Source organism: Cervus canadensis, chromosome 10 (assembly GCF_019320065.1).
Source record: "Cervus canadensis isolate Bull #8, Minnesota chromosome 10, ASM1932006v1, whole genome shotgun sequence".
Lineage (NCBI taxonomy): Eukaryota > Metazoa > Chordata > Mammalia > Artiodactyla > Cervidae > Cervus > Cervus canadensis.
The window spans coordinates 44,865,776-44,937,344 of NC_057395.1; the positions used below are offsets into that span (position 1 = coordinate 44,865,776).

Here is a 71,569-nt window from a genome sequence, read left to right on the forward strand (position 1 = left end):
CTCCAAACAGGTGGAGGGTACAGGTGAGTACACAATGAAATTCCCTGTCACACTCTGTTCTGGATTTTTCCTAATTGCCTGTTTACTTTGTTGCTGTAGTTCTTTGTTTGACTGTTTTCCAGAACTCCTATGAGGTTTTTCAGCTGCTTTCTCTCTCCTTTTTCATCTTTCCTTGAGAGAATTTCTTTATGGCAGAAAGTGAAGAGGAACTAAAAAGCTTCTTGATGAAAGTGAAAGAGAAGAGTGAAAAAGTTGGCTTAAAGCTTAACATTCTGAAAACTAAGATCATGGCATCTGGTCCCATCACTTCATGGGAAATAGATGGGGAGACAGTGGAAACAGTGTCAGACTTTTATTTTTTGGGGGCTCCACAATCACTGCAGATGGTGACTGCAGCCATGAAATTAAAAGGTGCTTACTCCTTGGAAGGAAGGTTATGACCAACCTAGATGGCATATTAAAAAGCAGAGACATTACTTTGCCAACAAAGGTCCGTCTGGTCAAGGATATGGTTTTTCCCGTGGTCATGTATGGATGTGAGAGTTGGACTATAAAGAAAACTGAGCACCGAAAAACTGATCCTTTTGAACTGTGGTGTTGGAGAAGACTCTTGAGAGTCCCTTGGACTGCAAGGAGATCCAATCAGTTCATCCTGAAGGAGATAAGTCCTGGGTGTACATTGGAAGGACTGATGCTGAAGCTGAAACTCCAATACTTTGGCCACCTCATGCAAAGAGTTGGAAAAGACCCTGATGCTGGGAGGGATTGGGGGCAGAAGGAGAAGGGGACGACAGAGGATGAGATGGCTGGATGGCATCACCGACTCGATGGGCATGAGTTTGAGTAAACTCCGGGAGTTTGTGATGGACAGGGAGGCCTGATGTGCTGTGATTCTTGGGGTCGCAAAGAGTCGGACACTACTGAGTGATTGAACTGAACTGAGCTCACCATTTTGCTGGCATCAAGTACATATTAAACTTTTAACTTCACAATATAACCATGTAACATTGCATGATAATTTCCCTTAATCTTCCTGAATTTGTTATAATTTAAGTTTATAGGTTATTCTTTTATGAGTAATGCTGAATAAGACAGTAAGTAAATATGTAAAATATGTATCAGTTACGTTATGAGAGTATTCTAATAGTTATATAACTACGGACAAGGTACAAGCACTCAAAGTCTGTTTGCAGATTGCGTATGGTGTCCTAAAGCTATTAATAGTTAACTTCCAATAAGGACTTTGCTAAATGTCTGGTTTTGGTATCCTGTTCAGGATTTCACCACTGTAAGATCTGTAAAGCAAAATAATTTTGCTGGTGGGAAATGTAGAAAAGGAAATTTATGTTCTTTTGAAGTTTTAATTCTTCATTAAGGGAAAATATTTTGAAAACTCCTTATTAAACACTTTTGTATGTGAGTGTGTTTGTACTGTAAGGTAGTTGTTTCAATTGATGTTTGACTGAGATTGGCTTCATAATAGAAAAATAAAAAAGATTACTGTGTAGAGTTTCTTGTGCAACTAACGGTTACAAATTGTTCAGCACATCTCGTCACTATTTGATACTTAAGGTTACATTGATTAAAAAAATCAAACAAGTTAACTGATTTCAATTCTCTTCTTACTCTATGGGCACTGGTTTAGTCATGCTCCTCCTACAACATGTCAGCTAACATTGGATCTTGCAGCTGGGTGTTACCTTCCTGTTATTTATAACTGTGAGTGAAGAAGAAAAAAATCAGTCTGCTTACTCAGAGGAGAAACAGGCAATGGATTCCAAAAGGCAAGTGAAGCTTAATGATGGCCACTTCATTCCTGTCCTGGGATTTGGAACCTATGCACCTCCAGAGGTAAGAGTAGTGGTTTAGGGTTGAGATATAAAAATAGCGGATATAACATGAGTGAAAGGGATGTGGGGTCTCAAGTTTTGAGTCCCCATGTGACACTAGGAGGGTCATTTGGTTCATTAACCAGGCTAGAACCATGGCCTATGACAGAGGAGAGAAAGAGAAGTTAAATATTACATTTTTTTCCTTTAGGAAATATCATTTGGGGCAATCATCAACCCTATTTTTTTTGTCCTTATTCCTATGGAAACTGTATATGTTTTTCTCTTGGATGCTCTTTATGACTTTTTAAAATATGTAGAAGTAATTTGGAAGTAAGTTTCTCAAATAAAGCAATAATTTCTTAAAAAAAAAAGGAACATTTATTCAGCATTATGAACAAAATAATCCTGCCATTTGTAACCACACAACTGGTTAACTGGGAGAACATTAAGCTAAGCGAAATTAGCCAGAAATAGAAAGACAAATATTACATGATATCTTTATAGGTGGATTCTCTAAAAGTGAACTTGTAGAAGCAGAGAATAGAGAAATGGTGACCAGAAGCTGGGTCAAGCCTGGGAAAAATGGAAAGATGTTGGTCAATGGTATAGACCTTCAGTTATGGGATGAATAAGCCTGAACAACTGATGTAGAGCACAGTGACTATAGTTAAAGATAATGTGCTATAACATGAGATTTTGTTAGATAAGGTTTTAAGTCTTCTTACAAACAACCTTAATAGTTAGCTATGGGAGGTGATGGATCTGTTACCTAGCTTGATTGTGGTGATTATTAACTGTGGACTCTTATGTGAGAACATCACTTTGTACACCTTGAATGGATACAGTTTTATTTGGTGTATTCTGTGTAGTTTCACTGGTAGACAGAGGTCTCAAATGCTTTCACTTGGTTTCTTGTTGCTTTTACCAGGCACCTTATATCTTTGTATGTAAGTATACATCTCACAGTATAAATGCTACCCATGACTACAACTTAAGCTGAGCCTTTTGGCTTCTAACAGCAAATCACCGAACCTGGAGGTGTTCTTGGGTCTTCTGAGGTCAGCAATCAACCACTGGTTGCCTGGGGTTGAAGGGTTCCTGGGTGTCCATGGAATAACTCACCAGGAATGTTCAGGGAAACTATCATGGGTTCATCGCCACACATATAGAACTAACCAAAGGCACAAAAAAAAGTTGACCCTTGGGAAGATCAAAGCTTGTACCTTAACAATCTCTTAATCATGTGGATATTCAACATTTCTGTTTATGTAGACTGCTAAGAGTGAAGCTCAGGAAGTCACCCAATTCGCTATAGAGGTCGGGTTCCGCCATATTGACTGTGCTCATGTGTACCAAAATGAAGAGCAAGTTGGCCAGGCCATTCGAAGCAAGATTGCAGATGGCACTGTGAAGAGAGAAGACATATTCTACACTTCAAAGGTGCTATGAATGTTATGTGTGAACATGTATGCAAGTGATTGTGCCAAGGTGACAATTATATAATAGGATCATTTGTTTGGTGATCTATGCTTATTGGTAAATTCCTAAAGTATTAGAATTCCATGGTGGTTCAGTGGTTAAGACTTGGTGCTTTAATGCCATGAGCCCAGATTTGATCCTTGGTCAGGGAAGTAATATCCCACAAGCCTCACAGTAAGGCAAAAAAAAAAAAAAAATTCCCTGAAGTATTATTGATAAAACTTCCTTTCTTTAATCTCTACAGCTTTGGTTAACTTCCCTTCGACAAGAGTTGGTCCGATCAGCCTTGGAAAAATCACTGAAAAATCTTCAACTGGACTATGTTGATCTCTATATTATTCATTTTCCACTGGCTGTGAAGGTTGGAAATATGTGTGATCACATCAATTTTATTTCTTGTGTTAGAATGTGCATCAGCTTGCATGGATGGTTGAATTAAGATTTGTCTTAGTAGGTTGAAGGGACGATTACACTAGAGTAGAATCTCCCAAACAATAATTTGTGATCATCTTTTTACTGAGGTTCTTTGACTCCCTTACATGACTCCCTTACATGCCTCTCAGAGAAAAGATTTAATAATCTGAGAGTCTCTGCCAGAAAAACTTGAGGAAGTAGAAGCAGGCCAGTTCTGCACACAGTCCTGAATATGATTCCTGGGTCTCTGGGAATTTCATGAACCAAGAGTTTTGTGCAGCCGTGGTGAGCATGACACTGCCTTATATTGAACATGATGAGTTTCTCTTGTCTTTCACCCTTTCAAGTTGAGCATGTTTGGTTGTGCTCCCTCTGGGTGCATCTAAATTTTGTTCCTTTGTAAGGACTTGGGAGAGATTGCTTCCTCTCTTGCCTGACTGCATGATGAGGTTTGTAGACTGCACTTAGCTGTTAAGAATGGTTTACTGAGAACTCTTGATTTCAAGTTACAAAAAGCAGCTCCAACCATCTGATGCACAATAGCTTAGTGGACTATGCAGATGACAAGTCATAGCCACAGACAGCTTGGGGATTCTCAGTACTCTTCAGAAATATCTCCTAATTTCTACTGATTTCTATTCCTTATCAGGATGTTGCTCATGGTTTGCTTATTTTTTACTGATAATTTTCCACTGGTGGCAAATATGACCTTGGGGCAGCTCAAGGTTCATGGCCATGACCATTTGAGGCCCTTGATCTTCCACAATGGCCTCAAAGATCATTGATCTTTGAGACCTTGATCTTCCACATTCTGTACCAACTAGAGGAGAGTGTTGCTGGTTCATGTGCCTGCCCTAGGGCATCTGATGCTCAGAGGTAAAAGGAAATCTGATTATCTAGCCCAGGTCAAGTTTGAAATTTTTATTCTGGAAATAAAGCCATGTAACTTACTGCCATTCTCAGATCAGAGATATTTCAAAAGAGGGAAGTACAGACAAAATTAACAGAAGTCACTTGAAGTCCTTTTTAGGACCTAGAAAAATTGTACTTATTACAACACGTATTGAGTGTAAAAAAGTAGAATAAGCCTCCCTCCTAAAGACCTTGCTTACGTCTCCATATGCAATCACTTTGCAAATGTTAGTATCTAGAAAGTTGTAAACCTACCTCATGTAGGTTTAATCCCAGGTGCCTGGAAGCCTTGCTAAATGTGGAGAAATTATTTTGTGACATGTTTAAAATGACTGCTTCTATTCTAGCCAGGGGAGGAATTATTTCCAAAAGATGAAAATGGAAAACTGATAGCTGACTCAGTGGATCTCTGTCACACCTGGGAGGTGAGTTCCAAGAGTAGAGAATTAAAGGAGGAGCCAGGAGAGTGGAAACCTCCATCAATTCTTCTGCCTGTGAGAATGGGCTGCGGGCCATCAGACTCAGCAGTTCATGACCTCTAAGGGATATGATGCTGGGGTTGTGGGGAGAAAACCATTGCTGAAATGTTCACAGAGAGGAACAGAGGAGGAGAATCTGGGACAGTGAGACAGATATTTATTTCCTTCCATGTGATATGTGTTCTCCAGGGTTTTCCAAGGAGGAGATGGCAATTCTTCTTTTTGTGTCATGCCATTCTTCCCATCTTTCATTCTTGATAATCAATGCTAATTCTTGCTGGATGACACTTTTTACAGATTTTTTTTCAGCTTTTATTCTTGTTCTATTGCCCATTCCGAGTGACTGCTCACCACCCCTCCCTCCTAGGCCCTTGAGAAGTGTAAGGACGCAGGGCTGACCAAATCCATCGGGGTGTCCAACTTCAACCACAAGCAGCTGGAGAAGATTCTGAACAAGCCAGGGCTCAAGTACAAGCCAGTCTGCAACCAGGTAAGCAGCTTAGCTCCTCTCCCTCCTGCTCTTCACAACCTCCTTCTGCCCTGGAGCCTGATGTCTGTCTGTCCTCTCCTCCTGTTCATCCGACCTTTGTGGGTCAAAGGATTCTAGAGAGCGGAGCCTCTCTCTGGACTTTGTGAATGAAATCCATAACGATATCTCTGATAAAGCCTGGGTGGATAGGTGTGGAGGTCTTCCTGGTAAATTGTGGGTAGAATCCAGAACTAGAGGAAGGAGGCATATCCCTGAGATGGAAGGATGACCAGATGGAGGGTGAAAGTGACTTGGAGCGAACTGCAAGCAGGAAGGAAGACAATGAAAACCTGGAATGGATTCATGTTGAGGTTTGACAGAAACCAGCAAAATTCTGTAAAGTAATCATCCTCCAGTAAAAAATCAATTAATTGAAAAAAAAAAAACTGGAATGGGAAGTAATAAAGAGACAAATCAGCTGAGATGGATGTTAAGCATTCGTGTGGGGTTCTGTTGGCTGAATCCAAAATCTTGGTGTCTCAGCATTTATGAGTCTCAACAGGCAGCAAAGAACAGAAAAATATGCTGGAGATGATGGAAATCATCCAGGTTAGAGGGTTAATTTAAAGGCTCATGGTGATGCTAACATTACATGAAATATTTACTCAGAAACATTTACTCAAATGTAGAGCCCACCTTTTGATTATTCAGTCTTAAACTGGTTTTCCCATACATGTCTATCATAAAATTAACTGTATAAACACACTTTTCTCTATTTCTCTCTTGGTGTTGATATTTGCAGCTTACATCTTTTCCTGTCACATTAATAATATCTTTCCATATAATCTGACACTCTTCTCTGTTGACATTCTTCAGGTGGAATGTCACCCTTATCTCAACCAGAGGAAACTGTTGGATTTCTGCAAGTCACATGATATTGTTCTTGTTGCCTATGCTGCTCTGGGATCCCAACGACTAAAAGAATGGTATTGAACCCTAATGTAGAGAACGAGGAATTTATTTAAAATTCAATTTTTGATAAAATAGTTTAAATCATATATTACTCAGATAACTCATAGGCACAGGGGATAAGCAGGGAGGGATGGAATGAATCCTTCCCTGTTATCTTCCCATCACCCAGCCAATTTTTCTACATTGTATTAGATTGTTGACCCATCAATAACAAATGTCTGCCTTAAAATCTATATATAATCCCCCAGTTGAGACCAGAGACACAAGTTTATATCATGATTTACTTATTTATTAAACAATGAACATGTTTCTAAAAATACATGTCTAAGCCTCACATATCTTTTATTTAAAATTGGGATAATAATATGTAACTTCCAGGTCTATCATGGTAACAAATTTCACTATGAATCATTTTTGTAAACATCTATAGAAAATTGAGTAATATAAAAAATGATGAAATGAATAGTTCTATATTTTGGACTATTCAACTTGTATCAATACCTGTGAAAAGTGACAATTAAAAAAAAATTTCCCAGTCTTTTCCCATCACTATTTCTTTTTGTGCCATTGTGCAAACTTTAGAGCTATGAATGGAGAAAAACAACAAATGAGAATTAAAAAAGGAAAAAAAAAAATCCAGGAGTTTGGCAGTTCTGGTCTCACTCAAACATGCATCCAAATGACTGTGAGAACTTTGTAAAATAGATTGGGAGGTGCCACAGTTGAGTTTCTGATTCAGTGTGTCTGCATTTAAGCTGGGAATTTGTATTTCTAACAAGATTCCCAGTAATGCTGATGCTCTTAGTACATGGGCCACACTTTGAGAAGCACTGGTATAGATTGGACATACTTGGTCTGTTTGGTAAAACTACTCACAAACTGAGTACTTAGTCTCAGCTCCTCAGCATTTCTGAATTTCCTTCCAGGGTGAACCTGGACCTGCCCGTTCTCTTGGAGGACCCAGTTCTTTGTGCCATTGCCAATAAGCACAAGCAGACCCCAGCTCTGGTTGCCCTTCGTTATCAGATACAACGTGGGGTTGTGGTTCTGGCCAAGAGTTACAACAAGAAACGGATCAAAGAGAACATACAGGTAATGAGGGGGCTGTGGGCAGAGGGCTCCTAAGGAATATCCTTCACGAGAGTCATTCTTTGTCTGTCTCTCAAGACTTTCCTTGCGTCAAGACAAGTTACCAGTTCTTCTCTGTGCATGAATGTGTTTTGTGTGTTCCCGGTGATTTTCTCCTCCTGATGTGGCAACAGGAGAGGCGGCATGGCTGGAGAGGGTTCAGGTTGGACAGAAAATAGATATTTTAGTTTCAGAGTTATGTCAGCCATTTATTCTGTCATCTCGTGCAAATGACATCTTATTTTCTTTGTTCTCAGTTGATGAAATTGCATTATGTGATTTTTTTAGACCATTTGAACTGCTCTAACAAAATATCACAGATTGAGTGCCTGAGAAAAATTGAAATTTATTTCTCACAATTTTGAAGCTGGAGATCTGAGTCAGGGTTCCTGTGTGGTCAGTTGAGGGCCCTCATCTAGGTCACAGGCTTCTCTTTGCATCTTAATGTCATGGAGGGGGCAACAAAGCTCTCCCAAGTCTCTTATGTGAATATGCTATTTTAAAATCTCATTCGTGAGAGCTCCACTATCATGACCTATCAAAGGCTCCATTTCTAACACCATCAACATGTAAAGTTCAGTTCAGTTCAGTTCATTTCAGTCACTTAGTTATGTTTAACTCTTTGTGACCCCATGAACCACAGCACACCATGCCTCCCTGTCCATCACCAACTCCCAGAGTTTACCCAAACTCATGTCCATTGAGTCGGTGATGCCATCCAACCATCTCATCCTCTGTTGTCCCCTTCTCCTCCTGCCCTCAATCTTTCCCAGCATCAGGGTCTTTTCAAATGAGTCAGCTCTTCGCTGACTTTGGGTGGCCAAAGTATTGGAGTTTCAGCTTCAACATCAGTCCTTCCAATGAACACCCAGAACTGATCTCCTTTAGGATGGACTGGTTTTATCTCCTTGCAGTCCAAGGGACTCTCAAGAGTCTTCTCCAACACCACAGTTCAAAAGGGTCAATTCTTTGGCACTCAGCTTTCTTTATAGTCTAACTCTCACATCCATACATGACTACTGAAAAAACCATAGCCTTGACTATACAGACTTCTGTTGACAAAGTAATGTCTCTGCTTTTTAATATGCTGTCTAGGTTGGTCACAACTCCTTCCAAGGAGTAAGCATCTTTTAATTTCATGGCTGCAGTCACCATCTGCAGTGATTTTGGAGCCCCCAAAATAAAGTCAGCCACTGTTTCCACTGTTTCCCCATCTATTTGCCATGAAGTGATGGGACCAGATGATATAATCTTAGTTTTCTGAATGTTGAGTTTTAAGTCAACTGTTTCACTCTCCTCTTTCACCAAGAGGCTCTTTAGTTCTTTTTCACTTTCTGCCACAAAAGTGATGTCATCTGCATATCTGAGGTTATTGAAATTTCTCCCGGCAATCTTGATTACAGCTTGTGCTTCCTCCAGCCCAGCATTTCTCATGATGTACTCTGTATGTAAGTTAAATATCAGGGTGACAATATACAGCCTTGACGTACTCCTTTTCCAGTTTGGAAGTTTGGGGGCACAAATACTATGGCAGCAATCTTTAACCCCCAAGCCATCATGGTTTTATTTTGTGTTTCCCTGAATATTATAGGGTTTCATCTATATACATTTAACCTTCTTGAGTTTCTCTTTGTGAAGCTCCTTTTCAAGACTTTGTATACTTTAGCTAGGTTGTTTCTCTTTTGATTTATTTGTGGGAGACCATTATTGTACCCTTAGTCACAGCTATACAAGAAACTCTCCCCACTTTCAGGATTTAATGCAGAGATCATTTCTGTGTCTCTTGATTCTGTGTTTTGACAATCAGCCTGAACTCAGCTCAGCTGCTGTCCTCTAAGCTGGTTTCGCTCATGCATTTGCAGCTCTGTGCAGAGCAGCTCAGCAGCTCTGCTTTAGCAGGTGGATATGACTCTTGTCAGAGGAACCTGCAAGCTTCTTCATGTAGTTTTACATATATATTTGGATAGACTGTGGTCAACTAACCTGGTTATCACCTCAGCACAGTACTATGATCCATAGTCAGTGAATGGAAAAAATAATACTCTTCATTTCTAGACTCAGAACTGACTCATCAATTCTGGCAACATTCACTGTCCAATGTTAAAGATCCATCTAAGTCAAGGTCAAGTGTATGGTCCCCGAAAAACTTGTTTCTGTGTTTCCATTCAAATTTGGCCTTGCAATACACCTAGAATTGGTTTTCCAGTATAATATGAAAATGGTTACATATATATTTATTTACTAAATGGAAATCTAAGACAGCAAGGATACCAAATCAATCTATCCTAAAGGAAATCAACCTTGAATATTCATTGGAAGGACTGATGTTGAAGCCGAAGCTGTAATACTTTGGCCACCTGATGTGAAGGGCTGACTCATTAGAAAAGACCCTGATGCTGAAAAAGACTGAGGGCAGGAGGAGAAGGGGACGACAGAGGATGAGATGGTTGGATGGCATCACTGACTCGACATGGATTTGGGTGGACTCCGGGAGTTGGTGATGGACAGGGAGGCCTGGCATGCTGTGCTTCATGGGGTTGCAAAGAGTCGGACACAACTGAGCTACTGAACTGAACTGAACTGAACTGAACTGAAGAATGTCTTGGCTAATTTTTATTGGTTCTTTTTTTTTTTTTCCATTTATTTTTATTGGTTGGAGGCTCTTCTTTTATTTAAAATTTGGTATCACTTTACTGACTTCTACAAGAGAATATGTATGTCAGTCTTTGATTAATGTTGCATTGAAACACTAGATCACTTCAGAGAAAACAAATTTCTTTATAAACTGAGCTATCCATTTCATGATTACGATGTGAATTTTTAATATATTAGGTGTTCTTTAATGTTTAAACTTTTCATAACTTTATCTACAAAGGCATTTACATAAAGTTTCTTTTAGATTTATTCATAGATAAAGAGTAAGTTTGATATCAGATTCTTGGATAGGCTTTTGCAAGGAAGACTCCTCCCCACATGGCTTCAGTGCAATGCTGTCACACTTAGGGTGTGTTGGGGAGCGTGAAGCAGTCTAATGTTTGTTCAGGTGCAAGTATTGGGGCAAGAAAGTCCAAAGACAAAAGAGTACATTTCTTTTCAGTCTGAAGTGATTCACTTAGAAAGATAAGGGACTGATGCACTGTAATGTTTGTGAGGCAGATAGAAAAGGAGGTGTGGGAAGGAGAGGTGAGAACTCAGCAGAGAGTCCCAGGCTTGTTCACCTGGAAGCAGAGGACAGACACGTCTTCCCTGTCCCCTCTTCTTGTCCCCATCCAGCTGGAAAGTCCTCCAGTCCCCAGGGGGAGGCTGTCTTCTTGGCAGAGAGGTGAATATGATTCTTCTTTCCTTCCAGGTGTTTGACTTTGAACTGACTCCAGAAGACATGAAAGCAATTGATGGCATCAATAGAAATATAAGATATTACGAATTTCTACTGTAAGTGATTTGCAGATGTTTCACACACATGGTTTTTTTTTTCCCTGTAGCAGGCAGATCAGTAGGGAAACTAAGCTTTTTAAAAGCTTGAGTCTAGGAAGACAGTCCTGATTCCAGCATAGGAGCCAACCAGAGTCTTCTGCAGACCTCAAACCAGAGGTTTTCTCCTGGTCTCTGTCTCTGACCAACAGAAATGATTGGGACCTCGGACAGCCCTTCAGTAAAATCCTCAGGGTTGACATCGTGGTGATTTCACTACTTTGTGCCCTAATCCCTGTGCCTGGTGCACCTCCTCTCAGGGCCGAGGGACCCAGTAAACACAGGGCACAGTGCCAGCAGCCCACTATTCTTACAGGGACCTGCAAACATGTTTAATTCTTCTTACATCAGGATAAAATGGTTATATTAATAAAAACTGTAAAATAATGAATCCTTTCTGGATTACATTCATGTTTTGTTGTTCTTGTTTAGTTGCTTAGTTGTGTCCAACTCTTGGGACCTACAGACTGTAGCCTGCTAGGCTCCAGGGTCCATGGGATTTCCCAGGCAGGAATACTGGAGTGAGTTGCCATTTTCTTCTCCAAGTTATCTTGCCAATCACTGAACCCATGTCTCCTACTTGGCAGGTGGATCCTTTACACAGACCACCTGGGAAGCCCCCATTCACGTTATTCCTAACACAATGATAAAACATCTTGTTGATACTTTTTTATGGAGGAAGGTCCCATGAAGGCCAACCTGCAACAGTTTTGAGAAATCACATGGGTCTGCTTCCACCCCGTCTCCTAAGGGTCTGGTGAATTTTCTCCCTTAGGGGCATTTCTTCTCCAAGACACAATCAATTTCTTTCCAATTAATCTCTTCATTGATCTTTTTTCCCTATTACAATTCCCATGTCCTCATCCTTGTTATCTCACAAAGCTGAATTACCAGTAGATCATGAGCTATACTGACCCTCCAGTGAGAGACTGCTGTGTCCTTAACAGGACACACTCAGGTAAGATCATTTGGGTCTCTCTCGTTTCTTGAGTCAAGACACTGCAGTTTAGCCTTTGTCCAGCAGAAGTCCATCCCCTGGGGAGCCCCCATCTGCTTGACTTTGACTTAGTCACTAACACAGAATTCCAGCTGCCTCATTACTGCAGGAGAATGTCAGGATTGAAGAGATAGAAGAGAAATTTGGAAGAGAGTTTAGAGAGGAGGGAATGCAAATTATTGGTACAGCGAAGATTTTGTTTGAAGGGAAAGATCTTAAAACTCTCCCTATTGTTTATAAATCTATATCACAATTCTGATAAAATACATTATAAATAAAAAAAAGGTGGAAACTTACTTTTCTGTCCTTAAAGACTTTCAAGTATAATTCTATCTTCTCCTTCATTAGGCTGTGAATGCCTAGACTTATTCTTCTTTGTGGGCTCAGGTCAACAGCACAGCTCCTGGCACATGGAATTGCTCAGAATGCACTCTTTAATGAATTGAATTGAAAAGGACAAGTTTAGAAAGAAAAGTAGAAACATGGAGAAAAAGAAAACCATAGTTATACCTATTACTGAGTAACCAATGTTTTAACACATCATAAATTAAGGACATATCAATGCCAATTTGTCTTGTAGGATTATTCAGGTGACTGTGGTATCTCTTCAATAGATTAGAATTTCCTTAATGGAGACAGTCTGTATTTTTGGGGGTACTCAGTATCTGCTTATCCATGGATGTGCAAAAAAAGAGCAGCTAATTTGTTCGCTAGCTATGATCCTTCTCATCATCTAGGGACAGAAGTTCCATGAAGGGGCTGAAATGATCTCCAGAGTTAGCCCCAGGTCTTGGGCACTCTTAAAACTGTAACCTGAGTCAAACTACCTGTCACCATGGAGTGACAATTACACGTGAATGTTGGGACTGGATGTGCAGGTGACATGTGCACATGGAGCAGACACTTGATGTGTGTTTGTTGGGGGAGAAGGAGGGATGTGTTTGTACATTTTGAATTTTAGCCCATCCTGACTGCACTCACAGAGTAATGCTGTCTATGACAACATGACAAAATTAATAAATGAATCCTCCTTCTCTTTCAGTGGTATCAGTCACCCTGAATATCCATTTCTTGAAGAATATTGACTCTCGGGTCTCACTGTGGTTCTTCAAGAATTTCTTGCTTCTGGGGCTGTGAAGAGGATTTTTGTAAGTGGTGAAGGTGCTTGAATGAAGTGTCTGAACTTTTGAAAATGCCTTTCCTTGTGAAAAAATAAAGTTTATGAAACAATTAAAACTTCAAAGTAAGAATGTTCTTTTTTTCTGATAATTAAAAAAAATACAGGAAATTTGGAAAGTAAGAGAGACATGATAGAAAATAAAGATAAGCTGTGATTCACCATTATATAATACTTTGGTACATTTTCCTTATAGAATCCTATACAAATTTGTGTGCATGATTATTTACAAAGACAAATAATCTTCAATCTACAGGTTGTATACTTTTCAACTTAGCATAATCATCTTGGTAAGCTAAAATATGATTTAAAAAATCCAGTATTATATTTTGCTCTCTGTAAAGCAGCACATCTGATTAATTTCTTTAATTTCTTAATTGTCTGGCCATGATTAACATTTTGATAAATACTTATATATTTTGCCATTCATTCACTGGTTGTCATTCACTCATTCATTCAGCAAAACTTTATTGAACATTCTTTAGTAAGACATTGTTTTATCAATAAATATTAACTAAATGAGAAATCCTTGAGTTTATAGTCTAGTGGAGGATGGTACAGTGAATGTCATCAGGAGATGTTAGAAATGGGTAAGTGCCTGTTGAGAAAATCCTGCACAATCTCTCACATTTCTGTCCATCTGTTAGGCAGAGACACCAACTACCCTTCATCCCACACAACTTTTCATTTGTACAAGAAACAGCCTTGAAACATAGAGACAGTGGCTCCTTGCATTTCTCTGGAACAGAAAACTTTAAGTCCAGGAAGGAAGAGTGTTCATGTAACATTTGAGGGCAAGGAATTGGCTGATGTGGGTGGAGTTTAGTAAGGGAAGAAGACAGGAGTTGACAACAAGCTGAAGAGCCAGTGGGGCAATGGGGTCTGTGTCATGTAGGTTTTTGAGAGGTCTTTACTCTGAGAGAAGTGGAGAATGATATTTTGGTTTTGGGCACAGTAGTTACATGAGCTGACTTGTTTTCAAAAAAATCACTCTGGTTGTTATGTTTAGAAGAAAAAGAGGAAAAAGAGCCCTTTATTAGGACTCTACAGGAATTTAGATGAGAGGTGATGTTGGCTGGAACCACAGAAGGATCAGTAAAGATGGCCAGAGGTATTGGAATAGGAGCTTATTTTAGGGGCAGCATTAATTAGACTGCTAAAATGTTGGACATATGGTGAAAGGTAAAGGGGAATCAAAGTTGACTCCAGGTGTTTGTGTTTAAGTGACAGGAAATGCAGATACCATTTTCTCAGATGGAGAAAATTCAGGGAATCTCATTTTGTGGGAAGATCATGAGTTCAGTTATAGATACATATCTTTCAAATGCCTTTACATATCCAAGTAAAGATGTGTGTATAGAGTTGGACATGCAAGTAAATTAGAGAAAAGGTTTAGACAAAATATTCATATCTGAAATTTGTCAAATATAGCCTCTTAAAGCCATGAAACTAACCAGTCAGAGATACTACATTATGCAGTGAGTGGTGTGGACAGGGAAGTCAAGCTTCATGAGAAATAAGCATTAAGAAAATGCTTAAAAACAACAACAACCACCACCAAAAAAAAAAAAAAAAACAAACCCAAAAACAAAAAAACAAAACAAAAAAAACCCCCCCAAAACTGAAGGAACCAGCAAAAGAGGCTGAAAAGGATCAGCGAGTGAGGTAGGAGGGACTGTTCTTAGAAGGCATGTGAAGTAAGTGTTTGCAGGAGAAAAGAGTCCAGTGCTTTCAATGGGTCAAGTAAGAGAAGATTGAAAATGGATCACTGGATTCGGCAGTTAACCTTGGCAGGATCAAGTGCAGCTTTGAAAGAGTAGTGAAGGCAAACCCTGAGTAAAGTTGGTTCAAGAAATGATGTGAAGAGACCAATGTAGAACAGAGTATACACAGTTTTCAAAGACTTTGCTGTAATGAGGACCACAGAATCGGTCAGCCACTAAGGAAGAAAGTGAAATCAAGGATGAAGTTCCCGTGTTTGGGGAGATGACCACCTGCCTCTGAGGTCAGAGGAACATTCCAGCAGAGAATAAAACTCATGATGCAGCAGATGGAGGTGGGGCTGACATGAACCATAAATGTCTTAGTTAATGCTGCTGCTATAACAAATGACCAAAAACTTTGTACTTTGAAGCAACACCAAGGTATTCATTTGCATATCTGGAGGTCAGAAATTCAAAACACAGTTCTGAGGTCTAAAATAAAAGTCCCAGCAGGCTTGTGGTCTTTTCTGGAGTTTGTAGGGGAACTCCATTTTGTTGCTTTATCCAACTCTTAGAGAACAGGTCTTGGGTTGTTGAAAGAGTGTGTTTGCTAAGACCAGAGTGTTCTCTTGGTAACACTCTGTTATCCTTTGCCCTGCTTCATTTGTATCCCAAGGCCAAACTTGCCTGTTACTCCAGGTATCTCTTGACTTCCTACTTGTGCATTCCGGTCCCCTATGATGAAAAGGATATCTTTTTTTGGTGTTAGATCTAGAAGGTCTTGGAGGTCCTCATAGAACATTCAAATTCAGCTTCTCCTGCATTTGTGCTTGGGGCATAGTCTTAGATTATTGTGATATTGAATGATTTACCTTGGAAATGGACCAAGTACCTTCTGTCACTTTGAGATTGCACCTAAGTACTGCATTTTGGTCTCTTTTGTTGACTATGAGGGTTACTTCATTTCTTCTATGGGATACTTCCCCACAGTAGTTGATATAATCGTCATCTGAATTAAATTCACCCATTCCCATCTATTTTAGTTCACTGATTCCTAAAAAATCCGCATTCACTCTTGCTATCTTCTGTTTGACCAAATCCAATTTACCTAGATTCATGGGCCTAATGTTCAGGTTCCTATGCAATACTGTTCTTTAAAGCATCAGATTTACTTTCACCACGACACATCCAGAACTAGGTGTCATTTCTGCTTTGGCTCAGCCTCATCATTCTTTCAGGTTGTATTTCTCCACTCTTCCCTAGTAGCATATTGGACACCTACTGTCCTGTTGGAGTCATCTCTTATGGTCGTATCTTTTTTGCTTTTTCATACTGTTCATGGGGTTCTCAAAGCAAGAATTCTAAGTGGTTTGCTATTCCCTTCTCTAGTGAGCCAATTGTTGTTGGAACTCTCCACCATGACTCATCCATCTTGGGGGCCATGTATGGCATGACTCATAGTTTCATGAGCTACACAAGGATGTGATCCATGTGATCATTTTGGTTACTTTTCTGTGATTGTGATTTTCATTTTGGAGGCCATTGGATTGAAATTCTTGCTCATTCTGTCTGCCTTGTGATGGATGAGGATAAGAGGCTTGTGCAAGTTACCTGATGGGAGGGACTGGCTGTGGGGGAAACTGAGTCTTGCTCTCGCGGGCAGGGCCATGTTCAGTAGATCTTTTATCCAATTTTCTGCTAATGAGTGGGACTGTGGTTCTTCCCTGTAGTAGGGAAAATTACTAGGCTATTCAGGCATGACCTAAATCAAATCCCTTATGATTATACAATGAAAGTGACAAATAGATTCAAGAGATTAGATCTGACTCAGTGCCTGAAGAACTGTGGATGGACGTTCATAATATTGTACAGTAGGCAGTGACTGAAACCATCCCCAAGAAAAAGAAAGGCAAGAAGACAAAATGGTTGTCTGAGGAGGCCTTACAAATATCTGAGAAAAGAAGAAGAGTGAAAGGCAAAAGAGAAAGGGAAATATATATGTAACTGAATGCAGAGTTCTGAAGAATAGCAAAGAGAGATAAGAACCCCTTCATAAGTGAACAATGGAAAGAGACAGATTAAAACTACAGAATGAGAAAGACTAGAGATCTCTTCAAGAAAATTAGAAATACCAAGGGGACATTTCATGTGAAGATGACCACAGAAAGGACAGAAACTGTAAGGACCTAACATAAGCAGAGGAGATTAAGAAAAAATGGCAAGAATACACAGAAGAACTATACAAAAAAGATGTTAATGACCTGGATAACCAGGTCAGTATGTTCACTCACCTAGAGCCAGACACCCTGGAGTGTGAAGTCAAGTGGGCCTTAGGAAGCATTACTATGATCAAAGCTATTGGAGGTGAAGGATTTCCAGCTAAGTTATTTCACATGCTAAAAGATGATGTTGTTATAGTGTTTCATTCAATATGGCAGCTAGTTTTGAAAACTCAGCAGCGGAAAAGGTCAGTTTTCTTTCCAATCCCAAAGAAGGGCAGTGTCAAATAATGTTCAAACTACCACATAATTGTGCTCGTCTCACATGCTAGCAAGGTAAAGCTCAAAATCCTTCGAGTTAAGCTTCAATAGCAGATATACAAGATGGGTTTGGAAAAGGCAGAGGAACCAGAGATCAAATTGCCAACATCCATTGGATTACAGAAAACACAAAAGAATTTCTGAAAAACATCTACTTCTGCTTTATTGACTAGGCTCACACCTTTGACATTTTGGATCACAAAAAATTGTGGATACATCTTAAAGAGTTGGCAATACCAGACCACCTTACCTCCCTCATGAGAAACCTGTATGCAGGCCAAGAAGCAACAGTTAGAATTGGATATGGAATGACAGAGTGGCTCAAAATTGGGAAAGAGACACATCAAGGCTGTATATTGTCACCATGCTTATGTATATTACATGCAGAGTATATCACACAAAATGCCAAGCTGGATGAATCACAAGCTGGAAACAAGATTCGGGGAGAAATATTAATAACCTCATGTATGCAGATGATGTCACCCTTATGGCAGAAAGGGAAGAGGAACTAAAGAGCCTTTTGATGAGGGTGAAAAAGGAGAGTGAAAAAGCCAACTTGAAGCTCAACATTCAAAAAACTAAGATCATGGCATTTGGTCCCATCACTTCATGGCAAATAGATGGGGAAACAATGGAAGCAGTGACAGATTTTATCTTCTTGGGCTCCAAAATCACTGTGGACGCTGACCTTAGCCATAAAATTAAAAGCCCCTTGGAAGAAAAATTATGACAAATCTAGGCAGCATATTAAAAAGGAGAGATATCATTTTTCTGACAAAGTTCTATATAGTCAAAGCTCTGGTTTTTCCAGTAGGCATGTACAGATGTGAGAGTTGAACCATAAAGAAGGCTGAGTGCTGAAGAATTGATGTTTTCAAACTGTGGTGCCAGAGAAGGCTCTTGAGAGTTCCTTGGACAACAAGGGAATCAAACTAGTCAATCCTAAAGGAAATAGACTCTGAATATTCATTGGAAGGACTAATGCTGAAGCTGAAGCTCCAATACTTTGGTCATCTGACCAGAAGAGGCAACTCATTGGAATAGACCCTGATGCTGGAAATGATTAAGAAAAGGAGGAGAAGACGGTGACAGAGGATGAGATGATTAGATGGCATCACCAACTTGATGGACATGAGGTTGAGCAAACTCTGGGAGACAGTGAAGGGTGAAGTGTCTGGCGTGCTGCAGTCCATGCTGTGGTAGAGTTGGACACCACTGAGGGACTGACAACAGAACACTCTGTTCTTGATCTTGTAGACTCTCCCAACATCTCAGAGACAGCACATAGTGTCTTCGAATCTCTTATCTAATGCTCCTATCTTCCCACCTCCTCTTTGACTACAACACTTCCAGGTCCCACGTATAAGGACTTTGTGATTACACCAGGATGACCCAGGTAATCCAGGAACACCCCCATCTCATGGTTTTAATCACCTTTGCTAAGTAGTTCCCTGACCAGTTTCAGAACTTGTGCCCCCTGCTATGGAAGCACAGAATCCTTACCACTGTACCACCACGGAAGTCCCGGGTTCAGAAAATTTTAGCCATATTTTCATCAGATACATTTTCTGCCCTTTTCCCTCTCTCTTCTCCTTCTGGAACACCCATCATGTGAATGTTAGTATGTTCTATTTCCTAGTTAGAATAACATTCTTATTACTGTTCTGAATTCTGGTAAATTATTAATCTTATTAGCAGATTTTTTTCAGGTTTTTTTTTTTTTTTTCATTGTTTCATTTGAAACAGATTTCTCTGTCCTCTCATTTTGCTTAACATCCTCTGTGTCTGTGAAATTAGGTGAAATAGTTACCCATCCTGGTTTGCAGGGCTGTCCTTGTGTGTACACGTCTCTGTGCAGTCTGTGTGCCCAGAGGCTTTGGAGCAGAACTGAAGTTGAGCTGGTCAGAGGTCAGCCTTTCCCAGGGCATGCTGGCAACTGTCACCTCGGTGGGAGGGGGAGGGGCAGACTAGAGCCAGAGCCCAGTGTGAGCAAAGGCTTCTCCTGTGTGCAGTGGCTGTCCCCACCCTACTGGGCCAGGCAGGTCCCAGGATGCTGATGGAGAACTCTGAGGGTTGGGTCCAAACTGGTTCCACCCCTTGTAAGTGTGCACTCCCCTCCCTCACTCTGGCACCTTTGCTCCAGAGGGTGGCAGAGCTGGAGGGAGGCGTGCTGGAGCAGCCCCTGGTGCTGGCAGGCGTGCATGTGGTGCAGCCCTGGCACACCGTCAGAGCACCAGACCCTGCTTCTCGGGGCCGTCTGGCCTCCCTGCTCCATCCTGATGTGTGTGTGTTCCTGTGTGTGTGTATATATGTGTGTGTTCATAATTGGCTACCTGAAACAGCAGGCAAATACTCACTCTTGGTAGATCTTGTTCCTTGTCCTGACTGGCTTTCACTAATTTGCCTGTCATTCTCTTTGTTCTTGTTTCACCCCAACAGGAAAGCTAAGGGTGACTCACTTCATTTCTGAGTCAGCATCTTGCCTGGCCCGTGGGTGGCATTCTGAGTCTGGTGAATTTATGATTGTTTTTGAATGCCCTATGGCTCCCAAATCCACACCCCAGTTCTACTCAGGGTTTTATCAATACATGGTCTAGTCTATGTCTCCACCCTTATTCCTTTGTCCTTGGCTCCATGTGATATATATATATATATATATCAATCCCCTGCAGCTGCAATAGCCATTCCAGCTGCCCTTCAGGTTAAGCTTAGAGTTAAGTAGAACAGACACCAGTCCCCAGGCAGCCCCCAAGCTGCTTGGAACATTGCACAATTGGTTTTCTTTGATCACTCTGGATTGAGGGAGACAACTGGGGACTGATCAAGACTGCACTGTCCCAGGCAGGCGGAGGGTATAGGTAAGTAATACACGATGAAATTTCCTACCATTCTGTTCTGGATTTTTCCTAATTGTGTGTTCACTTTGTTGGTGTAGATCTTTGACTGTTTTCCAGAGATCTTAGGAAGTTTTTCAGCTGCTTTCTCTTTCTTTTCTTGCCTTTCCATGGGAGAGTTCAGTCCTCCTAGTTCACCATTTTGCTGACATCACTGTATTTGTTAAATTTTATTTAACTTCACCACACCCCCATATATCAGTGCATCACGATTTCCCTTACTCTTTCCAAGTTTGTTATAATTTATGTAGTTTATGCAGGAGACTCAGGTTCAATGCCTGGGTCAGGAAGATCCTCTGGTGAAGGAAATGGCAAGCCACTCCAGAATTCTTACCTGGAAAATCCCATGGATGGAGGAGCCTGGTGGGCTACACACCCCATGGGGTCGCAAACAGTCAGGCATGACTGAGAGACTAACACACATGTAGTTTATAGGGTTTTCTTTTGTGAATAATGTTGAACAAGTTAGTAAATTATGTAAAGTATGTATCAGTTACATCATGAGAGTACTCTGGGTGTGTGCTAAGTTGTTTTAGTCCCATCTGACTCTTTGCAACCCCATGGACTGTAGCCCGCCAGGCTCCTCTGTTCATGGGATTCTCCAGGCAAGAATACTGGAGTGGGTTGCCATGCCCTCCTTCAGAGGATCTTCCCAACCCAGGGATCGAACCCAGTGATCAAAACTTTACATCTCCTGCATTGGCAGGCAGGTTCTTTATCACTAGGGCCACCCGGAAAGTAAGTGTACTCTAAAAGTTATATAACTAAGTACAACACAGAAACACTCAGAGTCTCTTTGCACACTGCACATGGTATCCTAAAGCTGTTAATAATTAACTTTCAATAAACGCTTTGCCAAAATGTCTGGTTTAGGTATCCTGTTCAAGATTTCACCACTGTCAGGTCTGTAAAGCAAAATAATTTTGCTGGTGGGAAATATAAAAAGGAAAATTTACTTTCATTTGAAGTTTTGATTCTTTATTAAGGGATAATATTTTCAAAAATGCTGTTATCACTTTTACATTTTGTGACTTGTGTATGTGTGCTGTTTGTACTGTAAGATAGTTGTTTCAGTTTATGTTTGATTGAGATTGGGCCTATAATAGAAAATAAAAAAGATTGGTGTGTGGAAATTTCTAGTTTAACTAATGGTCATTAATTGCTCAGTCAATCTCACTTTATATAATACTTTAGATTATATTGATAAAAAAAATCAAACAAGGTAACTCTCTGACTCCTTGGGCATTAGTTTAATTACACTTCTCCTACAATGCATCAGTAAACATTGGACAGTGCAGCTGGAGTGTTATCTTTTTGTTATTTATAACCTCTGAAGGCAGAAGAAAAAATCAATCTGCTTTCTCAGAGGAACAACAGACAATGGATCCCAAAAGCCAGAAGGTGAAGCTTAATGATGGCCACTTCATTCCTGTCCTTGGATTTGGAACCTATGCACCTCCAGAGGTAACAGTACTGGTTGTGGGCTGAGATATAAATAGTAGTGGATGTGACAGCAGAAGAGACTTGGGTTGTCAAGCACTGAGCTCCTGTGTGACTCTGGGAGGATCATGTGGTTCCACTAACCAGGCTAGAACCACACCCTGTGAAAGGGGAGAGAGCATCCAGTCTCCACTCTGCATCAGGGTCTGAGGCTTTGCTCACCTGCAGATTACTCTGGGTTCCCCTCCAGTTTCCGTCTCTTTTCCAGCTTGGCAGAAGAGGTGAGGCTCGGCTGGAGAACACTGTCAGCTGCTTTGCTTTAAGGGTGATTGCAATGGTGGGGTTTCTCTGTAGATTTTATTAGTTCAAGAACTCTTTCTTCCTTCCAAAAAGATATGACCCAGAGAAGTTTTTAGGTGGAAGGTCCTGAAGATGAGGTGTTTGAAAAATAATGGGAGAAAACTGTTTTTCTACTGTGGGGTACCTAATAGGTGCCAGGGCAGAAACACTCCATCTGTGTTTTGCCCTGTGCTTCTGTTTCTGCTTGGAAACTTCTTCTGATGGGAACTATAGTATCATTTGAGGTGATAAGATGCAATCTTACAGGCCAGGTTTTGTAATGTATCTTTGTGTTTCATAATGTGGTTTTATTTAAATATTGTTTCCAGCGCTGGGATATAAAAGAGGAGCTAGTGGACAAGTCTCTATGCTGTAACCAGAAAATTTGCTATCCATCTTGTGTTTATAGTATGTAGTTGTGACAATGGACTGGTCCTTAAACTTTGAGCCTCATAGTTTTCATCTATAAAACTGATGGAAATAATTAGACATATTTTGGAAACAGAAGCCAGTACTTTGTAGTACAAATTGGGGTGAGGGGAGGGAAGAGTCAAGACTGTTACTGAAGCTCATTGGGTTCATTCCTTGGTATACACACAAATACCCAAGCATTTAAGAAAATCCAGGACTAACCCTAACAGAGAGAAGCTACACCAACTATCTACCTCCTTGAAACAGGAACGAGTCTGAATCACATAAAAAGAAATGGAATATTATTCAATATTAAAAACAAAATTAATCCTGTCATTTCCAACCACACAGATGAACTGGGAGAACATTAAGCTAAGTGTAATAAGCCATAAACAGAAAGACAATGACTGTATGATCTCCTTATAGGTGGAATCTAAAAAAGTGGAACTCATAGAAGAAAGAGTAGGGTATGGTGACCAGAAACTGGGGACAAGTCTAGGAAAAATGAAAAGATGTTGGTCAAGGGTACAGACTATCAGTCCTAAGATGAATAAGTCTGAACACCTGATGTGTAGCACGGTGACTATAGTTAAAGACAATGGGCTATAACTTGAGATTTTATAGAGTCTAGACCTTAAATTTTCTTACAAACATACCTTAAATTTAAGTGTGTGAGGTGATGGATCTGTTGCCTAGGTTGATTGTGGTAATCATTAGCAATGTATACTTATATGAAAACATCACTTTATTCAACATATATGCTTTTTATTTGGTGTATTCTGTGTGGCTTCACTGGGAGACAAAAGTCTTGGAAGTTTTCACATGGTTCTTGATGCTTTTGCCAGGCATTTTACGCCTTCATTGATTTTGCTTCAAACAGCTCACAGTATAAATCTTATCCATGACTATAACTTTATGCGAGTCCTTTGGGTTTTCCAGCAGATCACTGAACCTGGAGGTTGTCTTGGGGTCCTCTGAGGCCTGTGATCAGCCACTGGCCATCTGGAATTGAAGGGTTCCTTGGTGCCCATTTAATCACTGGCCAGGAACATTCAGAGAAACTGCCATGAGTTCATCACAACACTTACAGAATGAACCAAAAGCACAAAGAAATGTTGATTCTTAGGAAGATAAATCTTGCTCCTTAGCAATCTCTTGGTCATGTAGATATTCAACTTTTACCTTGTTGCTTATGTAGGCTGCTAAGAGGGAAGCTCTGGAAATCACCAAATTCGCTGTAGAGATTGGGTTCCGCCATATCGACTGTGCTCATGTGTACCAAAATGAAGAGCAAGTTGGCCAGGCCATTCGAAGCAAGATTGCAGATGGCACTGTGAAGAGAGAAGACATATTCTACACCTCAAAGGTGCTGTGTGTTGAGTGTGTGCACATGTGTGCAAGTGATTTGCCCAGGTGACAGTTAATTAATAGGATCATTGTTTGGTGAAAGATTGTTTAGTGAACTATTCTTACATACATTCCTGAAGTATTAGAGTTCCCTGGTGGTTCAGTGGTTAAGACTTGGTGATTTAATGCCATGAGCCAAGATCTATCCTTGGTCAAGGAAGTAATATCCCACAAGCCAAGTGGTACAGAAAAAAAGTTACCTAAAGTGTTATTGATACAACTTCCATTCTTTAACCTCTTGCAGCTTTGGTTAACTTCCCTTCGACCAGAGTTGGTCCAACCAGCCTTGGAAAAATCACTGAAAACTCTTCAACTGGACTATGTTGATCTCTATATTATTCATATTCCAGTGGCTCTGAAGGTTAGAACTTTGTGTGATCACATAATTTTGTATCTTGTGTTAGAATGTGCATCAACTTGCTTGGATGGTTGAATGAAGATTTTTCTTAGTAGGTTGTAGGGATGGTTACACTAGAGTAGAATCTCCCAAATAATTATTTGTGATCATTTTTTTACTGAGTTTCTTTGAATCCCTTACAAGACTCCCAGGGAAAGGTGTTAAATAATCTGAGTTATTCTGCCTGAAAAGCTTGGGAAATAAGCCAGTTCTGCACACAGTCCTCGTTATGACTGTGAGTCTCTGGGTATTCATGAACCAAGAGTTTGGTGCAGCCATGGTGAGCATGACACTGCCTTACATTGAACATGATGAGTTTATCTTGTCTTTCATACTTTTAAGTTGAGCAGATTTGGTGGTGCTCCCTCTGGGTGCATCTAAACCTCATACCTTTATAGGGACTTAGAAGACCTTGCCTACACTCTTGCCTGTCTTCAGGATGATGTTTGTAGATTGCACTTAGCCAATAAGAACAGTTTACTTACAATTCTTGATTTCAAGTTATAGAAATCAACTCAAGTCATCTGATGCAAAATCGCTTAGTGGACTATGTAGATGGCAAGTCCCAGTCACAGATAGATTTTAGGAGTTTTAGAACTTTTTGGAAACGTCTCCGAATTTCTATCCCTTATCATGGCGTTACTCATGGTATGCTTTATGTTTACTGAACATTTTCCATTGGTGGCAAATATGGCTTCAGGGCAGTTCAAGGCTCATGGTCACGAATTTGAGAGCTTGTCTGGATTTTCCACATTCCATATCCAACTAACTTGAGCCTTGCTGGTTCATATGCCTGCCCTAGGGCATCTGATCCTCAGGGGGAAAAGAAAGTGATTGCAATATTTATGCTGGAAATGAAGCCCATGTAACTTACTACCAGTTCTAGCTCAAGAGAGACATTTCAAAATAGAGAAGTACAAGTAACAGACAAATATCACAGAAATCACTGTGAGTCACTTTTAGGACCTAGAAAAATTATATTTATTACAACATATATTAAGTATAAGAGATAAGAATAAGCCTCTCTCCTAAAGACACTGCTTACAACTCCATAGACAAATCACTTTGCAGATATTAGTATCTAGAAAGTTGTAAACCTAACTCATGGATGTTTAATTCCTGATGCCTGTCAGCCTGGATAAATATTGGGAAATTGTTTTGTGACATCTCTAAAATGTCTGCTTTTGTTCCAGCCAGGGGAGGAATTATTTCCAAAAGATGAAAATGGAAAACTGATATTTGACTCAGTGGATCTCTGTCTTACTTGGGAGGTGAGTCCAGGGAGGAGAGAACCAGGGAGGAGCCAGGAGAGGGGCAACCTCTTTCATTTCCTCCACCTGTAAGAATGGGCTGTGGACCATCAGACTCAGCAGTTCATGAATCTAAGGGTGGTGATGTTGAGGTTGTGGGGAGGAAACCATTGCCGAAATGTTCACAGAGAGGAACGAAGGAGTAGAATATGGGACAGTGCAGACAGGTATCTCTTTCCTTCCATGTGATATGTCTTCTCTAGGGTTTTTTCTAAGGAGACAGTAATTCTTCTTGTGTCATGACTTTTTCCACTGTTTTCTTCTTGATAATCAATGCTAATTCTTGATGGATGATGGTGATTACCGATGTTTTTCAGCATTTATTCTTGCTCTATCATTCCATGTAATTTTTCACCACCCCTCCCTCCCAGGCCCTGGAGAAATGCAAGGATGCAGGGCTGGCCAAATCCATCGGGGTGTCCAACTTCAACCACAAGCAGCTGGAGAAGATCCTGAACAAGCCGGGGCTCAAGTACAAGCCCGTCTGCAACCAGGTGAGCTGCTCGGCTCCTCTCCCTCCTGCTCTCAGAACCTCCTTCTTGCCCTGGAGCCTGATGTCTGTCTGTCCTCCCCTCCTGTTCATCCAACCTTTGTGGACAGAAGATTCTAGAGCACAGACCCTCTGTCTGGATGGTGTGACTAGAACCCAGAATGGTATCCCTTGTCTGATAAATTTGGGTGGAAAAGGTGGGGAAAGCTTCCAGGTAAATTATGGGTAGAACCCAGGGGCATTTTTTCTGAGATGAAAGCATGAACAGAAATTGGACTGGAAAGTGCCTTGTAGCAAAACATGTATAGGAAGGAAAACCATGAAAAGATGGAATGGGAAGTAAATAAAAAAGACAAATCATGTAAGACTGGCTTAAGAATTTGTGTGGAGTTTTGATCACAATAAACTGTGGAAAATTCTAAAAGAGAAGGGAAACCAGACCACCTGACCCACCTCTTGAGAAACCTGTATTCAGGTCAGGAAACAACAGTTAGAACTGGACATGGAACAACAGACTGGTTCCAAATAGGAAAAGGAGTACGACAAGGCTGTATATTATCACCCTGCTTATTTAACTTATATGCAGGGTACATCATGAGAAACACTGGGCTGGAAGAAGCACAAGTTGGTATCAAGATTGCCAGGAGAAATATCAATAACCTCAGATATGCAGATGACACCACCCTTATGGCAGAAAGTGAAGATCAACTAAAAAGCCTCTTGATGAAAGTGAAAGAGGAGAGTGAAAGTGTTGGCTTAAAGCTCAACATTCAGAAAACTAAGATCGTGGCATTTGGTCCCATCACTTCATGGGAAACAGATGGGGACACAGTGGAAACAGTATCAGACTTCACTTTTTTGGGCTCCAAAATCACTGCAGATGGTGATTGCAGCCATGAAATTACAAGACACTTACTCCTTGGAAGGAAAGTTATGACCAACCTAGATAGCATATTAAAAAGCAGAGACATTACTTTGCCAACAAAGGTCCGTCTAGTCAAGGGTATGGTTTTTTCAGTGGTCATGTATGGATGTGAGAGTTGGACTGTGAACAAAGCTGAGCACCGAAGAATTGGTGCTTTTGAACTGTGGTGTTGGAGAAGACTCTTGAGAGTCCCTTGGACTGCAAGGAGATCCAACCAGTCCATCCTAAAGGAGATCAGTCCTGGGTGTTCATTGGAAGGACTGATGCTGAAACTCCAATACTTTGGCCACCTCATGCAAAGAGTTGACTCATTGGAATGGACCCTGATGCTGGGAGGGATTGGGGGCAAGAGAAGGGGATGACAGAGGATGTGATGGCTGGATGGCATCACCGACTCAATGGACATGAGTTTGAGTAAACTCCAGAGTTGGTGATGGACAGGGAGGCCCGGCCTGCTGCAATTCATTGGGTCGCAAAGAGTCGGACACGACTGAGTGACTGAATTGAACTTGATGGCTAAATCCTTAGTCTTGGTGGTCTCATCCTTTATGGGCCTTCAACAGGGAGCACAGTAGAAAAGAATGTGCTGGGGATGATGAAAACTGTCTAGGTTAGAGGGCGAAGTTAAAGGTTCATGGTAATACTAACAGTAGATGAAATATTTACTCTGAAACTTTTACTCAGATGTAGAGCCCATATTTTGATTACTCAATCTTGGACTTGTTCTCCCATCCATTTCCATCATAAAATTAAGTATATAAACACACTTTTCTCTATTTCAGTCTTGCTGTTAATATTTCAAGTTTCCAGTTAATGTTATAGTTTTTCCCTCAGCATTTTTTAACCTTTTAATATTTCTCTGTCCTGTTAATATTACCTTTGCATATAATCTGACACTGTTCTCTTTGGGCCTTCTACAGGTGGAATGTCACCCTTATCTCAATCAGAGCAAACTGTTGGACTTCTGCAAGTCACATGATATCGTTCTTGTTGCCTTTGGTGCTCTGGGATCCCAACGAGTAAAAGAATGGTACTGAATCCTATTGAAGACAACTGGAATTTTCCCTGAAATTCAATTTTTGATGAAATAGTTTACATTTTATGGTACTCAGATAGCTCTCATAGGCAGCGGGGAGAGCGGGGAGGGATGGAATGAATTCTCCTCTTTTGTAATCCCATCACCCAACCTGTTTTTCCACATATATGAGCTTGTTGATTCATCAGTAATAAATGTCTGCATTAAAATCTACATATAGTCCCCCAGTTGAGACCAGAGACACATTATGTCATGATTTACTTATTTATTAACCAAGGAACACATTTCTAAAAATAGATGTTCCAAGCCTCTTATCTTATGTCTAAAATTAGGATAATAATATGTAACTCATAGATCAATCATGATAGAAAAAATTTTGATGAACCATTTTTGTAAACATCTATAGTAGAATAATGATGAAATAATGTGTCTTATTTTGAGATGTCTCAATTAGTACCTTAGAAAAGTGAAATTTAAAAAAGATCCCTGTTTTTTTTTTTTTTAAATTTTGTTTCTCTATTCATGCTGTTGATAATAGAAGAAAAACAACCTCTCAGATTTAAAGAATAATCCATGAGTTTGGCAGTCCTGGTCTCAACTCAATAATGCATCCGAATCACCTGCAGAGCCCTGTAAACACAGAATGGGAGGTTACACATTTGAGGTCCTGATTCAGTTTGCCTTCATCTAAGCCATGGAATTTGCCTTCATCTAAGCCATGGAATCTTACAAGATCCCAAGTGGTGCTGACGCTATTGGTCCATGGACCACACTTTGAGAAGCCCTGTCTACAGTTGATCTTTCTGGTCTGTTTGGGAAGCTGAGACAAATGAGTCTCAGCTCCTCAGAATTTCTGAATTTCCTTCCAGGGTGAACCTGAACCACCCCGTTCTCTTGGAGGACCCAGTTCTCTCTGCCATTGCCCAAAAGCACAAGCAAACCCCAGCTCTAGTTGCCCTTCGCTACCAAATACAACGTGGGGTTGTGGTTCTGACCAAGAGTTTCAACAAGAAGCGGGTCAAAGAGAACATGCAGGTGATGATGAGCAGGGCTGTGGGCAGAGGGCTCCTAGGGAATATCCTTCACGAGGGTCATTCTATGTCCATCTCTTAAGACTTTCCTTGAGTCAAGATGAGTTACTTGTTCTTCCCCATTCATGAAAGCCTTGTGTGTATTCCTGGTGGTTTTCTCCACCTGATGTGACAACAGGAGAGTTGGCATGGCTGGAGAGAGTTATGGCTGGACAGAAAACAGAGATTTTTAACTCCAGTGCTATGTCTCCAATTTATTCTGTCATGTTGTACAAGTGATATTTTATTGTCTTTGTTTTCAATTGATGAAATTGCATTAAGTGATTTTTTTTTAGACTGTTTTGTGTGTTTTACAGACTGAGTGACTGAGAAAAAAGTGAAATTTGTTCCTCACAGTTCTAAAGCTGGAGGTCTGAAGTCAGGTTGCCCGTGTGGTCAGGGGAGGGTCTTCTTCCAGGTCAGAGGCTTCTCCTTGTACCTGGTGGAAGGGCCACAGAGCTGTCCCAAGGCTCTTATATGATATTTTTAAAATATCATTCATGAGGGCTGCACAATCATGTCCCAATCACCTCTTAAAAACTCCTTTTCTAACACCATCAAGATGTGAATTTGGGGGCACACATTTATGGCAGTGATCTCTAACCTCCTTTTTTAAATTAAATTATTTATTTTAATTGGAGGTTAATTGCTTTATAATATTATAGTGGTTTTTGCCATACCTTGACATGAATCAGCCATGGGTGTACATGCGTTTCCCATCCTGAACTCCCCTCCCACCTCTCTCCCCATCCCATCCCTCAGGGTAACCCCAGTGCACCAGCCCTGAGCACCCTGTCTCATGCATTGAACCTGGACTGGCGATCTGTTTCACATATGACACTATACATGTTTCAATGCTATTCTCTCAAGTCATCCCACCCTCACATTCTCCCACAGAGCCCAAAAGACTGTTCTTTACATCTGTTTCTCTTTTGCTGTCTCACATATGGAGTCATTGTTACCATCTTTCTAAATTCCATATATATGCGTTAGTATACTGTATTGGTGTTTTTCTTTCTGACTTACTTCACTCTGTATAATAGGCTCCAGTTTCACCCACCTCATTAGAAATGATTCAAATGCATTCCTTTTAATAGCCGAGTAATATTCCATTGTGTATATGTACCACAACTTTCTTGTCCATTCTTCCGCCGATGGACATCTAGGTTGCCTCCGTGTTCTGCCTCTTGTAAACAGTGCTGCAATGAACACTGGGGAAAACATGTCTCTCAATTCTGATTTCCTCAGTGTGTATGCCCAGCAGTGGGATTGCTGGGTCATATGGCAGTTGTATTTCTGTTATTCTAAGGAATCTCCACTCTGTTCTCCATAGTGGCTATACTAGTTTGCATTCCCACCAACAGTGTGAGAGGGTTCCCTTTTCTCCACACCCTCTCCAGCTGTTTTGTTGTTTGTAGACATTTTGATAGCAGCCATTCTGACCAGCGTAAGATGGTACGTCATGGTGGTTTTGATTTGCATTTCTCTGATAATGAGTGATGTTGAGCATCTTACCATGTGCTTGGGGGTAATGAGTGATGTTGAGCATCTTTCCATGTGTTTGGTAGCCATCTGTATGCCTTTGGAGAAATGTCTGTTTAGTTCTTTGGCCCCATTTTTTTTTAGTTGGTTGTTTATTTTTTGGGAATTGAGCTGCATGAGCTGCTTATATCTTTGAGATTAATTATTTGTCAGTTGCTTCATTTGCTATGATCTTTTCCCATTCTGAAGGGTGTCTTTTCACCTTGCTTAGAGTTTCCTTCATTGTTCAAAAACTTTTATGTTTAATTAGGTCCATTTGTTTATTTTTGCTTTTATTTCCATTACTCTGGGAGGTGGGTCATAGAGGATCCTGCTGTGATTTATGTCAGAGAGTGTTTTGCCTATGTTTTCCTCTAGGATTTTTATGGTTTCTGGCCTTACATTTAGATCTTTAATCCACTTTGAGTTTACTTTTCTGTATGGTGTTAGAAAGTGTTCTAGTTTGATTCTTTTACAAGTGGTTGACGAGTTTCTCCAGCACCACTTGTTAAAGAGATTGTCTTTTCTCCATTGTATATTCTTGCCTCCTTTGTCAAAGATAAGGTGTCCATAGGTGCATGGATTTATCTCTGGGCTTTCTATTTTGTCCCATTGATCTAGATTTCTGTCTTTGTGCCAGTACCATACTGTCTTAATGACTGTAGCTTTGTAGTATAGCCTGAAGTCAGGCAGGTTGATTCCTCCAGTTCCATTATTCTTTCTCAAGATTGTTTGGCTATTTGAGGTTTTTTGTGTTTCCATACAAATTGTGAAATTATTTGTTCTAGTTCTCTGAAAAATACCATTGGTAGCTTGATAGGGATTGCACTGAATCTATAGATTGCTTTGGGTAGTATACTCATTTTCACTACATTGATTCTTCCAGTACACGAACTTGGTGTATTTCTCCATCTATTTGTGTCATCTTTGATTTCTTTCATCAGTGTTTTATAGTTTTCTATATATAGGGTTTTGCTTCTATAGGTAGATTTATTTCTAAGTATTTGATTCTTTTCTTTGCAATGGTGAATGGAATTGTTTCCTTAATTTCTCTTTCTGTTTTCTCATTGTTAGTGTATAGTAATGCAAGGGATTTCTGTGTGTTAATTTTATGTCCTGCAACTTTATGATATTCACTGATTAGCTCTAGTAATATTGGATTTATTTTGTATTTCCATGAATCCTGTAAGGTTTCACTTCACACACTTAATCTCCTTGAGTTTCTGCTGTTGCAGAGTTCCTGTTCTAGACTGTGCCTATTATTGCTAAGCTGTCTGTGTTTTGATTTCTGTATAGGAGACCATTATTGTACCCTTAGCATAGCTGTACAGGAAGCTGTTCCCAGTTTTAGGATTTAATGCAGAGATCATTTTTGCATCTCTTGATTCTGTGATTTGACAGTCCACAATGTTTGACAATCCACAGTGTTAGCCAGCACTCAGCTAAGCTGTTGTCCTGTAGGCTTGGCATTTTTGTTCATTTGCAGTTCAGTGCTTTACCAGGTGGAAGTGACTCTTGTCAGAGGAGCTTGCACGCTTCTCTGTGTATATATATTCATATATATTTGGCTACACTGTGACAACTATCTCAGGACAGCCCTATGATCCCAAGCAAGTCAGTCAGTTCAGTTACTCAGTCAGGTCTGACTCTTTGCACCCCCATGGATTGCAGGATGCCAGGCTTCCCTGTCCATCACCAACTCCCAGAGTTTACTCAAATTCATGTCCATCAAGTCGGTGATGCCATCCAACCATCTCATCCTCTGTCCTCCCCTCCTCCTGACTTCAATCTTTTCCAGCATCAGGGTCTTTTCTAATGAGTCAGCTCTTTGCATCAGGTGGCCAAAGTATTGGAGTTTAGCTTCAGCATTAGTCCTTCCAAAGAATGGAAGGATTCTTCCATTCCTTCCAGGAATGATTTCCTTTATGATTGACTGGTTTTACCTCCTTGCAGTCCAAGAGACTCTCAAGAGTCTTCTCCAACACCACAGTTCAAAAACATCAATTATTCAGCACTCTGCTTTCTTTAGAGTCCAACTCTCACATCCATACATGACTACTGGAAAAACCATAGCTTTGACTAGGTGGACCTTTGTCAGAAAACTGATGTCTCTGATTTTTAATATGCTGTCTAGGTTTATCATAGCTTTTCTTCCAAGGAGCAAGTGTCTTTAATTTCCCAATTATGATCCCAAGCTAAGGAGTAGAAAAAAATCCTCTTCATGTCTAGGCTCAGAATTAACTCACCATTTCTTCTGGCAAATTTAACTGCCCAATGTAAGTTATGGGTCAGGCCAAGTGAAGGGTCAATTATATGGTCCCCTGAAAAATTGTTTTTGTGTTTGCTTTCAAATTCGGCTCTGAAATACACCTGGAACTGATTTTCTAATATGATATAAAATGATTACCTGTATATATATATTTATTTATTTAAATGGAAATCTAAGTGTTCACATTTTCCGCAGATTTTCACTGCCAACACTGTCATATATCAAATGTTCATAAATACATTTCTGGCCTATTTAACTATACAGTTTTCTGTACTCTGTTACAAAAGTATAAAATAAGTGCTGCTTCTCAGCATGGTATATTCTTCTTCTTAAAGGCTATCTTGAATGCTTTTGACTACGTATTTCTTATTTCAAACTTAGTATCACTTTACTGAATTCCACAAAATAATATGTGTTTAAGTCTTTGGTTCATGTTGCACTGAAACACTACATCACTTTGGAGAAAATGAATTTCTTGATAAAATTGAGCTTTCTGTTTCAAAATTATGATATGAATTTTTAATTATTTAGGTGTTCTCTAATGTCTTAAACACTTTTCATAATTTTCTCCACAAATGCATTTACATAAAGTTTTTTTTGATTCAATTATAGGTAATGAGTAAGTTTGATATCAGATTCTTGAATAGGCTTTCATGGAGGAGCCTTCTTCTGACACTGCTTCAGCTGAATGCTGTTACTCTTAGGGCATGTTGGGGAGAGTTAATCAGTCTAATGTTAGCTCAGGTTCAGTATTGAGTCAGGAGTGTCCAACAAACATGCTTGGTAAAAGAAGATTTTAATTTGTTTGTTTTTTCAAGTGATCCACCTAGAAGGATAAGGGACTGATGCACTGTAACATTTGTGAGATGGACAGAGAAGGAGAGGGTGTGGGAAGGAGAGGTGAGAACTCAGCAGAGGCTCCCAGGCTTGTTCACCTGGAAGCTGAGGACAGACAAGGCTTTCCTGTCCCCTCTTCTTGTCTCCATCCGGTAGGAAAGTCCTCCAGTTCCCAGGGGGATGCCAGTTCTTGGGGGAGTTAATGTGGTTCTTTCCTTTCTTCCAGGTGTTTGACTTTGAACTGAGTCCAGAAGATATGAAAGCAATTGATGGCCTCAACAGAAATAGACGATACTATGAATTTCTACCGTAAGTGACTTGCAGATGTTTCACACATATGTTACTTTCTGTAGCAGATGGTTCAGTAGGGGAACTAAACTTTTTAAAGCTAAATTCTTGGAAGACAGTCCTGATTTCCAGCATAGGAGTAGACCAGGGGCTTCCTGCAGACCTCACACCAGAGTTTTCCTCTAGGGGTTCATCTTTGACCAACAGAAATGTGATTGGAACCCAGAACAGCACATCAATAAAATCCCGAGTTCACATCATAGTGAATTCACTGCTTTATGCTCCTGATCCCTATGCCTGGTGTACATCCTCTCAGGGCCGAGAGAATCAGGAAACAGATGGCACAGTGTCTGCAGCCCAGTATTCTTTCAGGGACTTGTGAACTTATTTCATCTTTAATTCTTTTTACATCAGGGAAAAATAATTATATTTTTAATAAATATATAATAATGAATCCATCATGCATTACATTCATGTTTTGTTGTTTTTGTTTAATCTCTAAGTCCTGTATGACTCTCTACCCTCCCATGCTCTATAGCCCAACAGGCTCCTCTGTTCTTGGGATTTCCCAGGCAATAATACTGGAGTGGATTGCTGTTGCCTTCTCCAATGGATCTTGTGGCCCTAGGGATTGAACCCAGGTCTCCTGCTTGGCAGGTGGATCCTTAACCACTGAGCAACCTGGGAAGAAGACATTCATATTATGCCTAACAAAATTACAAAATGTATTGTTGATATTTTTTATGAAGAATGGTCCCATGAAATCCAATGTGCATCTGTGCTACGAAGTCACAGGGGGCCTGCTTCCACCGTGTCCCCTAAGTGTCTGGTGGATTTTGCATTTTTCTCCAAAACATCATCCATTTCTTTCAAATTGGTCTCTTAATTGGCCTTTTTCCCCTGTTGTAACTCCCACATCCTCATCCTTGTTATCTCACAAAGCTGAATTACCAGTAGATCATGAGCTTAACTGACCCTCCAGTGAGTGACTGCTGTGTCCTTAGCAGGACACACCCAGGTAAGATCATCTGGGTCTTCTGCTTTCTTGAGTAAAGACTCACACCTGTGTTGTATTTGTTCATCAGTGATCCATCCACTGCGGAGTCCCTACCTCCTGTACTTTGACTTAGTCACTAACATGGGATTCCAGCTGCCTAATTACTGCAGGAAGATGTCAATACTGAAGAGACAGATGATTGATCAAACAGGGAGAAGTTGGAAGGGAGTTTAGAGAGAAAGGAATATAAATTATTGGTAAAATGAAGATTTTGTTTCTAATAAAGGATCTCAAAACTCTCCCTATTGTTTGTAAAGCAGTATCATGCTTCTGAGAAAAGCCATGTTAAAAGAGAAAAGGTGGCAGGTTATTTTTCTGTACTTAGGGGTGCTTAAGTATAATTCTATGTTCTTCTTCATTAGGCTGTGAATGCCTAGACTTACTCATCTTTGTGGGCTCAGTTCAGCAGCACAGCTCCTGGCACTTGGAATAGCTCAGAATGCACTTTTTAATGAATTGAAAAGGACAAATTCAGAAAGAAAAATGAAAACATGGAAAAAAAGGAAAACAGCAGTAATACTAATTGCTGAGTAACAAGTGTTTTAATACATTATAAATTAAGAAAGCAATAATCCCACTTTGAGCTATATGATTATTCAGGAGCTTGTGGTAGCTCTCCAATAGATGACAAGTTCCAGGCACTCTGGATTTTTGGAGTGCTCATTTGCTTATCCATGGATGTATGAAAAAAGGCAGCTAATTTGTTCACTGTGCACCTTTTCATCATCTAGGGGCAGAAGTTTCACCTGTGTCTGAAATGATTGCTACAGTTACTGCCAGGTCTTGTGGTCTCATATAAATTGTAACCTGAGTCAAACTACCTGTCACTGTGAAGTGAATGTTACATGTGAATGTTGGGATTGGACGTGCAGGTGCAGTGTGCACATGGAGCAGACACCTGCGTGTGTGCTTGTCAGGGGAGAAGGAGGGATGTGTTTGTAGATTTAGAGTTTTAGCCCATCCTGACCACATCATAGAATAATGCTCTATGACAACATGACTGATTTAACAAGTGAATCTTCCTCCTTCTCTTTCAGTGGTGTTGGTCACCCTGAGTATCCATTCACTGAAGAATATTGACTCAAGTCTCACTGAGATTCTTTGAGAATTTCTTGCATCTAGGGTGGTGAAGACTTTTGTACTTGGTGGGGGTACTTAAATGAAGTGTCTGAACTTTTGAAAGCTTGCCTTTCTTTTTTAAAGAATAAAAAGTTCATGAAACAATAAAGACTTCAAATAAGAACTCTTGCTTCTGACCATTAAAATAATACCTCCAAATTATAGAAAATTTGGAAAATAGAAGGGACCAGATAAACATAAAGATCAGTTATGTTTACCCATTTAAAAAATACTTACTTTTGAAATATTTACCCTGTGATTTTCCTATACAAATATGCACATTTGTTTACTTACAAAGACAAATAAATTTCAATCAATAGGTTGTATACTTCTTTTGAAACTTAGCATAAGCATCTCGGTAAGCTAAAAGAGAGATTTTTAAAAAATGTTGGGCATCTAGGTTGCTTCCATGTCCTGGCTATTATAAACAGTGCTGCGATGAACATTGGGGTGCACGTGTCTCTTTCAGATCTGGTTTCCTCAGTGTGTATGCCCAGAAGTGGGATTGCTGGGTCATAACAGAAAAAGAGACACAGAAATACAAAACAGACTTTTGAACTCTGTGGGAGAATGTGAGGGTGGGATATTTCAAAAGAACAGCATGTATACTATCTATGGTGAAACAGATCACCAGCCCAGGTGGGATGCATGTGACAAGTGCTCGGGCCTGGTGCACTGGGAAGACCCAGAGGAATCGGGTGGAGAGGGAGGTGGGAGGGGGGGATGGGGATGGGGAATACGTGTAAATCTATGGCTGATTCATATCAATGTATGACAAAACCCACTGAAATGTTGTGAAGTAATTAGCCTCCAACTAATAAAAAAAAAATGTTGCTATATTTTGCTTCCTGTAAAGCAGTACATTTTACTCATTTATGTAATTTCTTAATCGTCTGCCCATGCTTAGCATTTTGATGAATCCTTACATATTTTGAGTTCGTTCATTGGTCATTCAGCAAAACTTTGTTGAACATTCTTTAGAAAGACATTGTTTCATCAAGAAATGTCAATAAGTGAAATAAATTCTTGAGTCATTAGTCTCGTGGAGAATGAGACTGTGAATGGTAGCAGGAGAATTTAGCTGTTAGAAATGAGTATGTGTCTGTTGAGATAGTTCTGCATAACGTCTTGCATTTCTGTACATCTATTAGGCAGAGACACCAACTACCCTTCATCCCACACAAATTTTCATTTCTGCAAAACAGCCTTGAAGATAGAGAGAGTGGTTCCTGGATTTCTCTGGAACAGAAAACGCTTTTGCCAGGAAGGAAGAGCGTTCTTGGAATATTTAAGGGCCAGCAAGTTGGCTGATGTGGGTGGAGTTTAGTGAGGTGGGGAGACAGGAGCTGAAGACAAGTCAGAGAACCGGTGGGGCAGGGGGTCCTTGTCACATAGGTTTTTAAAGGACTTTACTGTGAGGGAAATGGAGAAGGATATTTCCAGAACACTGCTCCTTGGGCCTCTCTCTGATAGTCGATGGCGACCCTGGCCTGTCCAGACGGCCTGCTGGTCTGAGCCGACTCTGTATCCCACACTGCCCACTCTGCCCAGCATGGGTGGCCCTCACCCTGGGGGGAGTAAACTGAATCCAGAGGCATTGAGGGGGCATCTGTGGGCCTGGGGGCACACGGGCTGCCCAGTAATCTGGCTGAGTCCTGGACAACGTCCAGCCGCCTCCCCAGCCTGTTCCAGGAGCAGGAGTGGGTGCATGTCTCAGGAGAGGAGTCAGGTTCCCAGGCCTCCTGTGGGTCCACCTGGGATCACAGTAGCTGCGGGGCTGTGACCTCCTGGGGTCGTCCCAGGGCTGCAGTGCCCAGTGTGTGGTGTGCACAGGCCTCTCCAGGGAGGACCTGTGAGCCCCTGTTCCTCCTCCTCGTCTGGGGCACTCCTGTGGGCTCAGTCCTGATCTGACGGCTTCTCTTCCCTTCCCACCCAGCTCCATGGGGATGGTTCTTTACAGCCTTGGTGTGGAGGAGCCTTCCTGCTTGTGTCGTGTGTTTTCAGGAGATGGGACCCCCTAAGGTGCATCTGTGGGAGCTGAGCTCAGTATACTCTTGCCCCCCTCGAGCTCCTCCCCAGGACAGTGTGTGACACTCACTGTGCACTAAGTGTGGTTCCTGTGATTGGTCAGGAAGAGGAGGTGCCAATTTCTTTTCTTCCTTTCATGGATCAGGCTTTTCAGGTAGGGCAGTGGTAAAGAATCTGCCTGACAGTGCAGGAGATACGGGTTGCATCCCTGATCTAGGAAGATCCACTGGAAAAGGAAATGGCAGTCCACTCTGGTATTCTTGCCTGGAGACTACCATGCACAGAGAAACCTGTGGGGTCCATTGGGTCACAGTAGAGGTATCTTGACTTAGCGACTAAACAGTAACAAAAACAGTTTCATGGCTCATGTTTTCTCTCTTTTTTCCTCTCTCTCTCTTTCTCTCTCTCTCTCTTTTTTAAGCTTTGTTGTTTCACCTTTCTTTATTGTATGCCTTTTCTCTCTCTTCTTCTGTGCGTTCATGACTGGGTACTTGGACAAGCACAGTACACCCACTGTTGGCAGATTTGAACCACATCCTGATTGTCCTTTACTAGCAGACATGGCATGTGCCTGGTCCTGGGGTCAGCCCAACAGAAAACTAAGGGAAACTCAGTTCATTTCGGAGTCAACAACTTACCTGGCCCATGAGTGGCTTTCTGATTCTAGGAAATATATGATTGTTTTTGAATGCTTTCAGTTCAGTTCAGGTCAGTTCAGTCGCTTAGTCTTGTCCGACTCTTTGCGACCCCATGAATTGCAGCACGCCAGGCCTCCCTGTCCATCACCAACTCCCAGAGTTTACTCACACTCATGCCCATCGAGTCGGTGATGCCATCCAGCCATCTCATCCTCTGTCGTCCCCTTCTCCTCCTGCTCCCAATCCCTCCCAGCATCGGGGTAATAGACCAATAATTCCAATGAGTCAGCTCTTCGCATCAGGTGGCCAAAGTATTGGAGTTTCAGCTTCAGCATCAGTCCTTCCAATGAACACCCAGGACTGATCTCCTTTAGGATGGACTGGTTGGATCAACTTGCAGTCCAAGGGACTCTCAAGAGTCTTCTCCAACAGCATAGTTCAAAAGCATCAATTTTTCAGCACTCAGCTTTCCTCACAGTCCAACTCTCACATCCATACATGACCACTGGAAAAACCATAGCCTTGACCAGACGGACCTTTGCTGCTTTCTAATACTCTGTCTAGGTTGGTCATAACTTTCCTTCGAAGGAGTAAGCGTCTTTTAATTTCATGGCTGCAATCACCATCTGCAGTGATTTTGGAGCTCCCCCAAATAAAGTCGGACACTGTTTCCCCACCTATTTGCCATGAAGTGATGGGGCCAGATGCCATGATTTTAGTTTTCTGAATGTTAAGCTTTAAGCCAACTTTTTCCACTCTTCTCTTTCACTTTCATCAAGAGGCTTTTTAGTTTCTCTTCACTCTCTGCCATAAGGGTGGTGTCATCTGCATAGCTGAGGTCATTGATATTTCTCCTGGCAATCTTAATTCCAGCTTGTGTTTATCCAGCCCAGCATTTCTCATGATGTAATCTGCATATAAGTTAAATAAGCAGGGTGACAATATACAGCCTTGACTGTATACTCCTTTTCCTATTTGGAACCAGTCTGTTGTTCCATGTCCAGTTCTAACTGTTACTTCCTGACATGCATACAGGTTTCTCAAGAGGCAGGTCAGGTGGTCTGGTATTCCCGTCTCTTTCAGAATTTTCCACAGTTTATTGTGATTCACACAGTTGAAGGCTTTCGCATAGTCAATAAAGCAGAAATAGATGTTTTTCTGGAACTCTCTTGCTTTTTCGATGATCCAGCTGATGTTGGCTATTTGATCTCTGCTTCCTCTGCCTTTTCTAAAACCAGCTTGAACATCTGGAAGTTCATGGTTCACGTTGCTGAAACCTGGCTTGGAGAATTTTGAGCATTACTTTACTAGCTTGTGAGAAAAGTGCAATTGTGTGGTAGTTTGAGCATTCTTTGGGATTGCCTTTCTTTGGGATTGGAATGAAAACTGACTTTTTCTAGTCCTGTGGCCACTGCTGAATTTTCCAAATTTGCTGGCATACTTCGTGCAGCACTTTCACAGCATCATCTTTCAGGATGTGAAATAGCTTAACTGGAATTCCATCACATCCACTAGCTTTGTTTGTAGTGATGCTTTCTAAAGCCCACTTGACTTCACATTCCAGGATGTCTGGCTCTAGGTGAGTGATCACACCATTGTGATTATCTAGGTCATGAAGATCTTTTTTGTAAAGTTCTTCTGTGTATTCTTGACACCTCTTCTTAATATCTTCTGCTTCTGTAGGTCCATAGTATTTCTGTCCTTTATCGAACCCATCTTTGCACAAAATGTTCCCTTGGTATTTCTAATTTTCTTGAAGAGTCTCTAGTCTTTCCCATTCTGTTGTTTTCCTCTATTTCTTTGCATTGATCACTGAGGAAGGCTTTCTTGTCTCTCCCGGATGTTCTTTGTTTGTTTGTTTTTTTCCATTTATTTTTATTGGTTGGAGGCTAATTACTTTACAATACTGTAGTGGTTTTTGCCATACATTGACATGAATCAGCCATGAACTTACATGTGTTCCCCATCCCGATCCCCCCTCCTGCCTCCCTCCCTACCCCATCCCTCTGGGGCTTCCCAGTGCACCAGCCCTGAGCACCCATCTCATGCATCCCACCTGGGCTGGTGGTCTGTTTCACCCTTGATGATATACATGTTTTGATGCTGTTCTCTCAGAACATCCCACCCTTGCCTTCTCCCACAAAGTCCAAAATCCATCTGTGTCTCTTTTTCTGTTTTGCATATAGGGTTATCATTGCCATCTTTCTAATTTCCATATATATGCGTTAGTATACTGTATTGGTCTTTATCTTTCTGGCTTACTTCCCTCTGTATAATGGGCTCCGGTTTCATCCATCTCATTAGAACTGATTCAAATGAATTCTTTTTAATGGCTGAGTAATATTCCATTGTGTATATGTACCACAGCTTCCTTATCCATTCATCTGCTGATGGGCATCTAGACTGCTTCCATGTCCTGGCTATTATAAACAGTGCTGTGATGAACATTGGGGTGTACGTGTCTCTTTCAGATCTGGTTTCCTCATTGTGTATGCCCAGAAGTGGGATTGCTGGGTCATATGGCAGTTCTATTTCCAGTTTTTTTAAGAAATCTCCACACTGTTCTCCATAGCGGCTGTACTAGTTTGCATTCCCACCAACAGTGTAAGAGGGTTCCCTTTTCTCCACACCCTCTCCAGCATTTATTGCTTGCAGACTTTTGGATAGCAGCCATCCTGACTGGCGTGTAATGGTACCTCATTGCGGTTTTGATTTGCATGTCTCTGATAATGAGTGATGTTGAGCATCTTTTCATGTGTTTGTTAGCCATCTGTATGTCTTCTTTGGAGAAATGTCTGTTTAGTTCTTTGGCCCATTTTTTGATTGGGTCATTTATTTTTCTGGAATTGAGCTGTAGGAGTTGAACTCTGCATTCAAATGGGAATATCTTTCCTTTTCTCCTTTGCTTTTTGCTTCTCTTCTTTTCACAGCTATTTGTAAGGCCTTCTCAGACAACCATTTTGCCTTTTTGCATTTCTTTTCCATGGGGATAGTCTTGATCCCTGTCTCCTGTACAATGTCATGAACCTCAATTCATAGTTCATCAGGCTCTCTGTCTATCAAATCAAGTCTCTTAAATTTATTTCTCACTTCCACTGTATAGTCATAAGGGATTTGATTGAATGCCTTACTATCCCCCAAATCCACACCCCTGTTCTATCAGGGTTTTACATGGTCTTGTGTGTGTTTCCACCCTTACTCCCTGGTCCTGGCCCCATATTTATCTAGTCCCCCCTGCAGGTGTAATGAGCCACTCCAGCTGCTCTTCAGTTCAAACTCAGAGTTAAGTGAAATGGACACCAGTTTCCAGGCAAGCTCCAAGTAGGGGAGAATATTGCACACAAGGATTTCTGTGATGAGTCTGCTTTGAGGGAGGCAGCAGGGTGCTGAGCCGCCACACTTTACAGATCAAGATGGCTCCACTCAAGTTAGGGGAGAGGTGAGTCTGAATAAAAACATACGGAAATGTCCTTCCAGTCTTTTGAATCTTCCCTCATTGTGTGTACACTTTGTTGCTATAGATTTTTTTTTTTTTTTTTTTTTTACTATTTCCCAGAACTCCTACAACATTTTTCAGTTGCTTTCTCTCCATATTTCCCTTTTCAAAGGAGACTTCATTCCTCCAAGCTCACTATTTTGCTGACATCACTCTATGTGTTAAATTGAATTTCCCTTCACAATATCTGCTTGTACCAGTGCATCATGATTTCCCTTACTCTTCCCAAATTTGTTGTAATTTCAGTTGTTTATAGGTTTTTCTTGTTAGCATGTTTAGCATGATAATAAAATATGTAAAATATGTAATGATTACATAATAAGAGTACTCTAAAACGTTATGCAACTCAGTACAAGGTATAAACACTCAAGAGTCTGTTTGAACCTGCACGTGATATCCAAAATTGTTAATGATTAATGCCAAGAAACATTTTGCCAACATGTCTGGTTTTGGTATCCTTTTCAGAATTTCACCCTAGTCAAGTCTGTAAGGGTTTCTCCAGTGGCCCAGTGGTAAGAATTCGCCTGCCAATGTAAGTGACACAAGAGACTTGAGTTGGATCCCTGGATCAGGAAGATACTGTGGCGTAGGAAATGGCAACCGACTCCAATATTCTAGCCCTGTAATGCCGTGAACTGTGGAGCCTGGCGGGGTATAGTCCATGGGGTTGTAAAAGAGTTGGACATGACTTACTGACTATACCTCTACCACCATAGGTGTTTAAAGCAAAATAATTTTGCTGCTGGAAAATTTAAAAAGGCAAATTTGGTTTGTTTCACGTTTTGATTCTCTATTAAGAGATTTTGGAAAATGCTTAATAATCAACACTTTTTAATTGTGTGATTAGTGTGCCGTTCTGTACTATGAAATAGTTGTTTCAATTGATGTTTGATCAAAAGTGGGCTTCACAATTAGAAAAGTAAAATGACTGGTATATGGAGGTTTCTGTGTAATATTTGGGCAATAATTGTTTGGCACATTTCACCATTACATAACTGAAGTTATTCTGATTAAAAAAAAAAAAAAAAACTACCAATGTAACTGGCTTCAATTCTCTTCCTACTCTATGGGCACTGGTTTAATCCTCTCCTCCTCCAATGTACCTGCTAACATTGGACAGTCAGGTGGGGCGTTAACTTCCTGTTATTTATAACCTTGGAGGCAGAAGAAAAGATCAGTCTGCTTATTCAGAGGTGAAACAGGCAATGGATCCCAAAGGCCAGAGAGTGAAGCTTAATGACGGCCACTTCATTCCTGTCCTGGGATTTGGCACCGCTGAAAGTAAAGAGGTAACAGAGGTGGTTTGGGGTTGAGATATAAATAGTAGTGGATGTAACATGAGTGGAAGGGACTTGGGTTGTCAAGCACAGGGCTCCTGGCTAGCTTCTCTAGCCACTAACCAGGCTAGAACCATGTCCTGTGAAAGGGGAGAGAGCATCCAGTTTTCACTCTGCATCAGGGTCTGAGGCTTCGCTCACCTGCAGATAACTCTGGTTCCCCCTGCCCCCTGCCCCAGTTTCTGTCTCTTTCCCAGCTTGGTAGAAGAGGTGAGATTCGGCTGTCAAGATCACTGACTGTCAACTGCTTTGCTTTGAGGGCGATTGCAATGGCCGGGGTTCTCTTTGTAATTCATTAGTTCCAGAACTCTTATCTCCTTCAAAAAAGATGTGACCCAGAGAAGTATTTGAGGTGGAAGGTCCTAAGGATGAGGTGCATAGGAAATAGTGGAGAGAACTGCTTTTCTACTGTGGGGTGCCTGGTAGGTGCCAGGCAAGACACTCCAGCTAAGTTTTGCCTTGTACTTTGGTTGCTCCTTGGAAACTTCTTCTAATGGAAAATATAGTGTCATTTGAGGGGATAAGCTACCATCTTACAGGCAAGGTTTTGTAATGTATCCTTGGGTGTTGTAATGTCTTTTTATTAAAGTGTAGTTTTCAGTGCTTGGACAGAAAAGGGACTAGTGGACAAGTACCTAGACCTGAAGCCAGAAAGTTTACTGTCCATCTTGTCTTTAGAGAATGTGGTTGTGACAAGGTCTGATCCTGAAACTTTGCATCTCACTTTTATCATTTGGAGAATAGAAGGAAATATTCAGAGGCATTTTGGAAAGAGAAGACAGGATTTTGTAGTGCAAAGTAGGGTGTGGGGAGTAAAGTGTCCAGGCTAGTACTGAAGCTCACTGGTCCTTTCCTCAGTACATCCCTGAATGCCCAAGTGTTTAAGAAAGATTGGACTGCACCCAACAGAGGGTGGTTACACCAATTATCTATCTCCTTGAAGTAGAAAAGATTCTGACACATGAAAAATTATGGAGTATTATTCAGCATTTTAAAAAAAGTTAATCCTGCCATTTGAAACCACACAGGTGAATCGGGAGAACTTTAACTAAGTGAAGTAAGCCAGAAATAAAAGGACAAATGCTACTTGATGTTTTTGTGAAAAGTGAAAGTGAAGTCGCTCAGTCGTGTCCGACTCTTTGCTACCCCATGGATTGTAGCCTACAAGACTCCTCTGTCCATGGGATTTTCCAGGCAAGAACACTGGAGTGGGTTGCCATTTCCTTCTCCAGGAGATCTTCTTGACCCAGGGATCAAACCCGGGTCTCCCTCACTGTAGGCAGACACTTTAACATCTGAGCTACCAAGGAAGTCTCTTTGTAGGTGGAATCTAAAATAGTGGAACATATAGAAACAGAGAGTAGAGAAATGGAGACCAGAAGCTGAAGACAAATCTGTGAAAAATGGAAAGATGTTTGTCAACAGTCTAGACTTTCAGTGATAAGATGAATAAGTTGGTGACCTGATGCACAGCACCGTGACTATAGTTATAAATAATGGTTGATACCCTGAGATTTTGTAGAGACTAGATCTTAAGTTTTCTTACAAACTCCATAAAGTAAGGTAAGTGAAATGAGGGATCTGCTAACTGGCTTGTTTTTGGTGATCATCAACAATGGATCCTTATATGAGAACTTCGCTTTGTATACCTTGAATAGATACAGTTTACATTTGGTGTATTCCACATAGCTTCACTGGTAGACAGTGGTCTTAGAAGCTTTCACCTTGCTTCTTAATGCTTTTTGTTATTGTTGTTGTTCAGTCACTAAGTCATGTCTGACTCTTTGTGATCCTATGGATTGCAACAGGCCAGGCTCCCTGTCTCACACTGTCTCCTGTAGTTTAATGTCTTTACCATATGCCGTATACCTTTGTTGATTTTACTGCAAGAATCTTATAGTACAAATAATATTCATGACTACAACTTTATGCTGAGTCCTTTGGGTCCACTGAAACTGGAGGTGGGCTTCAGGTCCTCTGATTCCTCTGATTGACCACAGATTATTAAGGATGTGAGGGTTACTGTGTGTATTTAAAATCTGACCAAGAATGTCCAGGGAAACTGTCCAGGGTTCAGCACCACACATACAGATCTAATCAAAGACATGAAGAAAAGTTGAATCTTTGGAAAATCGAAGCTTGTGCTAACAATCTCTTAATCATGTGGATGTTCAAATTCTGCCTTGTTGCTCATGTAGGTTCTTAAGAGTGAAGCTCTGGAAGTCACCAAATTCGCTATAGAGGTTGGGTTCCGCCATGTTGACAGTGCTCATTTGTATCAAAATGAGGAGCAGGTTGGCCAGGCCATTCGAAGCAAGATTGCAGATGGCACTGTGAAGAGAGAAGACATATTCTACACTTCAAAGGTATTGTGTGTTGTGTGTGTGAATATGTGGGCTAGTGAGTGTGCCCAGGTGACTAATACATAATAGTATCATTTGTTTGGTGAAGAGTTGATTGGTGAACTATGATTTTTGGTATATTCTTAAGGTATTAGAAATCCTTGGTGTTCAGTGGTTAAGAGTTGGCACATTACCATCATTGGTAAAGGAAGTAATATCCCACAAGCCACAAGGGAAGATCAAAAGAAAATTTCCTAAATTATTATTAATAAAATTTCTATTCTTTAATATTTTCAGCTTTGGTGCACCTTTCTTCGGCCAGAGCTGGTCAGACCAGCCTTGGAAAAGTCACTGAAAAATCTTCAACTGGACTATGTCGATCTCTATATTATTCATTTTCCACTGGCTATGAAGGTTGGAAATTTGTGTGATTACATCAATATTATATCTTGTGTTAGAATGTGTGTCAACTTGCATGGATGGTTGAATTAAGATTTTTCTTGGTAGATTGAAGGGATGATTATGCTAGAGTTCAGTTCAGTTCAGTCGCTCAGTCGTGTCCGACCCTTTGTGACTCCATGAATCGCAGCACGCCAGGCCTCCCTGTCCATCACCAACTCCTGGAGGCTACTCAAGCTCATGCCTATCGAGTTGGTGATGCCATCCAGCCATCTCATCCTCTGTGGTCCCCTTCTCCTCCTGCCCCCAACTCCCCCCCCCCCCCAGCATCAGGGTCTTTTCCATGAGTCAACTCTTCGCTAGAGTAGAATCCCCCAAATAATCATTTGTGGTCATCTATTTACCGAGTTTCTTTGAATCTGTTACATGCCTCCCAGACAAAGGAGTTAATAATCTGAGAGTCTCTGCCTGAAAAACTTGAGGAAGTAGAAATAGGTGAGTTCTGCACACAGTCCTGGTTATGACTCCTGAGTGTCTGGGGATTTCATGAACCAAGAGTTTGGTGCAGCTGTGGTGAGCATGACACTGCCTTACATTGAACATGATGAGTTTATCTTGTCTTTCATCCTTTTAAATTGAGCAGATTTGGTGGTGTTCCCTCTTGGGTGAGTCTAAACCTTGTACCTTTATAGGGAATTGGGAGACTTTGTCTACAGTCCTGCCTGACTTTACAAAGAGATTTGTAGACCGCACTTAGTCATTAAGAATGTTTACTTAGAACTCATATAGGGGCACTGTATCAACCTAGAGGGGTGGGATTTGGAGGGAGATGGGAAGGAGGTTGAAAAGGGAGGAGATATATGTTTACCTATGGCTGATTCATGTTGATGTTTGACAGAAAGCAACAAAATTCTGTAAAGCAATTATGCTTCAATTAAAAAAGAAATTAAAAAGAAAGAATGGTTTACTTAGAAATTTTGATCTCAAGTTACAGAACATCAACTCAAGCCATCTAATGCAAAATAGCTAAGTGGACCATGTAGGCTGCAAGTCTCAGACACAGAGAAATTTGAGGATTTGCAGGACTCTTCAGAAATGTCTTCTTTTTCTATCCCTTACCATGGCATTACTATATTTTTATTGAACATTTTCCATTGGTAGCAAATATAATTTTGGGGGCATTTCAAGGCTCTGGGTCTTGAATATTTGAGAGCATGTCTGGATCTTCCACATTCCATATAAACCTAACGAGAGCCTTGCTGGTTTACATGCCTGCTCTAGGGCATCTGATGCTCGAAGGGAAAAGGAAATCTGATATCTAGCCCAGATGTAGCTTGCAAATTTTATTCTGGAAATTATGGCATGGAACTTACTGCCATTCTCAGACCAGAGACATTTCAAGAGAGGCAAGTACAGGAAACAGACAAAATTCACAGAAGTCACTGGAAGTCCGTTTTAGGACATAGAAAAATTGTATTTTTTGTAACACATAATAAGTGTAAGACAATAAAATAAGCCTCCCTCCTATAGAAATTTCTTACAACTCCATACACAAATCACCTTACGAAGATTAGTATGTAGAAAGTTGTAAACCTACCTCGTGGAGATTTAATTCCTGGTGCCTTGCAGCCTGGCTAATTGTGGAGAAATTATTTGGTCACATCCCTAATATTCCTGCTTCTGTTCCAGCCAGGGGAGGAATTTTTTCCAAAAGATGAAAATGGAAAACTGATAGTTGACTCGGTGGATCTCTGTCACACATGGGAGGTGAGTCCAGGGAGGAGAGAACCAGTGGAGGAGCCAGGAGAGGGGGAACCTCCTTCATTTCTTCTACCTGTGAGAATGGGCTGTGGACCATCTGACTCAGCAGTTCATGAATCTAAGGGCTGGGATGCTGGGGTTGTGGGGAAGAAACCATTGCTGAAATGTTTACATAGAGGAATGAAATGGAGAATTTTGGACAATGAAGACAATGTGTTTTTCTTTCCATGTGATATGTCTTCTTCAGTTTTTTTTTATGGAGGAAATGGTAATTCTTCAATTTACATGTTGACTTTCTTCTGTTTTTTCCTCTTGATGCTCAATGTTAATTCTTGAACATGACCATGTTTATTGATTTTTTTCAGCATGTATTTTTGTTCTATTGCCCGTTCCAAGTGACTGCTCACCACCTCTTCTTCCCCAGGCCCTGGAGAAGTGTAAGGACGCAGGGTTGACCAAGTCTATCGGGGTGTCCAACTTCAACCACAAGCAGCTGGAGAAGATCCTGAACAAGCCAGGGCTCAAGTACAAGCCCGTCTGCAACCAGGTGAGCAACTCAGCTCCTGTCCCTCCTGCTCTTCAGGCCCTCCTTCTTGCACTGGAGCCAAACATCTGTCTATCCTCCCCTCCTGTTCATCCAACCTTTGTGGACAGAGGACTCTAGAGAACAGAATCTCTATCTGGATGGTGTGAATAGAACCCAAAATAGTATCTCTATGTAGTCTGGATGGAAAAGGTGGGGGAGGGCATCCTGATGAATTGTAGGTAAAACCTAGAACTAGAGGTAGGAGGTGTTTCCCTGAGATTAAAGGATGACAAGATTGGATGGGAAAGTGCCCTGAAATGAACTGTGTATAGGAAGGAAGCAATGAAAACATAGAATGAAAAGTAAATTAATAAATTAACAAATCAGCTGAGATGGGTGATGAGGGTTTGTGTGGGGTTCTGATGGCTGAATCCTTAGTCTTGTTGTCTCAGCATTTATGAGTCTCAACAGGGAGCACAGAACAGAAAAATGTGCTGGTGATGATGAAAGTCATCCAGGTTACAGGGTGAAGTTAAAGGCTCGTGAAGACGCTAACAGAAGATAAAACATTTACCTGGGAATATCTACTCAAATATAGAGTACACCTTTTGATTACTCAGTCTTGGACTGGTTCTCCCATCCATGGTCTGTCATAAAATTAACTGTATAAACACACTCTTCTCTATTTCTCTCTAGATGTTGATATTTCCAGTTTACATTTAATATTGCAATCTTTCCTTTCAGTTCAGTTCAGTCGCTCAGTCATGTTCAACTCTTTGTGACCCCATGAACAGCAGCACGCCAAGCCTCCCTGTCCATCACCAACTCCCGGAGTCCACCCAAACCCATGTCCGTTGAGTCAGTGATGCCATCCAATCATCTCATCCTCTGTCGTCCCTTTCTCCTCCTGCCCTCAATCTTTCCCAGCAACAGGGTCTTTTCAAATGAGCAGCTCTTCACTGACTTTGGGTGGCCAAAGTATTGGAGTTTCAGCTTCAAAATCAGTCCTTCCAATGAACACCCAGGACTGATCTCCTTTAGGATGGACTGGTTGGATCTCCTTGCAGTCCAAGGGACTCTCAAGAGTCTTCTCCAACACCACAGTTCAAAAGCATCAGTTCTTCGGTGCTCAATTTTCTTTATAGTCCAACTCTCACATCCATACATGACCACTGGAAAAACCATAGCCTTGACTAGACAACCTCTGTTGAAAAAGTAATGTCTCCGCTTTTTAATATGCTGTCTAGGTTGGTTATAACTTTCCTTCCAAGGAGTAAGCATCTTTTAATTTTATGGCTGCAATCACCATCTGCAGTTGTTTTGGAGTCCCCCAAGATAAAGTCAGCCACTGTTTCCACTGTTTCCCCATCTATTTGCCATGAAGTGATGGGACCAGATGCCATGACCTTAGTTTTCTGAATGTTGAGTTTTAAGCGAACTTTTTCACTCTCCTTCTTTCACTTTCATCAAGAGGCACTTAAGTTCTTCCTCACTTTCTGCCATAAGGGTGGTGTCATCTGCATAGCTGAGGTTATTGATATTTCTCCTGGCAAACTTTATTCCAGCTTGTGCTTCCTCCAGCCCAGCATTTCTCATGATGTACTCTGCATATAAGTTAAATAAGCAGGGTGACAATATACAGCCTTGACGTTCTCCTTTTCCTATATGGAACCAGTCTGTTGTTCCATGTCCAGTTCTAACTGTTGCTTCCTGACCTGCATACAGGTTTCTCAAGAGGCAGGTCTGGTGGTCTGGTATTCCCATCTCTTTCAAAATTTTCCACAGTTTATCTTTCCTGTAGGCACTTAAAACTTTTAATCTTTCTCTGTCATATTAATATTACCTTTTCAAATAATCTGACACTCTTCTCTGTTGACATTCTACAGGTGGAATGTCACCCTTATCTCAATCAGAGCAAACTGTTGGATTTCTGCAAGTCACATGATATTGTTCTTGTTGCCTACGGTGCTCTGGGATCCCAACGAATAAAAGGATGGTACTGAATCCTATTGAAGATAAGTGGGAGTTTCCCTAAAATTCAATTTTTGATGAGATATTTTAAAATACAGTACTCAGATAATTCTCATAAGCAGAGGGGAGAGAGGGGATGGATGGAATATTTTCTTCTCTTTTAACTTCCCATCACCCAGCCATTTTTCACGCATTGTATTAGCTTGTAGACTCATCATTAACAAATGTTTTCATTAAAATGTATATATAATCTCCTAGTTGGAACCAGAGACACAAGCTTATATCATGATTTATGTAGTTATTAACTAATAACATATTTCTAAAAATAGAAATTCCAAGTCTCATTTACCTTATGTCTAAAATTGGGATAATAATATACAACTCTCAGGTCTATTATGATAGAAAAAACTAAACTTTAACCATTTTTGTAAATATCTAAAGAAGAGTAATGAGGGAATAAATGTCTCTGATTTTGAGACTACTTACTTTTTATCAATACCTTAGGAAAGTGAAATTTAAAAAAATCCCTGGTCTTTCCCTTCTGTTTCTCTGTTCATGCCCTTGATTATAGAAGAAAAACAACCTCTAAGAATTAAAGAAAAACCCCACAACTTTAGCAATCCTGGTTTCAGGTCAATAATGCATCCGAATCACCTGCAGAGCTTTGTAAACACAGAATGGGAGGTGATCCAGTTGAGATGCTGATTCAGTTTCCCTTCAGCTAAGCCATGAAATTTGTATTTCTGACAAAATCCCAGGTGATGTTGATCATGCTGGTCCATGGACCACACTTTGAGAAACACTAGTGTAGAGCGTACCTACTTGATCTGTTTGGAAAAACTACTCACGAAGTGAGTACTTAGTCTCAGCATCTCAGCATTTCTGAATTTTCTTCCAGGGTGAATCTGAACCACCCCGTTCTCTTGGAGGACCCAGTTCTCTGTGCCATTGCCAAAAAGCACAAGCAAACTCCTGCGCTGGTTGTCCTTCGCTACCAGATACAACGTGGGGTTGTGGTTCTGGCCAAGAGTTACAACAAGAAGCGGATCAAAGAAAACATAAAGGTGATGAGTGGGGCTGTTGGCAGAGGGGTCCTAAGGAATATCCTTCATGAGGGTCATTCTTTGTCTGTCTCTCAAGACTTTCCTTGAGACAAGATGAATTACCTGTTCTTCTCTGTGCATGAATGCCTTATGTATATTCCTGATGGTTTTCTCCTTCTACTGAGGCAACAGGAGAGGTGGCTTGGCTGGAGAGGGTTCAGTTCTGTTCAGTCATTCAGTCTTGTCTGACTCTTTTCGACCCCATGGACTGCAGCACACCAGGCTTCCCTGTCCATCACCAACTCCTTGAGCTTGCTCAAAGTCATGTCCATCAAGCTGGTGATGCCATCCAATCATCTCATCCTCTATCTTACCCTATTCCTCCTGCCTTCTATCTTTTGCAGCATCAGGGTCTTTTCCAATGAGTCAGTTCTTTGCATCAGGTTGCCAAAGTATTGGAGCTTCACCTTCAGCATCAGTCCTTCCAATGAATATTCAGGACTGGTTTCCTTTAAAATTGACTGGTTTGATCCCGTTGCAGTCCAAGGGACTCTCAAGAGTCTTCTTCAACACCACAGTTCAAAAGCATCATTTCTTTGTTGCTCAGCTTTCTTTACGGTGTACCTCTCACATCCATACATGGCTACTGGGAAAAGCACAGCTTTGACTATGGACTTTTGTCGGTAAAGTAACGTCTCTGTTTTTTAATATGCTGTCTAGGTTTGTCATAGCTTTTCTTAGAAGGAGCAAGGGTCTTTTAATTTCATGGCTGCAGTCACAATCTATAGTGATTTTGGAGCCCAAGAAAATACATTTGGACAGAAAATGGAGATTTTAGTTCCAGTGCTAGGTCTGCAATTTATCCTATCACCTTGTACAAATGATGTCTTCTTACCTTTGTTCTCAATGGATGAAATTGCATTATGTGATTATTTTAAGCCTTTTGGACTTTTTTTTTTCTTTTTTAACAAAAAGCCACAGATTCGGTGTCTTAGAAACAATGAAAATTTGTTTCTCACATTTCTGAAACTGGAGGTCTGAGGTCAGGGTGCCTATATGGTCATGTAATGGCCCCTCCTCTAGGTCATAAGGTTCTCCTTGTATCTTAACATGGTTGAGGGGCAACAGAGTTCTCCCAAGTTTCTTAGATGACTGTGATATTGTTGAAATCTCATTCACTAAGGCTCCATCATCATGACCTAATCACCCATGAATGGCTCCATTTCTAACACCATCCATATGTGAATTTTGGGGCATGAAAATTATGGCAGCAATCTTTCATCTCCAAACCATCGTGGTTTTGTTTTGCATTTTCCTGAATACTAATAAGGTTTCATCTTCATATATTTAACCTTCTTGAGTTTCTGTCTTTGTGAAGTTCCTCTTCAAGACTTTGTCCAATTTTGCATGATGTCTCTCATTTGTTTTCTGTGTAAGAGACCATTACTCTACCCTTAGGCATAAGTGTATAGAAAACTCTCCCCAGTTTTAAGATTTAATGCAGAGATCAGTTATGCATCTCTTGATTCTGTGGTTTGAGTTTCCACCTGCACTCAGCTCAACTGTTGTCCTCTTGGCTGGGCTCCCTAATGCATTTGCAGTTCAGTGCAGAGCAGTTTGGCAGTTCTGCTGTAGCAGGGGGATATGACTCTTCTCAGAGGAGCCTGCACAGCTTTCCATGCAGTTTTTCATATATATTTGGCTAGACTGTGGTCAACTAACTTGATTTTCATCTCAGGATAGTGCTGTGATTTCAAGCCAGGGAGTGGGAAAAAATCCATGTCATTATCTCAGCTCAGAACTAAGTCACCACAGCTTGCAAATTTCAGTCTCACTGCAAGTTACAGGTCAGCCCATGTCAAGAGTCAGGTGCATGGGCCCTTGAAAAATTTGTTTTTCTGTTTCCATTCAAATTTGATTCAAAAATACACCTGAAACTGATTTTCTAATGTGATATAAAAATGATTGCCTATATGTTTGTTGAAATATATTTAATAGATTTTCATTATCAACTCTGTCATATAACAAGTGTCCATAAGTACATTTGTGGCCCTTCTCTTCTATTTAACTATTCAGTTTTCAGTTTTGTGTTTTTAAAATGGAAAATAAATGTTCTTTCTCAGAATGGTACATTTGTTTTTAAGGATGTCTTGACTGCTCTTGACTAGCTGTTCTTTTACTTAAAATTTAGTATCACTTTACTGATTTCCACAAAGGAATATGTGTTTAAGTCATGTTCATGTCACACTGAATCACTCTGGAAAATGTATTTCTTTAGAAAGTTGAGCTTTTTTTTTCTTGACTGTGATGTGAATTTTTAATAATTTGTTGTTCTTTAATGTTTTAAACACTTTTCATTCATAACTGTTTACACTAAAGCATTAGTTGCTTTAGTTGTGTCTGACTCTTTGCGACCCCATGGACTGTAGCCTGCCAGGCTCCTCTGTCCATGCGATTCTCCAGGCAAGTATGCTGGAGTGGGTTGTCATTTCCTTCTCCAGGACATTTTCCCAACACTGGAATCTCCTCCACTAAGGCACTGATGTATAGGTTTCCTTAGATTTACTCATAGATAATGAACAAGTTTCATAACATATTCCTGAACAGGATTGCAAGGGGGCATTTCCTTCCCACACTGCTTCAGCTGAATGCTGTCACCCTTAGGGCGTGTTGGGGAGAGGCAAACAGTCTAATGTTAGCTCAGGTTCAGTATCAAATCAGGAGTGTCTAAAGCAGTGTGTTTGGAAAAAGCAGTTTTAGTTTGTTTTCTGTCACAAGTGATTCACTCAGAAAGATAAGGGACTGATGCACTGTAATGTTTGTGAGGTGGACAGAGAAGGAGAGGGTGTAGGAAGGAGAGGTGAGAACTCAGCAGAGGGGCCCAGGTTGTTCTCCTGTAAGCTGAGGACACACATGGCTTTCCTGCCCCCTCTTCTTGTCTCCATCCAGCTGGAAAGTCCTCCAGTCCCCAGGGGGAGGTCAGCTCCTTCTGGGAGAGGTTAATGTGATTGTTCCTTCCTTCCAGGTGTTTGACTTTGAATTAAGTCTGGATGACATGAAAGCAATTGATGGCCTCAACAGAAATATAAGATACTATGAATTTCTAATGTAAGTGACTGTTTCACATACACAGTTTTTTGTTTTTTTGTTTTTGTTTTTGTCACAGGCAGGTGAGCAGGGAAACTAAGCTTTTTAAAAGCGTAATTCTTGGAAGACAGTCTTGATTTCTAGTGTAGGAGTCAGCCAGGTACTTCCTGCAGACCTCAAACCAGATTTCCTCCAGAGCTCCATCCTTGATCAACAGAAATGTGATTGGGGCCCAGGATAGCCCATCAGTAAAACTTCCACAGTTGACATTGAGGTGAATGAATTCACTAGTTTGTTCCCCTAAACCTTGTGCCTGGTGTACCTCCTCTCAGAGCCCAGGGAGCCAGGAAACACAAAGGGCACAATGCCTGCAGCCGATTATTCTTTCAGTGACCAGTGAACATGTTTAATTGTTAATTCTATTTATGTCAGGGGAATATATTAATTAAAACGGTGTTATAATGATGTCAGGTTTCATAAATGAATCCATCTCTTTGTCTTCCAGTGGTGTCAGTCACCCTGAGTATCCATTCTCTGAAGAATATTGACTCTCAGCTCTCACTGTGGTTCTTCCATAACTTGTTACTTCTAGAGTGGTGAAGAAAATTTTTGTGCCTGAAGGAGAAGTTTAAATCAAGTGTCCGAACTTGTGAAACCATGCCTTTCCTTTTAAAAATAAACAGTTTATGAAACAGCATAGACTTCAAAGTAAGAATACTCTTTCTTCCTGATGATTGAAATAATACATATGTATGACAGAATATTTAGATAGAGAAGGGACAGGATGGGCAATGATGATCAGCTGTGTTTACCCATTGGATAACAGTTACCTTTGATGCGTTTACCTTGTGATTTTCTTAGACAAATGTGTGCATTTGTTTACTTACAAAGATAAATAAACTTCAATCTACAGGTTGTATACTTCTCTTGAAACATAGCCTAAGTATCCTGGTGAGCTAAAAATATGAGTTAAAAAATCCAGTATTATATTTCTCTTCCTGTATAGTAAGCAGCACATCTTACCCATTTATGTAATTTCTTGTTTGTCTGCCCATGCTCAGCATATTGATGAATCCTTACATATTTTGAGTTTATTCATTGGTCATTCAGGAAAACTTTATTGACCATTCTTTAGTAAGAAATTGTTATATCAATAAATGTCAATAAGTGAAATGAGAAATGTCTTGAGTCTTGTGGAGAATGAGACTGTGAATGATATCAGGAGAATTTAGCTGTTAGAAATGGGTAAGTGTCTGTTGAGATAATTCTGCACAATATCTCCCATTTCCTCTGTACATCTTTTAGGCAGAGACACCAAATCCTCTTCACCTCACATACCTTTTCAAACAGGCTTGCTTTTACAAACAGCCTTGAAAATAAAGATAGTGGCTCCCTGCATTTCTCTGGAATAGTAAACACTTACTCCAGGAAGGGAGAATATTCATGGAACATTTAAAGGCCAGCAAGTTGGCTGATGTGGGTGGATTTAGTGAGTTGGGGAGACAGGAGCTGAAGACAAGTCAGAGAGCTGGTGGGGCGGGGGGTCCTTGTCACACAGGCTTTTAGAGAACTTTACTGTGAGGGAAATGGCGAAGGATATTTCCAGAACACTGCTCCTTGGGCTCCTCTCTGATAGCCAATGACCATCCTGGCCTGTCCAGACGTCCTGCTGGTCTGATACAACTCTGTATCCCCCACTACCCACTCTGCCCAGCACATATGGCCCTTGCCCCAGGGAGAGTGAACTGGATCCAGAGGCACTGAGGGGGGCATCTCTGGGCTGGGGGCATATGGGCTGCCCAGTAAATCGGCCAAGTCCTGGGCAGCGTCTGGTGACCCCTTCAATCTGTTCCAGGAGCAGAAGCGGGTGCATGTCTCAGGAGAGGAGTCAGGTTCCGGAGCCTCCTGTGGGCCCCTCTGGGTTCACAGCAGCTGCGGAGTTGTGACCTCCCGGGGTCGTCCCAGGGCTGCGGTGCCCAGTGCATGGTGTGCATGGGTCTCTGCAGTGAGGACCTCCAATTCCCTGTCCCCCCTCCTCATCTGGGGCCCTCCTGTGAACTCAGTCCTGATCTGATGGCTTCTCTTCCCTTCCCACCCAGCTCCATGGGGATGGTTCTTTACAGCCTTGGTGGAGGGGGCTTCCTGCTGGTGTCGTGTGTTTTCAGGAGATGTGACCCTGATATGCTCCTGGGGGGGGGGTGATCTCAGCGTCAGCTTGCCCACCTGAAGCTCCTCCCTAGGACAGTGTGTGACACTCACTATGCACTAATTGTGGCTCCTGTGACAGTTCTGGAAGAGTCGGTGCCAATTTCTTTTATTTCTTTCATGGATCAGACTTCTTAGGTAGGGCAGGGGTAAAGAATCTGCCTGCCAATGCAGTTGATGAGGGTTGGATCCCTGATCCAGGAAGATCCTCTGGCAAAGGAAATGGCAGCCCACTCCAGTATTCTTGCCTGCAGAATCCCATAGACAGAGAAACCTGTGGGGCTACCATCCATGGGGTCACAAAAGAAGGGTCTTGACTTAGCAACTAAGCAGTAACAAAAACAGTGTCTTGACTCATGGTTTTCTCTTTCTTTTTTCCTCTCTGTCTCTTTTTTAGCTTTCTTTTTTCACGTTTCTTTAGTGTATGTCTTTTCTCTCTCTTCCTCTGTGTGTTCATGACTGGGTACTTGAACAACCACAGCATACCCACTGTTTGCAGATTTGTACCACATCCTGATTGTCCTTCCCTAGCAGGTGTGACATGTGCCCGGTCCTGGGGTCAGCCCAACAGGAAACTAATGGCAACTCAGTTCATTTCTGAGTCACAACTTACCTGACCCCTGAGTGGTTCTGGTTCTGGGGAATTTATGACTATTTTTGAGTGCCCTGTGTGTGTGTGTGTTAGTCGTGCAGGCATGTCCAACTCTTTGCAACTCCATGGACTGTAACCAGCCAGGTTTCTCTGTCCATGGAATTCTCCAGGCAGAATACTGGAGTGGGTTGCTATTTCCTTCTCCAGAGGAACTTCCCAACCTGGGGATTGAACCCTGGTCTCCTGCATCACAGGCAGATTATTTACTGTTTGAACTAATATCACCTTGTCTAGGCAAACACAGTATGGCACCCATCACCCTCAGACACACTCCTGCAACCTGCTTCCTCATGAGCAGTCCCAGTATGACCTAGGAATGTGTTTACAAGGCTCAGAAAGTGCAGGGAGACACACTGCCCTATCTCTGGAAGCTAAGCCTTTTGGAAAACTTGGAGGTCTCACATCTTAGAAGCTGGACAGTTCCTGATACATAGAGGCCTGAAAACACACTCTCTGTTGATTCCTTTCCTTCCTTGAAGCCCTACTGCTGCTGCTACATCGTTTCAGTCGTGTCCGACTCTGTGCGACCCCATAGCCGGCAGCCCACCAGGTTCCCCCATCCCTGGGATTCTCCAGGCAGGAACACTGGAGTGGGTTGCCATTTCCTTCTCCAAAGCATGAAAGTGAAAAATGAAAGTGAAGTTGCTCAGTCGTGTCAGACTCTCCGTGACCCCATGGACTGCAGCCTACCAGGCTCCTCCGCCCATGGGATTTTCCAGGCAAGAGTACTGGAGTGGGGTGCCATTTCTTTCTCCTCAAAGCCCTACTACCCCCCAAATCCACACTCCAGTTCTATCAGTGTTTTACATGGTCTAGTGTGTGTCTCCACCCTTACTCCCTTGTCCTTGGCCCCATATATATATATATAGTTTGCTTGCAACTGTAAAGAACCACTCCAGCTGCTCTTCAGTTTAAGCTCAGTTAAGTGAAATGGATATCAGTCTCCAGGCAGCTCCCAAGTAGGGGAGAATATTGCACAAGAGGATTTCTGCAATGAATCTGCTTTGAGGGAGGCACCAGGGTGCTGAGCCACCACCCTTTACAGATCAAGATGGCTCTGTTCAAGTCAGGGGAGAGGTGAGTGTGAACAAAAACACACAGAAATGTTCTTCCAGTCTTCTGGATCTTCCCTAGTTGCGTGTTCACTTTGTTGCTGTAGATGTTTGTTTGACTGTTTCCCAGAACTCCTGTGATGTTTTTCAGCTGCTTTCTCTTTCCATGCTTCCCTTTCCAAGGGAGACTTCACTCCTCCTAGATCACTATTTTGCTGACATCACTCTATGTGTTAAATTGCATTTTCCTTCACAATATCTACTTGTACCAGTGCATCATGATTTCCCTTACTCTTCCCAAATTTGTTGCAATTTCAGTTGTTCATAGTTTTTCCTCTTATGAATAATGTTGAACAAGATAATAAAGTATGTATAATATGTTTCAGCTACATTATGAGAGTACTCTAAATGTTCTATAACTAAGTGCAAGGTATAAACAACAGAGTCTCTTTGCATCCTGCACATGGTATCCTAAAGCTATTAATAATTAGCTTTCAATATACATGTTGCCAAAATATCTGGTTTTGTAATCTTTGTAGGATTTCTCCCTTGTCACTTCTGCAAGGGCTTCCCAGGTGGCCCAGTGGTAAGAATTCACCCCCCAATGCAAGTGACACAAGAGACACGGTTCAATCCCTGGGCCAGGAAGTTCCCATGGTATAGTAAATGGCAACCAACTCCAGTATTCTAGCCTAGAAATCCATGAACTATGTAGCCTGGTGGCTATAGTCCATGGGGTTTTAAAAGAGTTGGACATGACTTATTGACTAAACCTTCACCACCACATGCAGGGGTTAGTAGTCAGCCGCCTGTTGCTCTGGTTAAGCCATGAGAAAAATCACCATGGGAAAAGAATAAAAGTAAAATAGAGCAATACAGCATAACCCAAATAAAAGTACATCGGGTTGATTAGTTGGAGTCATCATACCCTGCTAAGCTAAGGAAAAGCATAGTGTGGACCTTGAAATGCCAGGTGAGGGCAAGTTCAGAACATGGGTTGTGCACACACCAAGATGTTTTCCCAAGGCATATGTGGGTCTATGACCTCCAGCTAGGTGATAGCCCTTGTACAAGGAAATAACAAAGATAAGTTAAAGTAATCAATAAAATGGGAGACGTGCCTGGTGACACAGGAGGTGGACTTCATCGCAGCACAACAGATAGTTTCTGCTTGCCAAGACACTAAATAAAAATGATGGGTCTCCGAGGAACAGCACTCTTGATCCAAGAGGTCTTGAGTACTACAGTACCATCTTTAAAACTTTCATTCTGTCTCTAGATTCTTTTTCCCAAACTGTGCGTGTTGGTTGTTGACCACTTTGGATCCCTACCTGCTGCGCTCACTGCAGCAAATGGCGTCCAACTCGGGGCTGGGATGTGAAGGATCGGTGAGAGAGAAACTGAAGTTGAAATATGGGCGGCGCTTGGTCCTGCAGGAGAGTGGGGTGAGGCCTCTGAAAATCCTCCTTTGCGGTAAGTGATACTCTCTCAGGCATTGAAACCGGGCATGGGAATTCAGAAAGCTGGGAACAAAAGGCAGCTTTTGAAAGCAGGGGGAACAAAAACAAGTGAGGGCCGGCTATTGGAGCTGTCACAAACCATTGAGAAACACTGATTATAGTTCCCTTCTCTCGGTACTTTAGATTTACGAACGTGGGAGAAGGTAGATAGTGAATTAGAGAAACCTCTTTGCAAGGGAGTGCCCTCAACTTGGGCACTGATAAAATCCGTTTTGGAACCTCTTCAGATCCCGGAAAGCTCAGAAGGGAGTGAAGATGAAAGTGAAATCCCATCATGAGGGAGGACCTGAAAATGCAGAGCCCAAGGGGGTAGAACAAAAAACGCAGGAGGCTCTTAAAGCTGCAGTTCCTTCTGCGCCTTTGAGAAAGACCGGTTTCCTCTGCCCCCTCCTGCCTTAACCGCTGGAGCTGCTCAAGCTTTTCCTTCCTTACAACAGACAGCAGTTCTGTCACCCCTCCAGAAAGGTGTTTGTTGGACTCGACAGGAGGGTGACTTGGAGGCTATGATTATGGCATTCCTAGTGACAATACATGAATGGATAGCTACTGGGACAGATCCTAATAATCCTACTGGGGTGTGTGAGGCTGTACACAAATGGATTCTCTTCAAAATACTAAAGGAACTTAAGCAAGCTGTTCAGAATCATGGAGTAAATTCTCCTTTAACTTGGGGATAGTGCAGGGACTAGCTGAGGGTTCCCATTTGCTTATGGTGTCTCATGACCAAGCCAGGCAGAGCCCCATCTCTTTAGATCAACTGATAGGCAGTGGAAACTGGGGGAGAACCCAAGATCAAATTCTTATGGAAGACCAAGCTATAGAACAGGTGAGGTGATACTGCATAAGAGCCTGGGAGAAAATAAAGGCTAAAGGACAGGCTTTCTTTACTTTAAAAGAATACCTCACCTCCCCAGAGACACAATCCCTGCTGGTACAACATCTTATCAGTCAGGTTACCCCTGTCATCAAAGCCAATTTGAACATTCCCTGGTTTACTTTTTAGCTAGAACAGCATGCATATTATCTATGGTGAAACAGATCACCAGCCCAGGTGGGATGCATGAGACAAGTGCTCAGGCCTGGTGCACTGGGAAGACCCAGAGGAATAGGGTGGAGAGGGAGCTGGGAGGGGGGATCGGGATGGGGAATACATGTAACTCCATGGCTGATTCATATCAATGTATGACAAAACCCACTGAAATGTTGTGAAGTAATTAGCCTCCAACTAATAAAAAAAAAAAAAAAAAAGAGATGACGCTGGAAAACTGGTCAACCACTTGTAAAAGAATGAAACTAGAACACTTTCTAACACCATACACAAAAATAAACTCAAAATGGATTAAAGATCTAAATGTAAGACCAGAAACTATAAAACTCCTAGAGGAGAACATAGGCAAAACACTCTCCGACATAAATCACAGCAAGATCCTCTATGACCCACCTCCCAGAATATTGGAAATAAAAGCAAAACTAAACAAATGGGACCTAATGAAACTTAAAAGCTTTTGCACTACAAAGGAAACTATAAGTAAGGTGAAAAGACAGCCCTCAGATTGGGAGAAAATAATAGCAAATGAAGAAACAGACAAAGGATTAATCTCAAAAATATACAAGCAACTCCTGCAGCTCAATTCCAGAAAAATAAATGACCCAATCAAAAAATGGGCCAAAGAACTAAACAGACATTTCTCCAAAGAAGACATACAGATGGCTAACAAACACAAGAAAAGATGCTCAACATCACTCATTATTAGAGAAATGCAAATCAAAACCACAATGAGGTACCATTACACGCCAGTCAGGATGGCTGCTATCCAAAAGTCTACAAGCAATAAATGCTGGAGAGGGTGTGGAGAAAAGGGAACCCTCTTACACTGTTGGTGGGAATGCAAACTAGTACAGCCACTATGGAAAACAGTGTGGAGATTTCTTAAAAAACTGGAAATAGAACTGCCATATGACCCAGCAATCCCACTTCTTGGCATACACACTGAGGAAACCAGATCTGAAAGAGACACGTGCACCCCAATGTTCATCGCAGCACTGTTTATAATAGCCACGACATGGAAGCAACCTAGATGCCCATCAGCAGATGAATGGATAAGGAAGCTGTGGTACATATACACCATGGAATATTACTCAGCTGTTAAAAAGAATTCATTTGAATCAGCTCTAATGAGATGGATGAAACTGGAGCCCATTATACAGAGTGAAGCAAGCCAGAAAGATAAAGATCATTACAGCATACTAACACATATATATGGAATTTAGAAAGATGGTAATGATAACCTTATATGCAAAACAGAAAAAGAGACACAGAAATACAGAACAGACTTTTGGACTCTGTGGGAGAAGGTGAGGGTGGGATGTTCCGAGAGAACAGCATGTATATTATCTATAGTGAAACAGATCACCAGCCCAGGTGGGATGCATGAGACAAGTGCTCGGGCCTGGTGCACTGGGAAGACCCAGAGGAATCGGGTGGAAAGGGAGGTGGGAGGGGGGATTGGGATGGGGAATATATGTAACTCCATGGCTGATTCATGTCAATGTAAGACAAAACCCACTGCAATGTTGTGAAGTAATTAGCCTCCAACTAATAAAAATAAATGAAAAAAAAAAAAGAGAATATTGTAAAAATATATATTTATTCAAATATTAAAAAAAAGAGAGATGACATTTTTGACACTGAATGGCCATGATATTCTTTAGAAAACTGGCTAAAATAGAATCTTTTTTGAAGTTGCAAAACTGGTTCTTGCATGTACAATTAAGAAAAAGTTGGCTTGTTAAGATACTTTTTTGGAGCTCCAATTCTGCCTAAAAAACTAAAACAGGCCTGGGAAAAAACCCGAAGTTAACTCTTACCTTGTCCTTGGGATACAGAGCCCACTCTATCTGGGACTCCAGCCCTGGGCAAATTGGTAGAACTCAAGCCAAGGAAAAAAAAGAAAAAGGGGCAAAGAGACATTTTAAATTTAAGTGGAAAACTATGGGATCTCTGTCTGTCTGTCTAAATTTATCTGTGTCTCAGTGTGTGTCTTTGTTTTTGCATAACATGAGGGTAATTTATAAATGAGCTCTATTTAAATTCAGGTTCACGTGAACTGAAAAAATTCAATATTAAATATCTAACATTATTATTTGTTTGCTAATCTAATTAAGACATGTCTTAAGTCATCAAAATTGTGTAATATTTTTATTGTGCCTAGGTTTAAGGTAAACTAAACTTGTCAACAAAGAAAGCAACTCTTTATATATATAAATGAGATGAAAACTTTTAGATAAACTCTATTAAAAATAGCTATATTTTAGAATTGTCTATCTAAAATAATCTCTGAGAATTGGGGTATTTTAAATTTCTAGAGTTGTACTAAACTAAATGATGAAAGTTTATTAAATAGCTAGGTCATTTCCAAGTAAAATAAGATTTTGAAACATTAATTACTGAACACTAACTTCCTCTTACAGAGAAGCTAGAGATTTTGGACCGTTAATAAATATGTTTGGTGCTATCCTGAGATGTTCTCTGTTAAAAAAGAAAAAAAGCAAATTTAAAAAAAAATTAAAACTGGTATTTATGTTTACCAATCTATAAAGTGTTAATATACAAGATGGTTCATGGTTGCTTAAGGAAAATACGATTTATGTTTTTAATAATAATAAAAGATATGAAAAATAAAATTGCAGTCTATTAAGGAAAAAATAAAGTAAATCTAAACTCCCAAGTGGCTATTCTCTAAACAGGTAAATGAAGTGATGACTTCAGAAAATGTAAAAAAAGGTTTATGACAAGTGAAAAAAGAGTTTTGTGCATGGTACAATTTTCTTAAGACATTAAACTGCCTTTGAAGTCTTATTGTTACTTTGACTAAGAAAATAATTATTGGTTCACAATGAATATAAGGTGGTACCAATCTGGAATATGGTTTTCTCTTCCTATTAAAAAAACAAAGGTTTCTTGGAATATGGCTTTTGATAGCAGATTATGTAAATTTCTTTAAGTGATTCGTACTTGTTTTTAAACTCTGTTGTTACTTTGACAAAATAAATGAGTGTTATTTCACAATGATCTATGGAAACCATGGCACACATAGACAAAGCTCATTCTGCTTCTACAAAATTAACCCCCCATCAAGAAATTTAAAATGGATAAACAATGGCTATAAACCAAACAATCAGGGCTATGGGAAGTCCAAGACAGCAGCTTGGCTTTTCCCAGCTCCCTCTAAAACCTCACTTCTTTTTATAGGATAAAGCCTTTCCTGGCTGCGGGGTTAATATCTCACAATGGAAAAAATGGTTAAAATGCGTTTTCTGTGATCTCCAGTGATCAGGGCACCCACTTTGCTGGACAGGTTGTACAGACACTAGCAAAAACTTCATGAGCTTCTTAGAGACTACCACTTTCACTGACGTCCTTCGTCATCAGACAAGGACCACAAAACAAAGGGATTGGTTACATGAGATTAAACAGACTGCTAAATATGACTAAAATTTTCATGACTTTTTGTCTGACATATTACTGGCTTCTAATCTTTGTTTTCAGATATAAAAAAGCTCTTCTCCTAGAGTCACTGATGGTTTAAAACAATTTAGTGATTTACACCTGTGGGTAAAATTGAAACATTTTTCTTTTCTCTCTGCCTCATCCCTCCAAGAATTGGAGACAGTTTGAGTTCTAAACAGCCTCATCAAGGTAAAAAAAAAAAAAAAAAAAGACTGTCTCCAGACATATACAAAAATCTCAGAGTAATACTAGGGAGCTCTAAAAAAATATCCACCCAACTGATGTCAGGCCTATGACATCTAACATATTTCACTGCATATTAAGTTCTAGTTTTGTTAATTAAGGTCTGTCTTTAATAAGAATCACTTCTTAGATAGTTCCTTGTGGTTACGTTACATTGCTAAAAAGACATTCATTAAGTTAAATTAAAAGTGTCCTTCATTAAAAAGGACACTGTAAGTTTGTTTCTAAAGCTTATCTCAGTAACTAGTCTGTAAATAAAGATCAGATGCTCCAGGATCTACAACCAGAAAATTAACAACAAGTTATAGTCATTTAACAAACTAAGTCAGATGACTTAAAGATGTCACTAGGCTATACCTAATGAAAGTTCTTGACTTAAGTTCTTACTTGTGATTTTACTATTACTGCTAGCTATATTGTTTTCTACATCGCCTATTTCAAAAAGTGTTGTCAGAGGTGTTATCATAGGTGTGACTGAGCCACTGATATAATGATGGTATACAGTTCCATGTGAAATCCATAGTTGTAATGAATGTAACTCATATATCTTCCTTTGGTAAACTCTCTTATGCACATGTGACTATTGATACATTCTTTCAATTTATATAGACCACTACTCAATCCAGTGAGACTATGAAACAAGTACAAAGACATCTATGTGCTCGTTTTTTGCTTGTTATAAAACTACCAAAACTATAAAAACTGATAATGGCCCTGCTTATACCAGTAGAGTATTCCAACAATTTCTTAAAATTTTTTCTATAAAACATTCTGCTGGCTTTCCCTATAATCCACAAGGACAGGCCCTAGTGGAGGGTGCTAATCAATCACTTAAACGTATGATACAAAACAAAAAGGGGGAGATGCCATAGGACAGCAAACAACATTAATGAAGCTTTACTTACTCTCAACTTTTTAAATATTTTGTCACAAACTACGGAAACTGCAGCTGAGTGACATTTTCAGGGTACATCCACAAATACAACTAAGCCTGTGATTCGGTGGCAAGATCCACTAACATATGCTTGGTCACCGGGGAAGTTAATTACAAGGGGAAGAAGGTTTGCTTGTATCTCCCCAGAAGAAGGTCTAGAGTCTGTGTGGATTCCAGCTCATAGAGTAAAACCTAGCAGAGACAACCAGTGATTCCAGGCAATCTGATCATGGTTATGTTGATAACCATCACAGTGAGTATACACCTAGCTTTAGTAGAAGCAAAGAATTATACCTATTGGGCCTAGGTACCCTTGCTAAGGCCTGTTGATTAGGGTGAAGGATCTAGCCCTGTTTATGTTAATGACTCCTCCTGGATCCCTGGTCTAGAAGACAAGCATTTGCCCATTCATAAAAAGGAAGAGGGGACTCCCTTCATTAGTACTTTGGGTTTTGACACTTGTTCTGTTTTCCTGGGTGCTGATCAGGGCTGTCTTAATCTATCAATGCAGGCTTGGCTTTCTGTAAATTCTTTGAACAGAAATCACACTAAGACTCAACTGCATTTACTTTCTGGATTGAACTTTGAATATCAAGAGACTGATCAAAATAATCTAACCAAGCCAGATAGACCTTTGTGTGAGAGCAGACACATAAGGGCCAAATGACATGATCAAATACTCTGGAATAATTGTCATGGGATTGAAGGGGTGATCTTACTTAATGGTTCCTATGGAATTGTCTGGGACTGTCCCCTAAGGGGTATGCAGCCTCGAATTGCTCACACCATAACTCATCCTGCAATCCTTATGAGAAGTTGCATTGGCATGTGTCTGTATACAATCACACTAATATTACTACACACTCAGAATATCCTATTATCTGGCATGGCAGTGGAAGGTCCCCGCCACAGCCACGGCTCAAATTAGGTAGGGCTCAAACAGAAATACGGAAGCTGGCCAAAGCCTGAAGAAATATCAATTTTGGGACAGAAATTATTCTTATTCCATGAATTATACCTTATCATTAAATATATCAACAAATTGGACATTTTATACTCAAGTTTGTGTTACAGATCCCTACATGATTATAATTGGCACTATAACTATTAATCAGATAGAAAGGAACCTGACCTGCCAGAATTGCAAACTGTATACTTGAACAGTTCTTTATTTAACTCTAAACATTCCTATGTGATTTTGTGTAGATGTTTAAAAGTTTGGCTACCAGTAACTCAAAATAAGCCGTGGGCACTCTCCCCTGACATGCATACTTTGCTCACAGACCTAAATATTATTCTGAAAAGATCCAAACGTTTCATTGGGCTTATTGCTGCCATAATGGGCATTTTTGCCATATGGCCAACAACCTTACTCTACATATTAAAAAGCTACAAGCAAAAATCATTGGCACACAGCATGCTTCTCTTAGACTATTACCAGGTACAGATACACTTCTAAGAATAGCAGAGGGCCTTAACTCACTGAGTCCTCTTGAGTGGATCAAAGGTATCAGAGGTGGTCTCATTGGAACACTAGCAATGCTTTGCTGTTTCACTATAATCTCTTTAGTCCTTAGATGCATGCAAAAAGCCCTCTGAAAACTAATGAAGAAAGAAGTTGCGAGATCAGCATATTTTCTGCTACAAAAACAAAAAGGGAGATATGCAGGGTTTAATAGTCAGCCCCCTGTTGCTCTGGTTAAGCCATGAGAAAAATCACCATGGGAAAAGAAGAAAAGCAAAATACAGCAATACAGCATAACCCCAATAAAAGTATATTAGGTTGATTAGTTGGGGTCGTCATTCCCTGCTAAGTTAAGGGATAACATAGTGTGGACCTTGGGACGCCGGGTGAGTGCAAGTTCAGAACGTGGGTTGTGCACACACCAAGATGTTTTCCCAAGGCATATGCAGATCTATGACCTCCAGCTAGGTGACAGTCCTTGTACAAGGAAATAGCGAAGATGGTTTAAAGTAATCAATAAAATGGGAGACGTGACAGGGGACACAGGAGGCTGACTTCATTGTAGCACAACAGATACTTTCTGCTTGCCAATACACTAAATAAAAGTGATGTGGCTCTGAGGAACAGGGCTCTTGATCCAAGAGCTCTTGAGTCCCCCGGTCCCACCTTTAAAACTTTCATTCTGTCTAGTTTCTTTTTCCCATACTGTGCATGGACCAGTTTGGATCCCTACCTTGCTGCGCTGGCTACAGCAACAACAGGTGTGTAAAACAAAACAATTTTTTTGTTGGGAAATTTAAGAAAGCAAATTTAGTTTCATTTCACATTTTGATTCTTTATTTAGGAAAATTGTTAATAATCATCACTTTTCAATTGTGTGATTAGCGTGTCTTTCTGTACAATGACATAGTTATTTCAATTGATGTTTGATCAAAAGTGGGCTTCATAATTAGAAAAAAGAAATGACTGATATGTGGAGGTTTCTGTGTAACATTTGGTGAATAATTGTTTGGAACATTTCATCATTATATAACTTAAGTTATTCTGATTAAAAAAAAAAAGCAATGTAACCAGCTTCAATTCTCTTCTTATTCTATGGGCACTGGTTTAATCCTCTCCTCCTCCAATGTATCTGCTTACTTTGGACAGTCAGCTGGGGTGTTAACTTCCTGTTATTTAAAACCTGTGGAGGCTGAAGAAAAGATCAGTCTGCTTATTCAGAGGCGAAACAGACAATGGATCCCATTAAGCTTCACTCAAGCTTAACGACGGCCACTTCATTCCCATCCTGGGATTTGGCACCGCTGTACCTCCAGAGGTATCAGTACTGGTATGGGGTTGAGATATAAATACTAGTGGATGTAACATGAGTGGAAGGGACTTGGGTTGTCAAGCACAGAGCTCCTGTGTGACTCTGGCTGGGTCACGTGGTTCCACAATCAGGCTAGAACCATGTCCCGTGAAAGGGGAGAGAGCATCCAGTTTTCACTCTGCATCAGGGTCTGAGGCTGAGCTCACCTGCAGATTACTCAGGGTTCCCCTCTGGTTTCTATCTCTTTCCCAGCTTGTCAGAAGAGGTGAGACTCGGCTGTCAAGATCACTGTCAGTTGCTTTGCTTTGAGGGCGATTGCAATGGCCGGGTTTCTCTGTGTATTTCATTAGTTCCAGAACTCTTACCTCTCAAAAAAGATGTGACCCAGAGAAGTATTTGAGGTGGAAGATCCTAAGGATGAGGTGAATAGGAAATAGTGGAGAGAATTGCCTTTCTACTGTGGGGTGCTTGGTAGGTGCCAGGCAAGACACTCCAGCTAAGTTTTGCCTTGTACTTTGGTTGCTCCTTGGAAACTTCTTCTAATGGAAAATATAGTGTCATTTGAGGGGATAAGCTACCATCTTACAGGCATGGTTTTGTAATGTATCCTTGGGTGTTGTAATATCTTTTTATTAAAGTGTAGTTTTCAGTGCTTGGACAGAAAAGGGACTAGCGGACAAGTACCTAGACCTGAAGCCAGAAAGTTTGCTGTCTATCTTGTCTTTAGAGAATGTAGTTGTGACAAGATCTGATCCTGAAACTTTGCATCTCATTTTTTTTTCATTTGGAGAACAGAAGGAAATATTCAGAGGCATTTTGGAAAGAGAAGACAGGATTTTGTAGTGCAAAGTAGGGTGTGGGGAGTAAAGTGTCCAGGCTAGTACTGAAGCTCACTGGTCCATTCCTCAGTACATTCCCCGAATGCCAGAGTGTTAAAGAAAGACCAGGACTGCACCCAACAGAGGGCGGTTACACCAATTATCTACCTCCTTGAAATAGAAAAGATTCTGACACATGAAAAAGATATGGAATATTATCCAGCATTTAAAACAAAGTTAATCCTGCCATTTGAAACCACACAGGTGAACCGGGAGAACTTTAGCTAAGTGAAGTAAGCCAGAAGTAAAAACACAAATACTACATGATCTCTTTGTAGGTGGAATCTAAAATAGTGGAACTTATAGAAACAGAGAGTAGAGAAATGATGACCAGAAGCTGAGACAAATCTGGGAAAAATGGAAAGATGTTGGCCAACCATCCAGACCTTCAGTTATAAGATGAATAAGTTGGAGACCTGATGTATAGCACCATGACTATATTTTAAAATAATGGGTGATACCCTGAGATTTTGTAGAGACTAGATCTTAATCCTTCTTACAAATACCCCCTAAAGTGAGGTATGTGAAGAGATGGATCTGCTAACTAGCTTGATTTTGGTGATCATCAACAATGGATCCTTATATGAGAACATCACTTTTGTACACCTTGAATAGATACAGTTTATATTTGGTGTATTCCACATAGTTTCACTGGTAGACAGTTGTCTTAGAAGCTTCCACCTTGCTTTTGATGCTTTTTGCTATTGTTGTTGTTCAGTCACTAAGTCATGTCTGACTCTTTGTGATCTTATGGATTGCAACAGGCCAGGCTCCCTGTCTCTGTCTCCTATAGTTTAATGTTTTTACCATGTACATTTTACCTTTGTTGATTTTGCTTCACCTATGTTGTAGATAAATCATGCTCATGACTACAACTTTATGCTGAGACCTTTGGGTTCTTCTAGCAAATCTCTCAACCTGAAGGTGGTCTTGGGGTCCTCTGATGCCAGTGATCGACCACGAATCATTTGGGATGTAAGGGTTACTGGGTATCTATTTTTTAAAAAATATTTTTATTCTTTGTACTTTCATCTCACTTTATTTATTTTTTTAAATAAATTTATTCATTTTAATTGGAAGCTAATTACTTTACAATATTGTAGTGGTTTTGCCATACACTGACATGAATCAGCCATGGGTGTACATGTGTTCCCCATCCTGAACCCCCCTCCCACCTCCCTCCCCTCGGGGTCATCCCAGTGCACCAGCCCTGAGCACCCCGTCTCATGCATTGAACCTGGACTGACCATCCGTTTCATGTATGATAATATACATGTTTCAATGCCATTCTCCCAAATCATCCCACCCTCTCCTTCTCCCACAGAGTCTAAAAGACTGTTCTATACATCTGTGTCTCTTTTGCTGTCTCGCATATAGGGTTATTGTTACTATCTTTCTAAATTCCATATATATGTGTTAGTATACTGTATTGGTGTTTTTCTTTCTGGCTTACTTCACTCCATATAATAGGTTCCAGTTTCCTCCACCTCATTAGAACTGATTCAAATGTATTCTTTTTAATGGCTGAGTAATATTCCATTGTGTATATGTATCACCATTCATCTGCTGATAGACATCTAGGTTGCTTCCATGTCCTGGCTATTATAAACAGTGCTGAAATGAACATTGGGGTACACATGTCTCTTTCAATTATGGTTTCCTTGGTGTCTATGCCTAGTAGTGGGATTTCTGGGTCATATGGAAGTTCTATTTCCAGTTTTTTAAGGAATCTCCACACTGTTCTCCATAGTGGCTGTACTAGATTGCATTCCCACCAACAGTGTAAG

General features: G+C 40.8%; 2 protein-coding genes and 1 pseudogene across 9 annotated transcripts; all 3 read left to right on the forward strand.

Annotated features, from left to right (window-relative positions):
- Positions 1-1,693: 1,693 nt before the first annotated feature.
- LOC122448512 (prostaglandin F synthase 1-like) lies at positions 1,694-56,185 on the forward strand. Of its 6 annotated transcripts, none has more exons than XM_043479860.1 (9): positions 1,694-1,851; positions 3,105-3,272; positions 3,556-3,672; positions 4,985-5,062; positions 5,484-5,606; positions 6,462-6,571; positions 7,484-7,649; positions 11,035-11,117; positions 55,517-56,132. In XM_043479860.1, exons 1-9 carry the CDS (start codon positions 1,771-1,773, stop codon positions 55,557-55,559), a joined length of 969 nt encoding a protein of 322 aa, XP_043335795.1. In that variant the 5' UTR covers positions 1,694-1,770; the 3' UTR covers positions 55,560-56,132. The 6 variants fall into 6 exon arrangements, with proteins under 6 accessions (XP_043335795.1, XP_043335794.1, XP_043335797.1 ...); XM_043479859.1 differs by lacking the exon at positions 55,517-56,132 and adding an exon at positions 13,196-13,389; XM_043479858.1 differs by lacking the exons at positions 1,694-1,851; positions 3,105-3,272; positions 3,556-3,672; ... (3 more) ...; positions 7,484-7,649; positions 11,035-11,117 and adding exons at positions 43,706-43,834; positions 46,081-46,248; positions 46,522-46,638; ... (3 more) ...; positions 51,780-51,945; positions 54,950-55,032 and having other exon boundaries at positions 55,517-56,185.
- On the forward strand, positions 20,198-36,507 carry LOC122448511 (dihydrodiol dehydrogenase 3-like). 3 transcript variants are annotated; one of them, XM_043479857.1, is made up of 10 exons: positions 20,221-20,431; positions 21,834-21,931; positions 23,856-24,023; positions 24,309-24,425; positions 25,655-25,732; positions 26,143-26,265; positions 28,107-28,216; positions 29,092-29,257; positions 34,146-34,228; positions 36,302-36,507. In XM_043479857.1, the coding sequence occupies exons 2-10, from the start codon at positions 21,848-21,850 to the stop codon at positions 36,342-36,344; spliced, it is 972 nt and encodes a 323-aa protein (XP_043335792.1). In that variant the 5' UTR covers positions 20,221-20,431; positions 21,834-21,847; the 3' UTR covers positions 36,345-36,507. The 3 variants fall into 3 exon arrangements, 2 of the variants coding, with proteins under 2 accessions (XP_043335792.1, XP_043335791.1); XM_043479856.1 differs by having other exon boundaries at positions 20,227-20,431; positions 21,804-21,931; XR_006271642.1 differs by lacking the exon at positions 29,092-29,257 and having other exon boundaries at positions 20,198-20,431; positions 21,804-21,931.
- Positions 56,186-58,919: 2,734 nt separating the features above from the next.
- Positions 58,920-71,569, forward strand: part of LOC122448901 — a 29,665-nt pseudogene continuing 17,015 nt past the window's right edge.

Excerpts from the sequence above, each read along its gene's own strand:
- LOC122448511 (XM_043479857.1), top strand. The coding sequence starts at position 21,848 with ATGGATCCCAAAAGCCAGAAGGTGAAGCTTAATGATGGCCACTTCATT. Across the intron at positions 24,426-25,654 it reads ATATTCCAGTGGCTCTGAAG|CCAGGGGAGGAATTATTTCC; the intron begins GTTAGAACTTTG and ends CTTTTGTTCCAG. Across the intron at positions 25,733-26,142 it reads ATCTCTGTCTTACTTGGGAG|GCCCTGGAGAAATGCAAGGA; the intron begins GTGAGTCCAGGG and ends CCTCCCTCCCAG.
- LOC122448512 (XM_043479858.1), top strand. The coding sequence starts at position 43,751 with ATGGATCCCAAAGGCCAGAGAGTGAAGCTTAATGACGGCCACTTCATT. Across the intron at positions 48,932-50,796 it reads ACAAGCCCGTCTGCAACCAG|GTGGAATGTCACCCTTATCT; the intron begins GTGAGCAACTCA and ends GACATTCTACAG. Across the intron at positions 51,946-54,949 it reads GGATCAAAGAAAACATAAAG|GTGTTTGACTTTGAATTAAG; the intron begins GTGATGAGTGGG and ends CCTTCCTTCCAG.